The sequence below is a fragment of the Lolium rigidum genome, chromosome 1 (assembly GCF_022539505.1).
Source record: "Lolium rigidum isolate FL_2022 chromosome 1, APGP_CSIRO_Lrig_0.1, whole genome shotgun sequence".
Classification (NCBI taxonomy): Eukaryota; Viridiplantae; Streptophyta; class Magnoliopsida; order Poales; family Poaceae; genus Lolium; species Lolium rigidum.
Genome location: NC_061508.1, coordinates 179,177,331 through 179,249,419, shown reverse-complemented (window position 1 = coordinate 179,249,419; position 72,089 = coordinate 179,177,331). Strand labels below are relative to the sequence as shown.

The 72,089-nt window shown below is 44.3% G+C and overlaps 1 protein-coding gene and 1 long non-coding RNA gene across 3 annotated transcripts; one reads left to right on the top strand and one right to left on the bottom strand.

The window, feature by feature from the left end:
• Positions 1-54,298: 54,298 nt before the first annotated feature.
• On the bottom strand, positions 54,299-56,858 carry LOC124685434. Of its 2 annotated transcripts, none has more exons than XM_047219789.1 (2): positions 56,194-56,858; positions 54,299-54,681 (listed from the first exon to the last, which is right to left on the bottom strand). In XM_047219789.1, the coding sequence occupies exons 1-2, from the start codon at positions 56,788-56,790 to the stop codon at positions 54,595-54,597; spliced, it is 684 nt and encodes a 227-aa protein (XP_047075745.1). In that variant the 5' UTR covers positions 56,791-56,858; the 3' UTR covers positions 54,299-54,594. The 2 variants fall into 2 exon arrangements, with proteins under 2 accessions (XP_047075745.1, XP_047075753.1); XM_047219797.1 differs by having other exon boundaries at positions 54,299-54,678.
• Positions 56,859-70,235: 13,377 nt separating this feature from the next.
• Positions 70,236-71,211, top strand: LOC124682769. The gene is made up of 2 exons (XR_006996433.1): positions 70,236-70,867; positions 70,995-71,211. It is a non-coding gene; the product is annotated as an uncharacterized LOC124682769 (long non-coding RNA).
• Positions 71,212-72,089: the final 878 nt, after the last annotated feature.

The following is a 72,089-nucleotide window of genomic DNA, read 5'->3' as shown; positions in this document are numbered from 1 at the left end:
AAACCATTTGATCATGATAAATTGCCCTTACTTCAGACAAGACGAACATGCATAGCAACTCACATGATATTCAACAAAGGTGTAATAGTTGATGGCGTCCCCAGAAACATGGTTACCGCTCAACAAGCAACTTATAAGAAATAAGATACATAGCGACATATTCAATACCACAATAGTTTTTAAGGCTATTTTCCCATGAGCTATGTATTGCAAAGACAAGGAATGAAATTTTAAAGGTAGCACTCAAGTAATTTACTTTGGAATGGTAGAGAAATACCACATAGTAGGTAGGTATGGTGGACACAAATGGCATAGGTTTTGGCTCAAGGTTTTGGATGCACGAGAAGTTTTTCCTCTCAGTACAAGGCTTAGGCTAGCAAGGTTGTTTAAAGCAAGCACAAGTATGAACCGGTACAGCAAAACTTACATAAGAACATATTGCAAGCATTATAAGACTCTACACTGTCTTCCTTGTTGTTCAAACACTTCACCAGAAAATATCTAGACTCTAGAGAGACCAATCATGCAAACCAAATTTCAACAAGCTCTATTGTAGTTCTTCACTAATAGGTGCAAAGTACATGATGCAAGAGCTTAAACATGATCTATTTGAGCACAACAATTGCCAAGTATCAAGTTATTCAAGACAATATACCAATTACCACATAAAGCATTTTCTGTTTCCAACCAAATAACAATGAACGAAGCAGTTTCAAACTTCGCCATGAACATTAAAAGTAAAGCTAAGAACACCAGTGTTCATATGAAACAGCGGAGCGTGTCTTTCTCCCATACAAAGAATGCTAGGATCCGATTTTATTCAAACACAAACAAAAATCAAAACAAACAGACGCTCCAAGTAAAGCACATAAGATGTGACTGAATAAAAATATAGTTTCACTAGAGGTGACCTGATAAGTTGTCGATGAAGAAGGGGATGCCTTGGGCATCCCCAAGCTTAGATGCTTGAGTCTTCTTGAAATATGCAGGGATGAACCTCGGGGGCATCCCCAAGCTTAGACTTTTCACTCTTCTTGATCATATTGTATCATCCTCCTCTCTTGATCCTTGAAAACTTCCTCCACACCAAACTCCAAACAAACTCATTAGAGGGTTAGTGCATAATCAAAAATAGACATATTCAGAGGTGACATAATCATTCTTAACACTTCTGGACATCACCCAAAGCTACTGAAAGTTAATGGAACAAAGAAATCCATTCAACATAGCAAAAGAGGCAATGCGAAATAAAAGACAGAATCTGTCAAAACAGAACAGTCTGTAAAGACGAATTTTTCAGGGGCACTTAACAGGCTCAGATGAAAAAGCTCAAAACTAATGAAAGTTGCGTACATATCTGAGTATCACGCATGTAAATTGGCAGCATTTTACGAGTTTTCTACAGAGAGATCTACTCAAATTCGTGACAGGTAGAAATCTGTTTCTGCGCAACAATCCAAATCTAGTATCAACTTTACTATTAGAGACTTTACTTGGCACAACAATGCAATAAAGTAAAGATAAGGAGAGGTTGCTACAGTAGTAACAACTTCCAAGACTCAAATATAAAACAAAAGTGCAAAAGTAAAATAATGGGTTGTCTCCCATAACCGCTTTTCTTTAACGCCTTTCAGCTAGGCGCAGAAAGTGTGAATCAAGTATTATCGAGAGATGAAGCATCAACATCATAATTTGTTCTAATAATAGAATCAAAAGGTAACTTCATTCTCTTTCTAGGGAAGTGTTCCATACCTTTCTTAAGAGGAAATTGATACTTAATATTCCCTTCCTTCATATCAATAATAGCACCAACAGTTCAAAGAAAAGGTCTTCCCAAAATAATGGGACAAGATGCATTGCATTCAATATCCAAGACAACAAAATCAACGGGGACAAGGTTATTGTTAACCATAATGCGAACATTATCAATCCTCCCCAAAGGTTTATTTGTAGAATTATCAGCAAGATTAACATCCAAATAACAATTTTCAATGGTGGCAAGTCAAGCATATCATAGAGTTTCTTAGGCATAACAGAAATACTTGCACCAAGATCACATAAAGCATTACAATCAAAATCATTGACCTTCATCTTAATGATGGGCTCCCAACCATCTTCCAACTTCCTAGGAATAGAAGTTTCAAGTTTTAATTTCTCTTCTCTAGCTTTTATAAGAGCATTTGTAATATGTTTTGTAAAGGCCAAATTTATAGCACTAGCATTAGGACTTCTAGCAAGTTTTTTTAAGAACTTTATAACTTCAGAGATATGACAATCATCAAAATCTAAACCATTATGATCTACAGCAATGGGATCATTGTCCCCAATATTTTGAAAAATTTCAGCAGTTTTATCATAAACAATTTCAGCAGTTTCAGGCAGTTTTGCACTCTTTGCACTAGGAGTAGAAACATTGCCAACACCAATTATTTTACCATTGATAGTAGTAGGTTTAGCAACATGTGAAGTATCAACATTACTAGTAGTGGTAATAGTCCAAACTTTAGCTACATTATTCTCCTTAGCTAGTTTTTCTTCTTTTTCTTCTCTTTCCCACCTAGCATGCAATTCAGTCATCAATCTAATATTTTCATTAATTCGAACTTGGATAGCGTTTGCTGTAGTAACAATTTTGTTATCATTATCCTCAGGTTTAGCAACCATTTTATGAATTAAAGAAGATTGTGACTCAGACATGTATGAGATTCGGTTTTCAGCATTTGAAAGCTTAGTTTGCAAACCAGAAATCTTCATATTCAAATTTTCAAGTTGATTGCCTATATTTTTCAACAAGGCAGATTGTTTATTCATAGTTTTAGTAAACAATTGATTTTGCTCATATTGTGATTGCATAAAGCTCTTAGTATCTCTTTCAATTTCTATCATATTTTTCTCATTAGGCAAAACAGATCTACCATAAGAATTACCATAACCATTACTATTATTAGAAGGATATGGCCTATAGTTGTTACCAGAATTATTCCTATAAGCATTGTTGTTGAAATTATTATTTTTAATGAAGTTCACATCAACATGTTCTTCTTGGGCAACCAATGAAGCTAAAGGAACATTATTAGGATCAACATTAGATCTACCATGCACAAGCATAGACATAATAGCATCAATCTTATCACTCAAGGAGGAGGTTTCTTCAACAGAATTTACCTTCTTACCTTGTGGAGTCCTTTCCGTGTGCCATTCAGAGTAATTAATCATCATATCATCAAGAAGCTTTGTTGCCGCCCCCAAAGTGATGGACATAAAAGTACCTCCAGCAGCGTAATCCAATAGGTTCCGCGAAGAAAAATTCAGTCCTACATAGAAGGTTTGGATGATCATCCAAGTAGTTAGTCCATGGGTAGGGCAATTCTTCACCAAAGATTTCATTCTTTCCCATGCTTGAGCAACATGTTCATTATCCAATTGCTTAAAATTCATTATGCTACTTCTCAAAGATATAATTTTAGCAGGAGGATAATATCTACCAATGAAAGCATCTTTACATTTAGTCCATGAATCAATACTATTCTTAGGCAAAGATACCAACCAATCTTTAGCTCTTCCTCTTAAGGAGAAAGGAAACAATTTCAGTTTTATAATGACTTCATCTACATCATTATACTTTTGCATTTCACAAAGTTCAACAAAATTATTAAGATGGGCAGCAGCATCATCAGAACTAACACCAGAAAATTGCTCTCTCATAACAAGATTTAGTAAAGCAGGTTTAATTTCATAGAATTCTGCAGTAGTAGCAGGTGGAGCAATAGGTGTGCATAGGAAATCATTATTATTTGTGCTAGTGAAGTCACACAACTTAGTATTCTCAGGAGTACCCATTTTAGCAGTAATAAAAACAAGTAAAGCAAACTAAATTAAGTAAAGTAAAACAAGTAACTAAATTTTTTTTTGTGTTTTTATATAAGAACGCAAACAAGACAAATGAAATAAAGTAAAGCAACTAATTTTTGTGTGTTTTTGATATAAAGAAAGCAAACAAAACAGTAAATAAAATAAAGTAAAGCAAGGCAATAACAAAGTAAAGAGATTGGATGTGGGAGACTCCCCTTGCAGCGTGTCTTGATCTCCCCGGCAACGGCGCGAGAAATTTAGCTTGATAACGCGTGAAGAACACGTCCGTTGGGAACCCCAAGTGGGAGGTGTGATGCGTATAGCAGCAAGTTTCCCTCAGTATGAAACCAAGATTGTCGAACCAGTAGGAGATGAAGGCCACGTGAAGGTTGTTGGTGAAGGAGTGTAGTGCGGCGCAACACCAGGGATTCCGGCGCCAACGTGGAACCTGCACAACACAATCAAAATACTTTGCCCCAACTTAACAGTGAGGTTGTCAATCTCACCGGCTTGCTGTAAACAAAGGATTAAACGTATGGTGTGGAGAATGATGTTTGCTTGCAAAGAACAGTAGAGAACAGAGTTTGCAGTAGATTGTATTCAGATGTAAAGGATGGACCGGGGTCCACAGTTCACTAGTGGTGTCTCTCCCATAAGATAAATAGCATGTTGGGTGAACAAATTACAGTTGGGCAATTGACAAATAAAGATGCACATACATATCATGATGATTACTATGAGATTTAATCAGGGCATTACGACAAAGTACATAGACCGCTATCCAGCATGCATCTATGCCTAAAAAGTCCACCTTCGGGTTAGCATCGGCACCCCTTCCAGTATTAAGTTGCAAACAACAGACAATTGGATTAAGTATGGTGCGTAATGTAATCAACAGAAATATCCTTAGACAAAGCATTGATGTTTTATCCCTAGTGGCAACAACACATCCACAACCTTAGAACTTTCCGTCACTGTCCCAGCATTCAATGGAGGCATGAACCCACTATCGAGCATAAATACTCCCTCTTGGAGTCACAAGTATCGACTTGGCCGGAGCCTCTACTAGCAACGGAGAGCATGCAAGAACATAAACAACACATATATGATAGATTGATAATCAACTTGACATAGTATTCAATATTCATCGGATCCCAACAAACACAACATGTAGCATTACAAATAGATGATCTTGATCATGATAGGCAGCTCACAAGATCTAACATGATAGCACAATGAGGAGAAGACAACCATCTAGCTACTGCTATGGACCCATAGTCCAAGGATGAACTACTCACGCATCAATCCGGAGGCGGGCATGGTGATGTAGAGCCCTCCGGTGATGATTCCCCTCTCCGGCAGGGTGCCGGAGGCGATCTCCTGAATCCCCCGAGATGGGATTGGCGGCGGCGTCTCTGGAACTTTTTCCGTATCGTGGCTCTCGGTAATAGGGTTTTCGCGACGGAGAGTTTAAGTAGGCGGAAGGGCAGAGTCGGGGGCGCTCAAGGGGCCCACACCATAGGGCGGCGCGGGCCCCTCCTTGGTCGCGCCGCCTTGTGGTGTCGCCACCTCGTGGCCCCACTTCGTATCCCCTTCGGTCTTCTGGAAGCTCCATGGAAAAATAAGACCCTGGGCGTTAATTTCGTCCAATTCCGAGAATATTTCCTGTGTAGGATTTCTGAAACCAAAAACAGCACAAAACAGGAACTGGCGCTTCGGCATCTCGTTAATAGGTTAGTGCAGGAAAATGCATATAAATGATGTAAAGTGTGTATAAAACATGTGAGTATTGTCATAAAACTAGCATGGAACATAAGAAATTATGGATACGTTTGAGACGTATCAAGGGCATTGCCGAGGAGTACCCTCAACACACCATATTTCATCGATTTGGTGTTTGCTACTGAAAGTCTTGTGTGATCTGTTGTTCCATTGGGAATTAGACGGTTGCAAATTACCGCTTCGTGGTCGGCGTCTACGTGCGCAAGTGTGTGGAGCTGCGAATATCTTGTAGGGTTGAGAGGGTGTTGCATTGGCGATAGGGATTGATCGAGAGACTTCGTCGGCTTCATACAAGTTATCTCCACCTCCTCATCGTGTTATCTCCGCTGTGTTCATCGTGTGTTCATCACCACCATCGTCGCTTACTGAGAAGATCGGGCAACCCCATATCATCTTGGTATCAGATTTCAGTGTTTCCTCGGTAAGCCATCCACAATCCACCCCTTAGTTGAGTTGTGAGTGTTTCATATCTAGAAAAGGCCAAAAAAATAGGGTTAGGGTTTGCCATAGCCTTAGATTGCACTAATTTCGAGTTTTAGTTGCTTTTCATAGTTGTTTTTGTGTACCTTTTTCTTCCATCTAGTATTGTTAGGGTTTGTGTTTCCGCTATCATCTAGTGTCAGTTTTTGTTGCTCTGAGTCCACATAGCATACAGTTTGCGTGTTCCCAACCATAGACACAACCTTTCGATATAAGTGAGTACGAACTTTCCCAAAAGAGACTAGTTTTACCGCTTGACAGGTTGCTCGTTAGGGTTTTGGTGCTTTGCAATTTATGTTGGCCGTGTTACAAAGATTTGAGTCATAAAATCAAAATAAAAAAATAGAAAATAAGCAAAAAGAGCTACATAGTTGCGTGTGATAAAAAGAAAAATCCAAAAAACAAAGAAAAAGTGTGAAGTGCTAGTAAGATCAAGTGAAGGCCTAGTTTACTTTTCTGCACCTGTAGTTGAGCAATCTTGTGCCTGTTTCGTTGAGCTTTGCTAGTGTCTCTCCAGTGCATTGCAACCTTTTCATCCATATAGTTGCATTGCCACGTTTATTTCCTTGTGTGAGTATCATTGGTTGTCTACGGTCAGCGCTAGAGCTTGTTATTGGTGCAAATAGGTAGCCTACCTCCAGCCCCACATATATCCTGCTTTGTCCTGTGATTGTTCTTATACCCTTGATATTCACTTCACTACATCTATGCACTAAGTTGTAACTACAAGTGTTAAGCAATACTAATTCACTTTGGAGCGGTAAGACTACTTTTTCTTATCAGTTTTGAGTGAGTTGTGAGAGTACCACCATATATATTTGTTTTAGTGCACTAACCTACTAACCATGTCTTCTAGTGATGAGAAAATTGATTAACCAGAAAAACAAGGATGCCGCTGATGTGATGACATGGAGGGAGTATGAAGCTCTTTGTAATGAGATGCGACGTGAATTCCGCACTCAGGGTGAAGAACTTAGGGGGACTGTTCAGGAGGTCGCCCAGAAGCTGGGTATTACTAATGAGACCGTCACCAAAATGCAAGATCAAATGACGGATATCCAGCGCAGTCTTCAAGTTTTGACTCTAGCTGTTGATAATCTGACCCAACAAAAGCAACAAGAAGATGAAGATCCTGAGCTTCAAGATGAAGAACGAGGTGCTGGTCGTGGTGTTGGACATGGTAACCGTGGTCGTGGATTTGTTGAACTCGGAGCTCGCCGTGTCCCGCCACAACCTCAAGACGATGGTTTGGGAAAGCCAAAGTTCTCAATACCCAAATTTGAAGGAGGTGCTGATGTTGAAGAATACCTCACTTGGGAGCTGAAAATTGAGAAGTTGTGGCGCCTACATGATTATACTGAAGATAGGAATGTTAAGCTTGCTTCCTCAGAATTTGATGGTTATGCATTGCGTTGGTGGGATGGAGTTACACGTGCTCGTCAAGAAGACAACGAATTGCCAGTCCTTACATGGCGTGAGATGAAGGCCATTATGCAAGCTCGTTTCGTTCCCACTAATTATTTGCGGTCTATCTTTGATAAGTTGACTCTCTTGAGACAAGGTAGTAAGACTGTTGATACTTATTTCATGGAGATGGAGATGCTTATGCAGCGTGGCTGTTTCCGTGAATCTCTTCAGATGACAATGCAACGTTTTCTACATGGTTTGAAGTATGATATCAAAGGCGTTGTTCGTCATCACAGTTACACTACTATGAATGAGCTACTACATCATGCAAGAGAGGCTGAAGCACACTTAGCTGAAGAAGCGCAAATCAAAGGTCGTGGTACGGGAGCTGGGCGCTACACGCCTAGGGCGCCCCCATCTACAGCGCCATCGCCATCTTCGCGCTCCGCACCTTTTCCTACTTCGTCTAGCAAGCCGGTCTGCAATGTGTCCAACACAAAGAAGCCCGACCCTGCTGCAAGCACAAGTGGTTCTAGCATGTCTACTGCGCGCAACCGTGATATGAATTGCCATACATCTGGTGGAAAGGGTCACTTCAAGAGAGATTGTCCGAACCGCAAAGTCATGTTCGTCAATGACAATGATGAGTATGAGACTGGAGATGATGCTGATCCATATGCTCCAGAAGATGATGATTATGACAGTGATGGTGTAGATGCTTTTCCGTCTGAACTCACACTATTGTTGTGTCACGACGTGCTCTTAATGTGCAGCCGAGTGCATCTACTCAACGTTGTAATTTATTCCAAACAAAGGCACTAGTTGGTCCTGATAAAGCTTGCAAGATCATTATTGATGGCGGGAGTTGTCGCAATCTAGCAAGCAAGGAGTTGTGTGCCAAGCTGAAACTGAAGTACCTACCGCACCCGCATCCATATTATATTCAGTTGTTGAGTGATAATGGTGAGATGAAGGTAAACCACATGGTGCGTGTTGATTTTGAGATTGGATCGTATAAGGATTCCATTGATTTTGATGTGGTTCCTATGACGGTGTGTCACCTATTATTGGGTCGGCCATGGCTCTATTACCGTTCTGTGCAACACAATGGCCGTGCCAATACATATCACTTGGAGTTCAAGGGCAAGAAAATCCGCAAATTGTCAAGGAATCTCGTCAGAAAACTGAAGTACACTTGATGGATGCACCTCTAGATAGGCGAGAGAATTGTACTACCGTGAGTGATATAACGAAAAGTGAGAGAGTGAATTCCTTAGTTATATTAGCCACCAAAGAGGATATGAGAGAATTTAGTGTAAACACCCGGATTTTTAAGTCCAGATGCCTATTATATCATACATCGCAATCCCAGGAAGATTGTTTTTGCGAGACATAATAGTAAGTAGTACAGAGTCATCATTTATTACAACACATACTTGTCTTACAACAACGGATCACATGATCCAATATTACACAAATAGATTGTTCAACATCACAAATAAGTAGCGGAAGCGAGGTAGTAGTGGACTATCTATTCCACAGGCAACGCTTGACGTTAGAAGACGATCCTAGTTATCGTAGACATCCTGTTGTCCGTCATCCTGATACTGTTGCTCCTCTTCAAAGTCTGGCATTTGAATAGCCAGGGCAAAGCCATGAGTACTTTAAAGTACTCGCAAACTAATACTAAAGTAATTACTTATTGAGTGTAGTAAGGGGTGCTAAGCTCTAGGTTTATTTGCATAAAGACAAGTTTTAGTTCATCAAACATTTAGTAAAGACTCATCATTTGATAGAATAACTCAAGTGGGAACATTAGTGTCATTCCCACAAATCATTGGTGATCCAAGTCAAATCACCATTCAATTCATCATTCCTTTTTAAGATCTAAAATTCTAATAACGGAATAGTATGGCCTTTCCAATCGTCCATAACCGTGGACACGGCTATTCGAATAGGTTTTACACTCTGCAGAGGTTGTACTCTTGTGCAACAACTTTTGATTACATCCATCGAGGATAACCCCGAATCATCGTAACTCAGTACGTGGATCATCAACCTTAACCTTTCACTTATATATACTAGTATAGGCACCTCTCCCCATGAGCTTGGTCTCCCGGTGAAAACCAACTGTTAACCCGGGAACTGCACAGGGCTTGGGTCGTACATTCACCTCATATTCACATCATTTCCCATATACGGAGGCAGCCTCGGCGTAACCCCTATGATGCTTGTTTAGAGGGAACCCATACTAAAATACACAAGTTTCTAGTTAAGCCCTACCCATAATCAGGTATTGTGGGGGTACTTGTATAATTGGAAGGGTATCGCATTCAAACCCAATCATCAGTTTTCATTTAAATTCACCAAGTCAACCATGTCACCTTCAACTTCACTTTCTTTCAAAGTCATTTCACTTCACCAAGTTCCCATCTAGAGTAGTCAAATTTTATTTGATTAGCACTAGCAACTATTTCATGAGGGGTGCTATCTAGCTTTGATTTGTTCTAAGCTAACTTTAAATCTTGCTCTACTCTATACCAAGTGAATCATAAATCAAAAGTACTTTGAAATAAATAAGCAAAGATAATTGCAAGGTAAAAACATGGGATATGTAATACATAAAATTAAAGGGTGATGGTGCCTTGCTCTTGTAGAGCTTTGCATCATGGTGGTTAGCAATAGTTTAGCTTGCCTTGGTGGGGATAGGAGTCAAAGTTTTCCTCCTCCTCTTGAGAGTAGCTTCCCTCCTCCAGGTATTCCTCGTTACTAGCGTCTATATACGAATACGAGGTACACAATCACCACACAAATACTTGCATGCTAGACTAAAACACACCAAAGGGTTCACACAACTAATTCTAACATCACATCAATCATGGCATGGTGCATTACTTGGTTTGTTCTTATTTAAGAGAAAAATAATTTCCTCTCATTATAAGTATTTATTTGATTTGCTATTTAAGTCTTTGGAGAAAATAATTTCCTCTCATTAAATCCTATCAAGATTTAATCTCCACAAATAATAATAAGGTATGAAATATAAGTTGACCAAGGTCAACATTTCATATCTATCATGAGGGAGTAATAATTTAAATGAGGTGCTACACCTCATACAATTTAAAACTAACATTTAAATGGTTTAAAATCTCTAAGTAATAACAATCAGAGGTTTATTAGCCTAAGGTCATTTCCTCTTATTGCATTACTTAGGATCAAGATTTAAATGAGAGAGTAGCTCTCATACTGTTTATAAAATTTAAATTTCAAGATTTAAATGCACTAGAAATGGCTACATAGCCATTATTTTGATCCAGTACATGATCATGCAAACAACTTGGCTATATTATTGCATAATCAATTAAAGGACATAAATTGTGATATATGAGAGTTGGAATCAACTCAAAATCAATTTTGGTTGAATTTTAAATAAAGTTTCAATTTGCAAAAGTCCCTGTCTTGTTATTTTTAGCATTTTAATTCTACTACGAATTTGGAGGTGGGGCCAGTGGCAAAGTATAGATAATTTCCTGAGCTTTCCATAGATATAAAGTTGGCTAAATTTGGTGCAGCAGTTTGAAAGTTATTCAATTTAGAAGTGGACATCAGTATTGAATTTGAACTGAAACAATTTAAACGAAATTTGAATTCTTGGGCTGCGCGGGAAAAGGAATTGGGCCGAAACGAATTTAAATCGTGACGCACGGCCCAGCAACACAGCCCGTGTGAGTGGGCCGCCTGACGAGGTGGGGGCCACCCGTCAGTGGCTCTTAGACGAGCGAAACGGTACGCGAGATGGGAATCGTCGGATTAGAATCAAATCGTGCGGTCGAGGATCATCGTCGTCTCCGACGAGATCCCGACGGAGTGGCGGCGAGCCTAGGGGGTCGGAGGACCTACCGGCGTTCCCGCGGGGTTCTGCTAGGTGCGAGGCGAAGTTGTCGACGGTGCTGAAGCTCCTGGTAGCAGTGGCGAGGCGCGGGGAAGCGTCAATCGTCGGCGGTGATCTGCGGGCTCCGGCGAGATAGTGTCTAATTAACTGGTGGAGAAGAAGCAAGGATGGGAGGAGAACGAGTTGGTGTGAAGAGATGGTGCTCGGGACGTCTCTATTTATAGGCGGGAGGCGATGCCGTGGGTGCTGCAAGGGCGCGTCGACGGCGTGGCCTCTCCGGCGATCGAAGGGGCAAGGCGAGGACAGCATCTTGTAGGAGGCGTTCTAGCGATGCTCCAGGACTAGCTAGCGCAGAGAAAGGGTGAGAGGATGGCTCGGGCGCGTGATAAGTCCCAAATGTATCTATAATTTCTTATGTTCCATGCTACTTTTATGATGATACTCACATGTTTTATACACATTATATGTCATATTTATGCATTTTCCGGCACTAACCTATTGACGAGATGCCGAAGAGCCGATTCTTTGTTTTCGCTGTTTTTGGTTTCAGAAATCCTAGTAAGGAAATATTCTCGGAATTGGACGAAATCAACGCCCAGGGTCCTATTTTTGCACGAAGCTTCCAGAAGACCGAAGGAGTCACGAAGTGGGGCCACGAGGCGCCGCCACAACAGGGCGGCACGGCCAGCGAGGGGCCCGCGTGGCCCTGTTGTGTGGGGGCCCCGTGGCACCTCTTGACCTGCCCTTCCGCCTACTTAAAGCCTCCGTCGCGAAACCCCCAGTACCGAGAGCCACGATACGGAAAACCTTCCGCAGACGCCGCCGCCGCCAATCCCGGGATTCGGAGATCGCCTCCGGCACCCTGCCGGAGAGGGGAATCATCTCCCGGAGGTCTCTTCATCGCCATGATCGCCTCCGGATCGATGTGTGAGTAGTTCACCCCTGGACTATGGGTCCATAGCAGTAGCTAGATGGTCGTCTTCTCCCCATTGTGCTATCATGTTAGATCTTGTGAGCTGCCTATCATGATCAAGATCATCTATTTGTAATCCTTCATGTTGTGTTTGTTGGGATCCGATGAATATTGAATACTATGTCAAGTTGATTATCAATCTATCATATATGTTATTTATGTTCTTGCATGCTCTCCGTTGCTAGTAGAGGCTCTGGCCAAGTTGATACTTGTGACTCCAAGAGGGAGTATTTATGCTCGATAGTGGGTTCATGCCTCCATTAAATATGGGACAGTGACAGAAAGTTCTAAGGTTGTGGATGTGCTGTTGCCACTAGGGATAAAACATCGATGCTTTGTCTAAGGATATTTGTGTTGATTACATTACGCACCATACTTAATGCAATTGTCTGTTGTTTAAACCTTAATACTGGAGGGGGTTCGGATGATATCCTGAAGGTGGACTTTTTAGGCATAGATGCATGCTGGATAGCGGTCTATGTACTTTGTCGTAATGCCCTGATTAAATCTCATAGTACTCATCATGATATATGTATGTGCATTGTTATGCCTTCTTTATTTGTCAATTGCCCAACTGTAATTTGTTCACCCAACATCTCGCTATCTTATGGGAGAGACACCGCTAGTGATCTGTGGACCCCGGTCCTATTCTTTACATCTGAAATACAAACTGCTGCAATTGTTCTTTACTGTTCTTCGCAAACAACCATCATCATCCGCACTATACATCTAATCCTTTGTTTACAGCAAGCCGGTGAGATTGACAACCTCGCTGTTACGTTGGGGCAAAGTTATGTGATTGTGTTGTGCAGGTTCCACGTTGGCGCCGGAATCCCTGGTGTTGCGCCGCACTACACTCCTCCGCCATCAACCTTCAACGTGCTTCTTGACTCCTACTGGTTCGATAAACCTTGGTTTCTTACTGAGGGAAACTTGCTGCTGTACGCATCACACCTTCCACTTGGGGTTCCCAACGGGCGTGTGCTTTACGCGTCATCAGCGCATGCGATGAGTGTGGCAGTACCCGCGGTACTTCTCCGACGAGGACGACGGTGACAAGGCGACCGCAGTCATTTGAGTATGTCTACGCGGTAGAGGGTGGCGAGGAGATGCTCGACGCAGGCGTAGCCTTTGCAGGGGAGGGCGAGGGTGCTCGAGCGCGCGACGTACTGGCGCGTCCAGAGCGCGCTCACCGCGTCGACTGGCATGCGCTGGCAATGTTTTGGACTCGCGCGTTCTGGCCAAGGCCGTGCCTTGGCGAGCTCGGCCCATGCACTGGCATGCTCCTGGTGATGAGTAGATGCTCTGGGACAAGGTGGTGCTGAGAGAGGGAGGCCAGAGAGATCAAAGGCAAAGGGGCCGGCATGGATATGGCATGAAGCTTTTCTCCCCTCTTTTCCACTTTAAACGAAGAGGGCAAGGACGGGGCTTGATGCAGGAGTTGCAGTAGAAGCTAATGATCACGAATTAAAAGTGGTTTAGGCTAAAACCCACTGGATATTGAGGTGTAACACAAATCTGGAAAGTTGCCTGCAAGGTGTTCGGAGAAATGGCCGCAAGAACATTTTTGAGGAATTTTGGAAATCTTTTTGGTGAGTCTCAAACATATAATTAATGTGAGAGATTGGTGGTGGTGGTATTCACTTTGGAGTTGTTTTGCAAAAATTTCAAAATGGGGTCATCTTCACTTTGATTCAAAGTCCTCTCTTGTCAAATTGTTTCTGGTCAACCTGGTCAAAGTTAGCAGGGGTGGTCAACATCAAAGTTGTTGACTTTGACATGGTCTTGGATGAGGTGTCAATGGTTGACCAAGTTTAGTTTAAGAAAAGATAAAACCAGAGGGGTAAAGTGAGGAACATTTTATAAAACTCACTTTTGACCATTATCACATGTATGTTGGTTTTGAGATTTTCTTTGATTTGATTCTGGTTTCTTTGATGCATTTGTGTGTGTTTATGTTATATAAGTATTCTACAAGCAATAGATCAAGCAATAGTGGCCTTTGGTGATGATTTGCAAAAGGGCCTTATGTGTAATGTGAGGGTATTTGGCCCAATTTTGTATTTCTTTTATTTCTCTCCAAATGAGGAGCTATGATCTTGAATTAGGGTTTAAGAGCAAGTGATCACCATATCAACACTCATCATGGCAATTGCACAAAAGAAAAGCTCACTTATGCATGAAACTATATGTGACACTATATGCATAGAAAAAGTTTTTGTTTGTTGCAAATTTTGAGTAATTGAAATCACTCTCTTTATTTATTATTGTTGAAACTTGGGATGTTACAAACCCTTCCCCCTTACAAAAGATCTCGTCCCGAGATCTTAAAGAAAACTAGGTACTAAAGAGATCTGGGTACTCAGTCTTCATGAAGTCTTCTCTCTCCCAAGTGGCTTCTTCTTCGGTGTGATTACTCCATTGGATCTTCAGAAACTTAATACTCCTGGTGCGGGTGGTTCTGAAAGCTTCTTCCAAGATGCGAATAGGTATTTCGCGATATGTCAAATCTGAGTTGATATCCACAGCTCGATGATCGATGTTCTTGAAAACCTCGGTCTTCTCAAGTACTTCTAAGCACTTCCGGAGTAACGATATGTGAAACACATTGTGTACTGCTGCCATTTCTTCCGGTAACTCCAGTTGATAAGACACTTCTCCTCGGCGACTCAGGACTTTGAAGGGTCCGACATATCGGGGTGCAAGCTTTCTGAAAGTATAGAGATGGTAAACCTAGAGGGGGGTGAATAGGTTTCTACAGATTTTAATTCTTTCTTTGCAATATTAGGCTTTGCGGAATATAAAGGTGAGCCTAATGCAAACTAGGTGAAGTAACCTATATGAGGATACAACTAACTCGAGCACGAAGGCTCTCACGAGCGATTAAATCACAAGTAAGGAGTTCGGTTAGAGATAACCGATAGCACGCGGAGACGAGGATGTATTCCCGTGTTCCCTTGCTTTGCAACAAGGTACGTCACGTTTGGAGGAGTGGAGGTCCCACGAAGGATTCCCCGCGCCACGAAGGCTCACCCTATTCTCCGGAGCCTATCCCACGAAGGAATAGCTCACTCACTTGTGGTAGACTTTGAGGTAGCCTCCACACCTTCACAATCTTGCCCGGAGCAAATCCACAGCCCGGATGCTTCCGGACTCCTCTTGCCCACCTAGGGTTTCCAAGGAACCCTAGGAAGCAAGCTTCTCAATGAATACAAGGGGGAATGAGATTTGGCTTGGTAGAACGGTAGATCGGGTCCTCCTCTCTAACGATTCCCCGGAGGGATTTGAGTTTGGGTGGAGGAGGAGGGAGATCTGAGGCTTTTGGTGTTTCTAGCAATGGAGTAAGAGAGAGAGAGAGCTCAAGAATAGCTTGTAGTGTAGTGCCTAACAGTTCAGAGGTAGGAGAAGACCTATTTATAGTGTTCTTCGAAATATGGCCGTTGGTCACTTGCCACCTCAGCATTTTCCTCGAGAAACCCGGTTTGACCAGGCCACAGACCGGACAGCCCGGTGGTGAGGCCGGTCAGACCGGACAGTGACCGGACTTCATTTGCTGGTTCTGGAGCTCCTCCGGTTGGCGGCCGGTTGGCGCCCGGTTGGCGACCGGTCGACCGGGCCGTGCGCCGGACCCGCCGGTCAGTAGGTCGGTTGACCGGTCGGCAACCGGATTTCTTGTGTTCTGCTGGAGACTCCGGTTGGCGGCCGGTCGACCGGGTCGTGCGCCGGACTTCCCGGTTGGCGACCGGTTGACCGGGCCGAGCGCCGGACAGTCCGGTTGTCTGGCCCGGTTGGACCGGGCTGCAGACCGGATTCCTGCTGTAGACCCCTTTTTGATTGTTGTTGAAGTGGGGGGTCTCCTTTAGCCTTCTTGTTACTTTGATACACCATTTATGCCTCATTGCCTAATACCTGAAATTATCCTTATAAACATATTAGGTCAAATACTCTAGCGCGGTGTCATTGTTACCAAAATAATGGATAAGGGTAACATACCCTTACAATCTCCCCCTTTTTGGTATACAATCTCCCCCTTTTTGGTATACGATGACAAGCCGAGCTAGAGTCACAAATAGATATTATGATAAGCTCTAAACCTTGATTCCATATAAGATATTATGACAGCTCCCCCATAATGTGTGCACTTGGAGAATTTGCGTTTGAATGCAAAGTGCACCATTTGTGGAACATGAGAAGCTCCCCCAATATCTTTAGGAAACAAGCATGGTATGGAGATGTGCATATCAAGATATATAAGCATAGCACACATAATCATCCTAACATAGAGTAGCACACATAATAGTCGTCCATACATATCCATACACTAATTATTGGAAGTAGCAAATGGTTCTTGAAAAACTCAAAGCAAATAAGCACAAGACATATAAAATCCAAATAAAGCAACTCCCATGGCTTGTGGCAATAAAGAACCCCGTGGTCCTAGACTCTACTCTCTTCTCCCCCTTTGGCATCGGAACACCAAAAAGGCGAAGAAAAAAGGAGAGATGCTATCGCAGTCATCAGTAGACCTCATCCCCGGTGGACCATGAGTACTCGCCATCACCGCGCGCAGCCGCAGGACTCTCATCCTCATCACCATCATCATCAGCAGGGGTAGAGGCACGAGCAGGCCTAGAAGGGATGACACCATGAGCATATACAGAGTAGTCGAAGTTCTGGAGCATCTCATCGGTAAGAGGAGGCATCTCCCACTGAGGTGCTACCACAGGCTCCATCTCAGGTCCAGGAGGAGGAACATGGTGATTCCGTGAGGCCATGAACTCATTCTGGCGCCTCCGTGTCTCCTGGGTCATGGTAAAGGTCTGATGTGCAACATCATTGGTGTTCTTGCACATTTGCCACATGCTTGAGAAGAAGCGAGCAGCACCATGCTTGGAGCGCTGAGAGTAGCTGGAGCTAGCATCATGATCATGGCGCTCCTTGGAACGGCGCTCAGTGGAGGGCGTCATGGAGGGAACGTCCGGACGAGTGGCCTCCTGGTATCCTGAAGGGGTCCATGATGACTTTCTCACCAAAAACGTTGAGAGGAGCGGGGACAATGTAGTTGATGAGCCTCTGAACATACTGAGCATAGTTGGGAGTCATGCGCTCCATAACCGCACGCTTCAGCTCACAGAAGATAAGATCACACCCATCAATCTTCCTTCTCCTGTCAGGATGGCAATAGTACATCGGATTGAGGTGATAGTTCCCGACTTCACTTGTGTCGCCGGACTTGCCGATGAGGCATTCACGGAACATCTTGGCAAGAACAAGGTATGAGTAATACATCCCGAGAGATAGTGGGAGGTCCAGGTGTAGGGTTCGCAGGATAGCGAGAATGAGATGTCACCCTTAGTAAGCTTGGACCGGGAATGAATCTTGTATCCAGGATTACGATCACCACCACAACCCATGGCCGCACGGAACCGAGAGTAGGTGCATGAGTACTTGTCCGTGCCGGTCATCCGGGTGATGGTGCGGTCCTCATCATCATGGAAGAACACGGTGCGGTGGAACCGACGGACTAGGAGAGGACAGAAGGTAGGATCCTCATGGTGATCTTCAGGCTTCAGGCACACAAGGTCATACAGGCCCAGACCCTTCAAGGTTTCAACCACAAAGCGATACTTGGTGGCTTCATGCAAGGCAAGCTCTTCAGGATTGATGGCCTTGGGCACGACAATATCACCATGCTTCATAAACTCATGGGAATCATAGTAACCATCCCATAGGGCTGCCTGTGTTTTGGTCCAGAAAAACTGATCCCCACGAAGGTAAGTCCGTTTCTCAAAGCGATACGGATTCACCGTCCTCATCTCCTGCCACTCAATACGGTTTGCAAGCCCGGCATTGATAGTTGGCACTATTTCCTCATCCTGTTGGGCTGCATGCTTGTCCTTTCTCCTGCCACCAACAGACTTGTTTCTACCCCCAACTGAGCTGCCACCGTCAGTACCCTGCTGAGCTTGAGGGGGAACGCGGCTACTAGAACGGCGAGGAGGATCAGTCCTTCCTCTCTTGGAAGCATTGCCACGTGCCTCACCACTCCAACTACCTGTGAATGAGAAAAATAGAGCAGGGATAGCAGTGGGGTAAGCGTACATGTCATCAATAAGAGGGAAGCCAAAAAGCATAGCATATATCCAAGTGTATCGATGAGATTGTGCGAAAAACTGGGCAACCCGGCGCACAGTCCGGTCCAACCGGGCAGCCGACCGGACGAGCCGGTTGGCGACCGGTTGACCAGGCCACGCGCCGGGCCGGCCGGTTGAGCGGCCGGTCGACCGGGCTGGTGACCGGGTCTGTCGACTTGTGATGTTTGGCCCAGATTTTCTACCACAAATTCATGCAAAAACTCATAAACTTGAATATAGACTATAGCAATAGAGTGGAGTAAGTGCATTGTGTTGTGAGACACTCTAAAGGCATGAGGACTTACAAACCCTAACCCTAACCCTAAAATTTCCCAAAATTTGTCAAAAATTTGCAATGTGTGAGGGGGACTAGAGGATAGGGAGAAAGATTGATCACATTACCCGAAGACATGGTCCTCCTTGATCAAGAGAGCAAGAAGAACACGAGATAGGGCTTGAAACCCAAGAACTCCAAGATTTCCCAAAATAGCTTGAGAGGGACCAAAACCTTTGGTGGAGATGTTCCAAGGGGCCCGATCTATGGTTTGATGAAGTTTGGGGGGGTTCTTGTGGTGGGAAGGCCCTAGAGCTTGGTGGAGGTGATGGGGGCGGCGGCAATGGAGGTGTGGCTATGTGGGAAGAATGGGGAAGAAGACCCCAAGGGGTATCCTCTTCCCAACATAACAGGCCGCGCGCCCGGTCGGAAACCCGGTCGGACCGGACCTGGCGCCGGCCGATCCGGCGCAGAGGCCGGTCCAACCGGGCCAGAGACCGGCCATCCAGTTTTATCTCGTTTTTGCCTCGTTTTGCCCCTATGCTTTGTGTAAATGTGTGTGAATGCTCAGATGATGACATGTACATATAGATAGATAGATGATGATGAGAGGAGCATAGACATGGGGTTGGAAACACAAGATTTTCTAGGCATACCCATTGGAGAGAAAATCCAAACAAGATGTAAATAGCAACAATGGGCATGAGTCGAAATATATATCAAGAATCATAAGCATTTTGAAATGATTTTTGCAATAGGATCATTTGGCCTTATATAGTCAAATCAAGTTGTAATGAAGGCTCAATGAGGGGCGGGGGATTACTCCCCCTATGTGAAAGCGCAAATGTCATGAGACCTCGAAGAGACATGCTTGGGTCCATATAATGACATTGGGTCTATTTATGTTGCACACATAGGTATGCATCTTACCAAGACATGGTAGGATGGCTATCCCCATATGTGCTATGCCTCTAAGCTAGATAGCAAGATAAATGCAAGAATATAGTGCAAGAAGTTAATCAATCCAAGTTTTTAGGATCAAGAATACCAAGTTCTCCTCTCAAGTTAACAAAGCGGGCTTCATCCAAAGGCTTAGTGAAAATATCCGCCAATTGGTAGGTTGTTCCCACATGAGTGAGATCAATATCCTTATTGGCAACATGATCACGTAGGAAGTGATGGCGAATGTCAATATGTTTGGTGCGACAATGTTGAACCGGGTTATTGGCGATCTTAATTGCACTTTCATTGTCACAAAGAAGAGGCACCGTACCAAGAGACACACCATAGTCTTTCAAGGTTTGCTTCATCCATAACAATTGAGTGCAACAAGATGCCGCGGATATGTATTCGGCTTCGGCGGTGGATAAAGCGGTGGAGTTTTGTTTCTTGGATGACCAACTCACCAATGACCGGCCAATAAATTGGCAAGCCCCGGAGGTAGACTTCCGGTCAACCTTATCACCGGCCCAATCGGAATCCGAATAGCCAATGAGTTCAAAGGTTGACCCCTTTGGATACCATAGCCCGAGAGTAGGAGTGAGAACAAGGTATCTTAGAATCCGTTTGACCGCCATTAAATGGCTCTCCTTGGGAGCGGATTGAAAATGAGCACACATCCCTACACTTAGCATGATATCCGGCCTAGAGGCACAAAGGTAGAGCAAGGATCCTATCATGGAGCGGTATACCTTTATGTCCACATCCTTCTCACCGTCACATGAGCCAAGTTTCCCCTTTACGGGCATGGGTGTATTCATTGGGCTTGCATTGGTCATGTTGAATTTCTTGAGCATGTCCTTCACATACTTTTCTTGAGAGATGAAGGTGCCTTTTGCAAGTTGCCTCACTTGGAAGCCTAGGAAGAACTTCAACTCTCCCATCATGGACATCTCAAATTTCCTAGTCATCAATAGCTCAAAAGCTTTGTTATGATTGGGGTTAGTTCCACCAAAGATAATATCATCAACATATAGTTGACATATAAATAAGCCACCCCCTTTAACCCGCTTGGTGAAAAGGGTGGAATCGACCGTACCCATGCAAAACCCATCATGTAGTAAGAAATCCCTAAGGAACTCATACCAAGCACGTGGAGCTTGCTTGAGACCGTAGAGTGCCTTATGGAGTAAATACACGTGGTTGGGTCGGCATGGGTGTTCGAAACCCGGGGGTTGAGCCACATATGCGGTTTCTTTTAGAGGACCATTCAAAAATGCACTTTTCACATCCATTTGAAATAGTTTGAAATTGTGGAAAGATGCAAATGCAAGCAAAAGACGAATAGCTTCAAGACGGGCTACCGGCGCAAAGGTATCCTCAAAGTCCATACCTTCTATTTGGGCAAACCCTTGCGCCACTAACGTTGCTTTGTTTCGTATGACAATGCCATTCTCATCTTGCTTGTTCTTGAATACCCATTTGGTCCCAATAACATTGATGCGATGATCCTTGGGTCTCTCAACTAGAGACCATACTTCATTACGAGTGAAACACTCCAATTCTTCTTGCATAGCAATTACCCAATCCGGATCAACCAAGGCTTCATGTACCTTGAGTGGTTCAAAACTAGACACAAAAGCATGGTGTTGACAATAAGTGATAAGTAATGCATGGTGTCTACGAGTTACCACTCCTCTTGAGATGCTACCAAGGACATGATCTACTTTCATGTCACTTGCCCTTGTGGCGGCCTTGATCTTCCGAATGGTTCCTTCATGATCAATGAATTCATCTCTTGCTAGTGCTTGAACATGAGGGATCACTTGAGCTTGATCATGAGTTGAAGATGTTTCTTGATCATCATCATGGTCTTGCTCCGTGGAGTGAGGACTTTCTTCTTGTTCTTCGGAATGTGACTCATCTTGAGTGGAGGATGGTTGTTGAGTTGCACTTGATGGTTCGGCTTGAGTTGAGCTAGGCTCCACTTGAGCCGTGCTTGATACTTCTATTCCATCATCCTGGTCATCATCATGAACTTCCATGGGCCGAATGTGTCCAATGCCCATATGCTTGATGGCATTAGATGGATCATCATCATTACCTGCAACACATGGAACAACTTGCTCCACTTGGGAGCCATTATCCTCCAAGAACACCACGTCACAAGATACTTCAATAGTCCCAGTGGACCGGTTGTAGTACTATAGGCGTGAGAGTTCTCCGCATAACCAACAAATATGCCCTCTATAGTTCTAGTTTCAAATTTACCGAGCTTTCCTTTGTTGTTCTTAACAAGACATTTGCATCCAAAGACACGAATATACGTGACATTAGGCTTGTTACCGGTAAGAAGCTCGTATGGAGTTTTGTTGTGGAGGGGACGGAGGAAGAGCCGGTTGGAGTAGTGGACGGCCGTAGAGATGGCTTCTCCCCAAAAATTGTGGGGTGAGTTGAATTCACTCAACATGGTTCTTGCCATTTCAATGATAGTCCGGTTCTTCCTTTCAACAACACCATTTTGTTGAGGGGTGTATGGTGCCGAAAACTCATGCTTGATGCCCTCATCATCAACAAACTCTTGCATAGTATAGTTCTTGAACTCGGTGCCATTGTCGGTCCTAATCGCCTTGATCTCGGATTCATATGTACGTTGAGCTTTCTTGGCGAAGGTGATGAACTCTCTATGTGTCTCATCCTTAGACTTAAGGAGAAAGACCCAAGAGTATCTTGAGTAATCATCAACAATGACAAGTCCATACTTGCTTCCACCAAGAGTATCATAATGTGATGGCCCAAAGAGATCCAAATGAAGGAGCTCCAAAGGCCTAGATGTTGTGACAATACTCTTGATAGGATGTTTCTTCTTGAGTTGTTTTCCGGCTACACATGCACTGCATACACGATCTTTCTCAAAAGAAATGTCGGTTAGTCCAACAATGTGCTCACCCTTTAGGAGTTGTTTAAGATTTCTCATGTTAACATGACCAAGGCGGCGATGCCACAACCATCCTTCATCATGCTTGGCCGCCATTAGACATGTGGAGGGAGAGGGGCTCTCTTTCGAGAGGTCAACCACGTAAAGGTTGTTCTCCACATATCCAACAAGGACCAATTTGAGATTGTCACTCCTAAAGACTTGCACATAATACTTAGTAAAATATGAGTTGTAACCGGCATCGGCAAGATGATATATAGAAAGTAAGTTATAACCAAGGTATTCAACAAGCATGACCGTCTCAAGGCACAAGTCCTTAGAGATTGCCACCTTGCCATACCCAAGTACCTTTCCCTTTGAGTTGTCACCAAAGGTGATGCTTGACTTCTTGTTGATATCCTCAATAAATTGATCAAGCACACCTTTTCCTCCGGTCATATGATTGGTGCATCCACTATCAAACACCCATTTTGGACCACCGGAGGCATACCCCTACAAAATCAAGTAGAGGATTTAGGAACCCATCGATTAATGGGTTCCTTTGCAATGGCAACAATATCTTTTGGTACCCAAATTGAGTACTCTCTATAAGCATAGCCATTAGGAGGGCCAACATAGTTAGCATAAACATCACCATAATAATCAACAAATAATGCATAGTGATCGTTTGGCCCCGTGCGGTCACCACTAGTGGCTTTGCCCCTTGAGGCTTTGCCATTATTAGTGACCTTCTTGTTCCTATCTTGAGCGGGTTTCTCCTTGTTGTAGTTCTTCTTCTAGTGAGACTTGGGAACGTATCCAAGTCCAAACTTTTGATGGTTTGACCTTTGCTTACTCAAGAGGTCATCCAATCCCATCTTGTTCTTGGCGGTGGTGAACTTTGCAAGTTCCTTTGTTAACCTAACATTTTCCTCAAGAATAGATGCATGCTCACAAGAGGATTGATTAGGATGATAGTCGAGACCATATTTAGTCACCAAGGATTCAAGATATGCATTGGTCTCAACATGCAAAGAGAGTTCCTCTTGTAAACGAACATGTTCCTCAACAAGCTTAGCATGCTCACTAGTAAAAGATGTAGGGGAACTAGCATGCTTTTCAACAACAATGGGATCCTTCATTGATTCAAGTGCTTTCATGTAGGTTTCTTGGAGTAGGTCATGGTTCTCTCCAAGTTTCTTGAGCTCATCCTTTACAAGCTTGTTAGCTCTTTCAAGGTGGTCAAGATCCCTAGTGAGAGAAGCATGAGCAACTTCAAGTTCCTCCTTTGAGGTATGGAGCACTTGAGTCAAAGATTGAGCTCTATCAATAGTTTCTAGGTCCTTAACTTTATCAAGTTCATAGGTTTCAATTTGTTGCTTAAGGCCTTGAGATATGCACCTTTCGGTTTTTAGCTCTTGTCTTAGGAGATTGAATCTCCGTTCCTTTTCATCCAATTGATATTCTAATTCCTCGATGGACTCATCCTTTTCTTTGAGAGAGTCCATCAAGAAATCAAACTTGACAAGAGCTTCACCACGAAGGGTGCATCTAACATTGTAAAGTTCCTTAAGCACAATTAGTTCATCTTGATTTTCATTTTCATCATCAAGAACACTAGATAGGGAAGGTGGAGGTTCCATTACCTTGGTTTCCCTTGCCATAAGACAAGAGCCAACGATTGTAGAGGAGGAAGAGTCATCGGAGTCATCATCTTGAGTGATTCTTGCCATGAAGGAGGAACCAACATCATTCTCCGTGGAGTAGTCCTTGGAGTAGTCATATGTGAAGAGTGACCCGGGCTTGGAGAAAGCCAAGCCGGCCACCCCGGCCTCCTTCTCCTCATCTTCATCTTCATCATCGGACAAGTACTCGGCTCCAACAAAAGCTCTTCCCTTGTTCTTCTTGAATCGATCGTTGATTGGGTTTGGCTTCAATCTTGGCTTGACCCCTTTGATGAATCTTGGCTTGTCTACCCTTCTCTCATAAGGGCACTCATTTGCAAAGTGGCTATCTTCATCACAATTGTAGCAAGTTCTCTTCTTCTTCTTGTCATTGAGGAGCATTGGAAACTTTGCCTTGTATTTCTTGGCAAAGAAAGCAAAGTCGGTAGCCATGTCACTAGTTGAAGTCATCTCTTCTTCTTCTTCAATTTCATAGTCTTCTTTGCTCCCATGATCGGCCCTAGCTTTGAGAGCAAGGTTGTGTGACCCTTCATGGTTGTGCGAGGCTTCATCCACACGGTTCATTGCCATGAGCCTCTTTCCCGCTTTGGCCATGTTTTCATTGGCGGCCACATAGGAGACGAGATCATCGGAGTTGAGATCGGCACTCTTGGTCATGATTTGCAAGTTGAGTGCAAGGTTGGTGTCTTCTTGCTTGACGGCAATCATAGCAATGACCTTGGACTTTATGAATGCTTCATTCATCTCGAAGCCATCATTGTAATTCTCAACACCAAGTCCCTTGACCCTTACTCTAAGAGCACCAAGCCTAGCATAGGCATCGGATACGGATTCTCCATCTCGAATCATGAACTGGTGGGCCTCTTGCTTTGCGGTCTCATAGAGAGCTGATTGGATCAAATCGGTTCCCTCTTGGAGTACTATGATCCGATCCCACAACTCTTTAGCGGAGACAATGTCATCGACTTGATCAAGGAGCTTGCGGTTGATGCCACTTCTAATCTTGTCACGTGCGGAGGCATTGAGTTGACGGTTGTAGAACTCGGTGGAGGTCAACCGAGTAGGATCTTGTGGCTCCCGATGTCCATGAACAATGAGCTCCCATAGCTCCACACTTGTAGCTGCGAATATGAGATTCCATAGCAGATTTCCAATGTGGAAAGTGAGTTCCATCAAAATGGGGAACGGTCCCACTATGGTTTATATGAGGCATGGGTGAAGTGTTTTTGGGATAGTCATGGTTAGCTTCATGGTAGGTTTCCTTAGAGGCCGAAGCCCCACTAGGAGTTCCACCCGCATTTAGGTTCTTAAGCATGGCAGTCATTTTTGTCATTTGGTTTTGTAGCTCATCCTCCTTTTTCTTCTTCTCGGCATCATATGCCAAGAATCTAGATTTCATCTCTTTAACCGAAAGGTTAGAGTCGTCATCTAGACCCTCGAAGAGTTTATCCATCTCACTCTTAAGGCGGTGAAGCCTTAATAAGAGTCCAGGCTCTGATACCAATTGAAAGTATAGAGATGGTAAACCTAGAGGGGGGTGAATAGGTTTCTACATATTTTAATTCTTTCTTTGCAATATTAGGCTTTGCGGAATATAAAGGTGAGCCTAATGCAAACAAGGTGAAGCAACCTATATGAGGATACAACTAACTCGAGCACGAAGGCTCTCACGAGCGATTAAATCACAAGTAAGGAGTTCGGTTAGAGATAACCGATAGCACGCGGAGACGAGGATGTATTCCCGTGTTCCCTTGCTTTGCAACAAGGTACGTCATGTTTGGAGGAGTGGAGGTCCCACGAAGGATTGCCCGCGCCACGAAGGCTCACCCTATTCTCCGGAGCCTATCCCACGAAGGAATAGCTCACTCACTTGTGGTAGACTTTGAGGTAGCCTCCAAACCTTCACAATCTTGCCCGGAGCAAATCCACGGCCCGGATGCTTCCGGACTCCTCTTGCCCACCTAGGGTTTCCAAGGAACCCTAGGAAGCAAGCTTCTCAATGAATACAAGGGGGAATGAGATTTGGCTTGGTAGAACGGTAGATCGGGTCCTCCTCTAACGATTCCCGGAGGGATTTGAGTTTTGGTGGAGGAGGAGGGAGATCCGAGGCTTTTGGTGTTTCTAGCAATGGAGTAAGAGAGAGAGAGCTCAAGAACAGCTTGTAGTGTAGTGCCTAACAGTTCAGAGGTAGGAGAAGACCTATTTATAGTGTTCTTCGAAATATGGCCGTTGGTCACTTGCCACCTCAGCATTTTCCTCGAGAAACCCGGTTTGACCGGGCCACAGACCGGACAGCCCGGTGGTGAGGCCGGTCAGACCGGACAGTGACCGGACTTCATTTGCTGGTTCTGGAGCTCCTCCGGTTGGCGGCCGGTTGGCGCCCGGTTGGCGACCGGTCGACCGGGCCGTGCGCCGGACCCGCCGGTCAGTAGGCCGGTTGACCGGTCGGCAACCGGATTTCTTGTGTTTTGCTGGAGACTCCGGTTGGCGGCCGGTCGACCGGGTCGTGCGCCGGACTTCCCGGTTGGCGACCGGTTGACCGGGCTGAGCGCCGGACAGTCCGGTTCTTGGCCGGTTGGACCGGGCTGCACCGGATTCTGCTTGTAGACCCCTTTTTGATTGTTGTTGAAGTGGGGGTCTCCTTTAGCCTTCTTGTTACTTTGATACACCATTTATGCCTCATTGCCTAATACCTGAGATTATCCTTATAAACATATTAGGTCAAATACTCTAGCGCGGTGTCATTGTTACCAAAATAATGGATAAGGGTAAAATACCCTTACACTTTCCTCTAAGCTGGAACCTCTGCATTCCTTTAAGGGGGGACACTTTGAGATATACGAAATCTCCGATCTCGAAGGTCATCTCTCGGCGTCTCTTGTCGGCGTAACTCTTCTGTCTTGATTGGGCGGTCTTGAGGTACTCGCGGATCTTGTGAACCTTCTCTTCAGCTTCTCGGAGAATATCTGGTCCAAAGACTTGACTCTCTCCGACTTCCGACCAATTCAGAGGAGTACGGCACTTCCTTCCGTACAGTGCTTCAAAGGGGGCCATTTGCAAGCGGCTTGATAACCGTTGTTGTACGAGAATTCTGCGTACGGCAAGCGGTCTTCCCACTTGGATCCATACTCTAGCACACATGCTCTCAACATATCTTCCGAGTATCCGATTGACTCGTTCGATCGTCCATCTGTCTGCGGGTGATAGGCGGTGCTGAAATTCAGCCGAGTTCCGAGTCCTTCATGTACTTTCTGCCAGAATCTGGAGGTGAATTGGGATCCTCTATCGGATACTATTGATTTCGGGGTTCCGTGCAAGCTGACTATCCTTGAGATATATAACTCTGCGAGTCTCGGTCCTTGATAGGTGGTCTTGACGGGGATGAAGTGGGCGACTTTGGTCAACCTGTCGACCACTACCCAGATAGAATCATTCCCTTTACTAGATTTGGGAAGTCCGGTGATGAAGTCCATTCCTACGGAATCCCACTTCCATTTGAGAATCTGTAGGGGTTGCAACAATCATGCGGGTCGTTGATGTTCTGCCTTGACTCTTTGACAGATATCACACTTGGCGATGTAGCTTCCGATTTCCCTCTTCATTCCATGCCACCAAAATTGTTCCTTCAAGTCTTGGTACATCTTGGTTCCTCCGGGATGAATGGAGTAAAGGGTGTCATGAGCTTCTTTCAGAATAACTTGCTTCAATTCTGAATCTGACGGCACACGAAGGCGTCCGTTGTACCATAGTACTCCTTCTTCATCTTCGGTGAATCCCGGTGCCTTTCCTGCAGCTATTTGGCTCTTGATCCCATCAATACTAGCATTTCCCTTCTGGGCTTCCTTGATTTGACTAATCAGGGTGGGTTGGAGTTCAATGCTAGCTAGAAATCCTTCGCTAACTAGCTCCATTCTAAACTGTTCAAACTCTTGAAACAGGCTGGGTTGCTCTTGTGCGATCATGGAGTTCAACTGACACGGCAGTCTACTCAAAGCATCCGCTACCACATTGGCCTTGCCGGGGTGGTAGTAAATTTCCATATCGTAATCTTTGATTAGCTCTAACCATCTTCTCTGCCTCATGTTCAGCTCCTTCTGGGTGAAGATATACTTCAAGCTCTTGTGATCTGAATAGATCTTGCATCGATTACCCATGAGGTAATGACGCCACACTTTCAATGCTAAAACCACGGCTGCTAACTCTAAGTCATGGGTTGGATAGTTCTACTCATGCTGCTTCAGTTGCCTTGACAGGTAAGATATCACTTTCCCTTCTTGCATCAACACACATCCAAGACCAATCTTGGAGGCGTCACAGTACACGTCAAATGGCTTGGTGATGTCCGGCATGATCAGTATTGGGGCTGAAGTCAGTCTGCTCTTGAGCTGTTGGAAACTCTCTTCACACTTGTCCGTCCATTCGAACTTCTTGTCCTTCTTCAATAATTGAGTCATCGGTCTTGCTATGCTCGAGAATCCTTCAACAAACCGGCGGTAATATCCCGCCAATCCGAGAAATGCACGGACTTCAGTCTGGGTGGTTGGGGCTTTCCATTCTTCAACAGTCTTGATTTTTGAGGGGTCAACGGCAATTCCTCCTGCAGACAAGATATGTCCCAGGAATCCTACTTCCTTCAACCAGAACTCACACTTGCTGAACTTGGCGTACAACTGATGCTCCCGAAGGGTATCTAAGACCACTTCTAGATGATGCTCATGTTCTTCTTCGGATTTGGAGTAGATAAGGATGTCGTCGATGAAGACAACAACAAACTTATCCAGGAAGTTCATAAATATCTTATTCATGAGGTTCATGAAGTAAGCGGGGGCATTGGTCAATCCAAATGACATGACATTGTACTCATACTATCCATATCTGGTGGTGAAGGAAGTTTTGGGGATATCGGTGGCACGAATCTTCAGTTGGTGGTAACCAGTCCTCAGATCAATCTTCGAGAACACTTTGGCACCGGTCAGTTGGTCAAACAGATCTTCTATCTTCGGCAAAGGATACTTGTTCTTGATGGTGACATCGTTAAGCTTACGGTAATCCGTACATAAACGAGTGGCACCATCCTTCTTGTCCACAAACAAAACCGGCGATCTCCAAGGTGACGCACTTGGTCTAATCAGACCTTTGAATAGAATATCGTCCAGTTGGTTCTTCAGTTCCACTAACTCTGCCGGGTTCATACTATAGGCTCTCTGGGCTATAGGTCCGGTTCCAGGGATTAACTCAATGATAAACTCGATATCCCGATCTGGGGGCATACCGGGTAGATCATCAGGAAACACATCGGGGTATCGACAAACGACCCTGATCTGATCCAAAGTGGGTTTAGCTAGACTCTGGTTGCAGGTGAACTTTCTGGGCAATCTTTCAGATATGTGCTCAACTAATATTCCGGTGCTACTAGTCATGGTGATGGCCTTCTTGGCACAATCAATCAGTCCATGATGTTTCGACATCCAGTCCATACCCAGTACTACTTCCAAACCTTTTGTTCCCAGAACAATCAAATTTGCATAAAATTCTATTTCATGAATTCTGATAGGAACATCTTTGCAAAATTTTCTAGCTTTAGTTGTTGATCCAGGTATTTGAACTATCATGACATGCTTCAAACTGATGGGTTGAATCTTACTAGTGCATGCAAAATCTTCACTAACAAACGAATGCGATGCTCCAGAATCAAACATCACTCTTGCAGGTATTGAGTTAACAGAGAACATACCCAGCACGACATCTGGGGCTTCCTGAGCTTCTTCCGCACTCATGTGAAAGAGGCGGCCGCTGCGGTTGTTCGGGTTGTTGGGGGTGAACTTCTTGCCGTTGGCGACACGGCGTTGCTGCTGAGCAGGGCCAGAGGTGTTGGCGGCAGTCTTGGCATGTCTCTTGGGGCACTCGTTGGAGTAGTGCCCCACCACTCCGCACTCGTAACAAGTGATGGTGGACTTGTCCTTGGGGGTGATGGGAACAGCTTTGCTCCCAGTCCTCGGAGCAGTGTTGGAGGTATTGTTGTTGTGGTTGGGGGCTCGGGGTGGAGCGCGGTTGAAGTTGTTGTTGTTGTTGTAGTTGCTGTTGTTGTGGTGGCCTCCTGGCCTGGGGTTTCCTCCACTCCGGTTCTGATAACCCGGACGTGAATTCTGTATCGGGGGCTTGTTGTTTCTTGGGGCAAACCCTCCACTTGAGCTGGGGCGATACTTGTGGGTGTTGCTTGGGCCAACTCGATTCATCATGCGGCGCTTGCGGTTTTCATTGGCTCTGATGGATTTTTTCCTCCATCCGGATGGCGGAGTCAACTAGGGCTTCTAGATCAGCAAAGGGGATGTTGATCGGCACGATCCGCATCTCATCATGCAGTCCATTCAGGAACCTCTCCTTCCTCTTCTCATTGGTGTCGGTCTCATCCGGGGCGTACCTTGACAGAGTGAGGAATCTGTCGCGGTATTCTACCACGGTTAGACGACCTTGCTTCAGTTCGCGGAACTCATCCCTCATCTTCTTGATGACACCCGGTGGCACATGATATTTGCTAAACTTGAGCTTGAAATCTGCCCAAGTCATCATTTGCCCCGCATTCAATGCGCGGGCACTTGTCCACCAGGCACGTGCAGGTCCTGCCAGATAGTGGGTGGCAAACAACACCTTGTCATTCTCTTCTACTCCGGCAACTTCAAGATTGTTCTCCATAGTCTGGAGCCAATCGTCGGCATCAAGGGGTTCTTCCGTCTTGCTAAACACCGGTGGGTTGGTGTTCTGGAAGTTCTTCAGTTTTGACCCAGGGTGGTCATGGTTTCCGTGACCCTGATTGTTCTGTGCAATCTGTTGCATGACGACGATGTTGGCTTGTCTCTCGGCTCTTTCAACCTCTCGATCTGCCATCAGCAGCTGCAGCATTTGCATCATCGCATCCTGATTGGCATTGCGAGCCGGGGGTGCCATCTGAACATGGATATAGATCATGAGACGAGAGGGAAATTTCTATGGCTTGTTTTGGATAAGGTTTCACAAAGTTTAAAACTTGAAAACATGATATGATGACTTAAACACACAAACATATTTATTCAAGTAGCAAATATTACAAACCAACAAACCGGAGGGTTTGAAGAACCCTTCCAACAATCTACGATACAAGGGGGTGATACAAAGGACCGATACAACTCATACTACGCAAGTGCTCATAGGGGGGAACTACTCTCCGTCGATGCGGATCGGGAAGGTGGTATCCATCCCGGCAGTCAGGTGCTCGTGGCCATCCTGGAAGTCCAGGTCTTCATCTTCCTCCTCCTCGTAGTCGTTGTCGTTGCTCACGTAGGAGTAGCCATCCCCCTGGATGTCTTCTCCCTCGCCTTCTCCTTCCAGTGCCTGGAGCTGTTCCGCCTGGGTGGCGATGGTCTCCTTCAGTGCGGCGAGCTTGGCCTTGAGGCGGTGGATGGTGTAGTCCTTCTTCGAGACCAGCTGGCGAAGAGTCCTACGCTCCTTGGCGATGACCTTGATGGTCTCCGCCTGCTGATTCAGCTGGAGGTAGGTGTGGTTGGCGAATGCGCGGGAATTGTCCAGCTCGGCGCGAGTCTCGAACAACATGAAGTCGAGATGATCCACGTGGTGCCTCAGCACGGGGTGGAACGGCAGGCCGATGGGCAGCCCAAGAGAGGTGTGCCTTGCAAAGTGTGCAAAGCGCTCCCCTTCAATAGCCACCGAGTTCTGCCCGCACAGACGAGCGAGGGCCTCCTACAGAGCGCGTGCGAGTCCGTCAAGCCAGTTGTTCTCCCTGAGAGAGAACTGGATCTGGCGGAACATGGGTGACTCCGGCTTCCCGGGGAGGTTGGCCATGATGACCCATTGAAGTTGTCCCCCGGGCTGGTCAGCGACCTGACCCCCGTAGAACACAGGCGGCGAGCGTCCGAGAAACTCTGAGAGGGCAAACGGGTCCCTTTCAAAGATCAGATCTCCACCGTTTGCTAGCTCGTACACTTGGGTTTGGATGAAGGGCTCCATCGGGATGATAGGCTCCATCTGTAGAGGGATTGATGAGCAAGTTAGAGAAGTGTAAGTGTTCAAAAATTTTAAGTAACTTATAAATAAGAGTATGAATTTTCCAATTGAAAAGATCTCAAAGGTAAGGGTATGAATGTATTTTTCATAACTATTCAATTCATTAAATTTGAAACTAAGTTTGTCAAATGTCCATTCTAACTAGGGTATCTTAAGGTCAAACAATGGCTCTGATATCAACTTGTAAACACCCGGATTTTTAAGTCCAGATGCCTATTATATCATACATCGCAATCCCAGGAAGATTGTTTTTGCGAGACATAATAGTAAGTAGTACAGAGTCATCATTTATTACAACACATACTTGTCTTACAACAACGGATCACATGATCCAATATTACACAAATAGATTGTTCAACATCACAAATAAGTAGCGGAAGCGAGGTAGTAGTGGACTATCTATTCCACGAGCAACACTTGACGTTAGAAGACGATCCTAGTTATCGTAGACGTCCTGTTGTCCGTCATCCCGATATCGTTGCTCCTCTTCAAAGTCTGGCATTTGAATAGCCAGGGCAAAGCCATGAGTACTTTAAAGTACTCGCAGACTAATACTAAAGTAATTACTTATTGAGTGTAGTAAGGGGTGCTAAGCTCTAGGTTTATTTGCATAAAGCCAAGTTTTAGTTCATCAAACATTTAGTAAAGACTCATCATTTGATAGACTAACTCAAGTGGGAACATTAGTGTCATTCCCACAAATCATTGGTGATCCAAGTCAAATCACCATTCAATTCATCATTCCTTTTTAAGATCTAAAATTCTGATAACGGAATAGTATGGCCTTTCCAATCGTCCATAACCGTGGACACGGCTATTCGAATAGGTTTAACACTCTGCAGAGGTTGTACTCTTGTGCCACAAATTTTGATTACATCCGTCGAGGATAACCCCGAATCATCGTAACTCGATACGCGGATCATCAACCTTAACCTTTCACTTATATATACTAGTATAGGCACCTCTCCCCATGAGCTTGGCCTCCCGGTGAAAACCAACTGTTAACCCGGGAGCCGCACAGGGCTTGGGTCGTACATTCACCTCATATTCACATCATTTCCCATATACGGAGGCAGCCTCGGCGTAACCCCTATGATGCTTGTTTAGAGGGAACCCATACTAAAATACACAAGTTTCTAGTTAAGCCCTACCCATAATCAGGTATTGTGGGGGTACTTGTATAATTGGAAGGGTATCACATTCAAACCCAATCATCAGTTTTCATTTAAATTCACCAAGTCAACCATGTCACCTTCCACTTCACTTTCTTTCAAAGTCATTTCACTTCACCAAGTTCCCATCTAGAGTAGTCAAATTTTATTTGATTAGCACTAGCAACTATTTCATGAGGGGTGCTATCTAGCTTTGATTTGTTCTAAGCTAACTTTAAATCTTGCTCTACTCTATACCAAGTGAATCATAAATCAAAAGTACTTTGAAATAAATAAGCAAAGATAATTGCAAGGTAAAAACATGGGATAGGCAATACATAAAATTAAAGGTGATGGTGCCTTGCTCTTGTAGAGCTTTGCATCATGGTGGTTAGCAAGAGTTTAGCTTGCCTTGGTGGGGATAGGAGTCAAAGTTTTCCTCCTCCTCTTGAGAGTAGCTTCCCTCCTCCAGGTATTCCTCGTTACTAGCGTCTATATACGAATACGAGGTACACAATCACCACACAAATACTTGCATGCTAGACTAAAACACACCAAAGGGTTCACACAACTAATTCTAACATCACATCAATCATGGCATGGTGCATTACTTGGTTTGTTCTTATTTAAGAGAAAACTAATTTCCTCTCATTATAAGTATTTATTTGATTTGCTATTTAAGTCTTTGGAGAAAATAATTTCCTCTCATTAAATCCTATCAAGATTTAATCTCCACAAACAATAATAAGGTATGAAATATAAGTTGACCAAGGTCAACATTTCATATCTATCATGAGGGAGTAATAATTTAAATGAGGTGCTACACCTCATACAATTTAAAACTAACATTTAAATGGTTTAAAATCTCTAAGTAATAACAATCGAGAGGTTTATTAGCCTAAGGTCATTTCCTCTTATTGTATTACTTAGGATCAAGATTTAAATGAGAGAGTAGCTCTCATACTTGTTTATAAAATTTAAATTCCAAGATTTAAATGCACTAGAAATGGCTACATAGCCATTATTTTGATCCAGTACATGATCATGCAAACAACTTGGCTATATTATTGCATAATCAATTAAAGGACATCAATTGTGATTTGTGAGAGTTGGAATCAACTCAAAATCAATTTTGGTTGAATTTTAAATAAAGTTTCAATTTGCAAAAGTCCATGTCTTGTTATTTTTAGCATTTCAATTCTACTACGAATTTAGAGGTGGGACCAGTGGCAAGTGTAGAGAATTTCCTGAGCTCTCCATAGATATAAAGTTGGCTAAATTTGGTGCAGCAGTTTGAAAGTAATTCAATTTAGAAGTGGACATCAGTATTGAATTTGAACTGAAACTATTTAAATGAAATTTGAATTCTTGGGCTGCGCGGGAAAAGGAATTGGGCCGAAACGAATTTAAATCGCGACGCAAGGCCCAACAACACAGCCCGTGTGAGTGGGCCGCCTAACGAGGTGGGGGCCACCCGTCAGTGGCTCTTAGACGAGCGAAACGGTACGCGAGATGGGAATCGTCGGATTAGAATCAAATCGTGCGGTCGAGGATCATCGTCGTCTCCGACGAGATCCTGACGGAGTGGCGGTGAGCCTAGGGGGTCGAAGGACCTACCGGCGTTCCCGCGGGGTTCTGCTAGGTGCGAGGCGAAGTTGTCGACGGTGCTGAAGCTCCTGGTAGCAGTGGCTAGGCGCGGGGAAGCGTCAATCGTCGGCGGTGATCTGCGGGCTCCGGCGGACTTCGTCTTGCAATTGGTGGTGCTCCGGCGAGATAGTGCCAAATTAACTGGTGGAGAAGAAGCAAGGATGGGAGGAGAACGAGTTGGTGTGAAGAGATGGTGCTCGGGACGTCTCTATTTATAGGCGGGAGGTGATGTCGTGGGTGCTGCAAGGGCGCGTCGACGGCGTGGCCTCTTGCTGGCGTGTAGTTGACGTGGGAGTCAGAAATCTATGTGGTGTAACGTTTCTTCAGGTCCCCGGCAACGGCGCCAGAAAATGTGCTTGATGCGTGCAATCGACACGTCCGTTGGGAACCCCAAGAGGAAGGTGTGATGCGTACAGTAGCAAGTTTTCCCTCAGAAAGAAACCAAGGTTTATCGAACCAGGAGGAGCCAAGAAGCACGTTGAAGGTTGATGGCGGCGGGATGTAGTGCGGCGCAACACCAAGGATTCCGGCGCCAACGTGGAACCTGCACAACACAACCAAAGTACTTTGCCCCAACGAAACCGTGAGGTTGTCAATCTCACCGGCTTGCTTGTAACAAAGGATTAGATGTATAGTGTGGATGATGATTGTTTGCGAGAAAACAGTAGAACAAGTATTGCGGTAGATTGTATTCGATGTAAAGAATAGGACCGGGGTCCACAGTTCACTAGAGGTGTCTCTCCCATAAGATAAATAGCATGTTGGGTGAACAAATTACAGTCGGGCAATTGACAAATAGAGAGGGCATGACAATGCACATACATGATATGATAAGTATAGTGAGATTTAATTGGGCATTACGACAAACTACATAGACCGCTATCCATCATGCATCTATGCCTAAAAAGTCCACCTTCAGGTTATCATCCGAACCCCTTCCAGTATTAAGTTGCAAACAACAGACAATTGCATTAAGTATGGTGCGTAATGTAATCAATAACTACATCCTCGGACATAGCATCAATGTTTTATCCCTAGTGGCAACAGCACATCCACAACCTTAGAACTTTCCGTCACTCGTCCCGGATTTAATGGAGGCATGAACCCACTATCGAGCATAAATACTCCCTCTTGGAGTTAAGAGTAAAAACTTGGCCGAGCCTCTACTAATAACGGAGAGCATGCAAGATCATAAACAACACATAGGTAATAGATTGATAATCAACATAACATAGTATTCACTATCCATCGGATCCCGACAAACACAACATATAGCATTACAGATAGATGATCTTGATCATGTTAGGCAGCTCACAAGATCTAACATGGTAGCACAATGAGGAGAAGACAACCATCTAGCTACTGCTATGGACCCGTAGTCCAGGGGTGAACTACTCACTCATCACTTCGGAGGCGACCATGGCGGTGAAGAGTCCTCCGGGAGATGATTCCCCTCTCCGGCAGGGTGCCGGAGGCGATCTCCTGAATCCCCATAGATGGGATTGGCGGCGGCGGCGTCTCAGTAAGGTTTTCCGTATCGTGGCTCTCGGTACTGGGGGTTTCGCGACGGAGGCTTTAAGTAGGCGGAAGGGCAGGTCAAGAGGCGTCACGAGGGGCCCACACACCAGGGCCGCGCCGCCCTGTTGTGTCGCCACCTCGTGGCCCCACTTCGTCTCCCCTCCGGTCTTCTGGAAGCTTCGTGTAAAAATAGGCCCCTGGGCGTTGATTTCGTCCAATTCCGAGAATATTTCCTTACTAGGATTTCTGAAACCAAAAACAGCGAGAAAACGACAAGCTGCCTCTTCGGCATCTCGTTAATAGGTTAGTGCCGGAAAATGCATAAATATGACATATAATGTATAAAACATGTAGATATCATCAATAATGTGGCATGGAACATAAGAAATTATCGATACGTCGGAGACGTATCAGCATCCCCAATCTTAGTTCATGCTCGTCCCGAGCAGGTAAACGATAACAAAGATAATTTCTGGAGTGACATGCCTTCATAACCTTGATCATACTATTGTAAGCATATGTAATGAATGCAGCGATCAAAACAATGGTAATGACATGAGTAAACAAATGAATCATAAAGCAAAGACTTTTCATGAATAGTACTTCAAGACAAGCATCAATAAGTCTTGCATAAGAGTTAACTCATAAAGCAATAAATCAAAGTAAAGGTATTGAAGCAACACAAAGGAAGATTAAGTTTCAGCGGTTGCTTTCAACTTATAACATGTATATCTTATGGATATTGTCAATGTAAAGTAATATAACAAGTGCAATATGCAAGTATGTAGGAATCAATGCACAGTTCACACAAGTGTTTGCTTCTTGAGGTGGAGAGAAATAGGTGAACTGACTCAACATAAAAGTAAAAGAAAGGTCCTTCAAAGAGGAAAGCATCGATTTCTATATTTGTGCTAGAGCTTTTATTTTGAAAACATGAAACAATTTTGTCAATGGTAGTAATAAAGCATATGTATCATGTAAATTATATCTTACAAGTTGCAAGCCTCATGCATAGTATACTAATAGTGCCCGCACCTTGTCCTAATTAGCTCGGATTACCGGGATTGTCATCGCAATACACATGTTTTAACCAAGTGTCACAAAGGGGTACCTCTATGCCGCTTTGTACAAAGGTCTAAGGTGAAAGCTCGCATTTGGATTTCTCGCTTTTGATTATTCTCAACTTAGACATCCATACCGGGACAACATAGACAACGAGATAATGGACTCCTCTTTAATGCATAAGCATGTAGCAACAATTAATGTTCTCATATGAGATTGAGGATATATGTCCAAAACTGAAACTTCCACCATGATTCATGGCTTTAGTTAGCGGCCCAATGTTCTTCTCTAACATTATGCATGCTCTAACCATTAAATGAGTGGTAAATCTCCCTTACTTCAGACAAAAAGGACATGCATAGCAACTCACATGATATTCAACAAAGAGTAGTTGATGGCGTCACCAGGAACATGGTTATCGCACAACAAACAACTTAATAAGAGATAAAGTGCATAAGTACATATTCAATACCACAATAGTTTTTAAGCTATTTGTCCCATGAGCTATATATTGCAAAGGCGAATGATGGAAATTTAAAGGTAGCACTCAAGCAATTTACTTTGGAATGGCGGAGAAATACCATGTAGTAGGTAGGTATGGTGGACACAAATGGCATAGTGGTTGGCTCAAGGATTTGGATGCATGAGAAGTATTCCCTCTCGATACAAGGTTTAGGCTAGCAAGGTTATTTGAAACAAACACAAGGATGAACCGGTGCAGCAAAACTCACATAAAAGACATATTGTAAACATTATAAGACTCTACACCGTCTTCCTTGTTGTTCAAAACTCAATACTAGAAATTATCTAGACTTTAGAGAGACCAATTATGCAAACCAAATTTTAGCAAGCTCTATGTATTTCTTCATTAATGGGTGCAAAGTATATGATGCAAGAGCTTAAACATGAGCACAACAATTGCCAAGTATCAAATTATTCAAGACATTTTAGAATTACTACATGTAGCATTTCCCGATTCCAACCATATAACAATTTAACGAAGAAGATTCAACCTTCGCCATGAATACTATGAGTAAAGCCTAAGGACATATTTGTCCATATGCAACAGCGGAGCGTGTCTCTCTCCCACACAATGAATGCTAGGATCCTTTTTATTCAAACAAATACAAAAACAAAAACAAAAACAAACCGACGCTCCAAGCAAAGCACATAAGATGTGATGGAATAAAAATATAGTTTCAGGGGAGGAACCTGATAATGTTGTCGATGAAGAAGGGGATGCCTTGGGCATCCCCAAGCTTAGACGCTTGAGTCTTCTTAAAATATGCAGGGGTGAACCACCGGGGAATCCCCAAGCTTAGAGCTTTCACTCTCCTTGATCATATCGTATCATCTCCCTCTCTTGTTCCTTGAAAACTTCCTCCACACCAAACTCGAAACAACTCATTAGAGGGTTAGTGCATAATAAAAATTTACATGTTCAGAGGTGACATAATCATTCTTAACACTTATGGACATTGCACAAAGCTACTGGACATTAATGAAACAAAGAAATTCATCCATCATAGCAAAAGAGGCAATGCGAAATAAAAGGCAGAATCTGTCAAAACAGAAAAGTCCGTAAAGACGGATTTTATTGAGGCACCAGACTTGCTCAAATGAAAATGACCAAATTGAATGAAAGTTGCGTACATATCTGAGGATCACGCACGTAAATTGGCATATTTTTCTGAGCTACCTACAGAGAGGCAGGACGAAATTCGTGACAGCAAAGAAATCTATTTCTGCGCAGTAATCCAAATCTAGTATGAACCTTACTATCAACGACTTTACTTGGCACAACAATGCACAAAACTAAGATAAGGAGAGGTTTCTACAGTAGTAAACAACTTCCAAGACTCAAATATAAAATAAAAGTACTGTAATAAAAACATGGGTTGTCTCCCATAAGCGCTTTTCTTTAACGCCTTTCAGCTAGGCGCAGAAAGTGTATATCAAGTGTTATAAAGAGATGAAGTATCAACATCATAATTTTTCTAATAATAGAATCAAAAGGTAACTTCATTCTCTTTCTAGGGAAGTGTTCCATACCTTTCTTGAGAGGAAATTGATATTTAATATTACCTTCCATCATATCAATGATAGCTCCAACAGTTTGAAGAAAAGATCTTCCCAATATAATGGGGCAAGATGCATTGCATTCAATATCCAAGACAACAAAATCAACGGGGACAAGGTTATTGTTAACGGTAATGCGAACATTATCAACTCTCCCCAAAGGTTTCTTTGTAGCATTATCAACAAGATTAACATCCAAATAACAATTCTTCGATGGTGGCAAGTCAAGCATATCATAAATTTTCTTAGGCATAACGGAAATACTTGCACCAAGATCACATAAAGCATTACAATCAAAATCATTGACCTTCATATTAATGATGGGCTCCCAACCATCCTCTAACTTTCTAGGAATAGAAGTTTCAAGTTTTAGTTTCTCCTCTCTAGCTTTTATGAGAGCATTTGTAATATGTTTTGTAAAGGCCAAATTTATAGCACTAGCGTTGGGACTTTTAGCAAGTTTTTGTAAGAACTTTATAACTTCAGAGATGTGGCAATCATCAAAATCCAAACCATTATAATCTAAAGCAATGGGATCATCATCCCCAATGTTGGAAAAAATTTCAGCAGTTTTATCACGAGGCGGTTTCAGCGGTTTTAGCGGTTTCCGGCAGTTTTGCAGGCTTTGCATTAGAAGTGGAAACATTGCCAACACCAATTCTTTTACCATTATTAGTAGGAGGTGCAGCAACATGTGGAGCATTAGCATTGCTAGTGGTGGTAATAGTCCAAACTTTAGCTATGTTATCTTCTTTAGCATTTTCTTCTTTCTCCCACCTAGCACGCAATTCGGCCATCAATCTTATATTCTCATTAATTCTAACTTGGATGGCATTTGCTGTAGTAAAAATTTTATTATTATGATTTTCATTAGGCATAACTTTCGATTTCAAAAGATCAACATCAGCAACAAGACTATCGACTTTAGAAGCAAGTATATCAATTTTCCCAAGCTTTTCTTCAACAGATTTGTTAAAAGCAGTTTGTGTACTAATAAATTCTTTAAGCATAGCTTCAAGTCCAGGGGGTGTGTTCCTATTATTGTTGTAAGAATTCCCACAAGAATTACCATAACCGTTACCATTATTATAAGGATATGGCCTATAGTTGTTACTAGAATTGTTCCGATAAGCATTGTTGTTGAAATTATTATTTTTAATGAAGTTTACATCAACATGTTCTTCTTGGGCAACCAATGAAGCTAACGGAACATTATTAGGATCAACATTAGTCCTATCATTCACAAGCATAGACATAATAGCATCAATCTTATCACTCAAGGAAGAGGTTTCTTCGACGAATTTACCTTCTTACCTTGTGGAGCTCTTTCCGTGTGCCATTCAGAGTAATTAATCATCATATTATCAAGAAGCTTTGTTGCTTCACCAAGAGTGATGGACATAAAGGTACCTCCAGCAGCTGAATCCAATAGGTTCCGTGAAGAAAAGTTCGATCCTGCATAAAAGGTTTGGATGATCATCCAAGTAGTCGATCCATGGGTTGGGCAATTTTTAACCAAAGATTTCATTCTTTCCCAAGCTTGTGCAACATGCTCATTATCCAATTGTTTAAAATTCATTATGCTACTCCTCAAAGATATAATTTTAGCAGGGGGATAATATCTACCAATAAAAGCATCCTTGCATTTAGTCCATGAATCAATACTATTTCTAGGCGAGAGATAGCAACCAATCTTTAGCTCTTCCTCTTAATGAGAAAGGAAACAATTTTAATTTTATAATGTCACCATCTACATCTTTATACTTTTGCATTTCACACAATTCAACAAAATTATTGAGATGGGCAGCAGCATCATCAGAACTAACACCAGAAAATTGCTCTCTCATAACAAGATTCAGTAAAGCAGGTTTAATTTCAAAGAATTCTGCTGTAGTAGCAGGTGGAGCAATAGGTGTGCATAGAAAATCATTATTATTTGTGGTTGTGAATTCACACAACTTAGTATTTTCAGGAGTACCCATTTTAGCAGTAGTAAATAAAGCAAACTAGATAAAATAAATGCAAGTAACTAATTTTTTTGTGTTTTTGATATAGAGTGCAAGACATTAAATAAAGTAAAGCTAGCAACTAATTTTTTTGTGTTTTGATATAATGCAGCAAACAAGAAAGTAAATAAAATAAAGCAAGACAAAAACAAAGTAAAGAGATTGGATTGTGGAGACTCCCCTTGCAGCGTGTCTTGATCTCCCCGGCAACGGCGCCAGAAAATGTGCTGCTGGCGTGTAGTTGACGTGGGAGTCAGAAATCTATGTGGTGTAACGTTTCTTCAGGTCCCCGGCAACGGCGCCAGAAAATGTGCTTGTGCGTGCAATCGACACGTCCGTTGGGAACCCCAAGAGGAAGGTGTGATGCGTACAGTGGCAAGTTTTCCCTAAGAAAGAAACCAAGGTTTATCGAACCAGGAGGAGCCAAGAAGCACGTTGAAGGTTGATGGCGGCGGGATGTAGTGCGGCGCAACACCAAGGATTCCGGCGCCAACGTGGAACCTGCACAACACAACCAAAGTACTTTGCCCCAACGAAACAGTGAGGTTGTCAATCTCACCGGCTTGCTGTAACAAAGGATTAGATGTGTAGTGTGGATGATGATTCTTTGCAGAAAACAGTAGAACAAGTATTGCAGTAGATTGTATTCGATGTAAATAATAGGACCGAGGTCCACAGTTCACTAGAGGTGTCTCTCCCATAAGATAAATAGCATGTTGGGTGAACAAATTACAGTCGGGCAATTGACAAATAGAGAGGGCATGACAATGCACGTACATGATATGATAAGTATAGTGAGATTTAATTGGGCATTACGACAAACTACATAGACCGCTATCCAGCATGCATCTATGCCTAAAAAGTCCACCTTCAGGTTATCATCCGAACCCCTTCCAGTATTAAGTTGCAAACAACAGACAATTGCATTAAGTATGGTGCGTAATGTAATCAATAATTACATCCTCGGACATAGCATCAATGTTTTATCCCTAGTGGCAACAGCACATCCACAACCTTAGAATTTTCACATCACTTGTCCCAGATTTAATGGAGGCATGAACCCACTATCGAGCATAAATACTCCCTCTTGGAGTTAAGAGTAAAAACTTGGCCGAGCCTCTACTAATAACGGAGAGCATGCAAGATCATAAACAACACATAGGTAATAGATTGATAATCAACATAACATAGTATTCTCTATCCATCGGATCCCGACAAACACAACATATAGCATTACAGATAGATGATCTTGATCATGTTAGGCAGCTCACAAGATCTAACATGGTAGCACAATGAGGAGAAGACAACCATCTAGCTACTGCTATGGACCCATAGTCCAGGGGTGATCTACTCACTCATCACTCCGGAGGCGACCATGGCGGTGAAGAGTCCTCCGGGAGATGATTCCCCTCTCCGGCAGGGTGCCGGAGGCGATCTCCTGAATCCCCGAGATGGGATTGGCGGCGGCGGCGTCTCGATAAGGTTTTCCGTATCGTGGCTCTCGGTGCGGGGGTTTCGCGACGGAGGCTTTAAGTAGGCGGAAGGGCAGGTCAAGAGGCGTCACGAGGGGCCCACACACCAGGGCCGCGCGGCCAGGGCCCAGGCCGCACCGCCCTGTTGTGTCGCCACCTCGTGGCCCCACTTCGTCTCCCCTCCGGTCTTCTGGAAGCTTCGTGTAAAAATAGGCCCCTGGGCGTTGATTTCGTCCAATTCCGAGAATATTTCCTTACTAGGATTTACGAAACCAAAAACAGCGAGAAAACAACAAGCTGGCTCTTCGGCATCTCGTTAATAGGTTAGTGCCGGAAAATGCATAAATATGACATAAAGTATGTATAAAACATGTAGATATCATCAATAATGTGGCATGGAACATAAGAAATTATCGATACGTCGGAGACGTATCACCTCTCCGGCGATCGAAGGGGCAAGGCGAGGATAGCATCTTGTAGGAGGCGTTCTAGCGATGCTCCAGGACTAGCTAGCGCAGAGAAAGGGTGAGAGGATGGCTCGGGCGCGTGCGATGAGTGCGGCAGTACCCGCGGTACTTCTCCGGCGAGGACGACGGTGACAAGGCGGCCGCAGTCATTTGAGTATGTCTACGCGGTAGAGGGTGGCGAGGAGATGCTCGACGCAGGCGTAGCCTTTGCAGGGGAGGGCGAGGGTGCTCAGGCGTGCGACGTACTGGCGCGTCCAGAACGCGCTCACCACGTCGACTGGCATGCGCTGGCAATGTTTTGGACTCGCGCGTTCTGGCCAATGCCGTGCCTTGGCGAGCTCGGCCCGTGCACTGGCATGCTCCTGGTGATGAGTAGATGCTCTGGGACAAGGTGGTGCTGAGAGAGGGAGGCCAGAGAGATCAATGGCAAAGGGGCCGGCATGGATACGGCATGAAGCTTTTCTCCCCTCTTTTCCACTTTAAACGAAGAGGGCAAGGACGGGGCTTGATGCAGGAGTTGCAGTAGAAGCTAATGATCACGAATTAAAAGTGGTTTAGGCCAAAACCCACTGGATATTGAGGTGTAACACAAATCTGGAAAGTTGCCTGCAAGGTGTTCGGAGAAATGGCCGCAAGAACGTTTTTGAGGAATTTTGGAAATATTTTTGGTGAGTCTCAAACATATAATTAATGTGAGAGATTGGTGGTGGTGGTATTCAATTTGGAGTTGTTTTGCAAAAATTTCAAAATGGGGTCATCTTCACTTTGATTCAAAGTCCTCTCTTGTCAAATTGTTTACGGTCAACTTTGTTCAAAGTTAGCGAGGGTGGTCAACATCAAAGTTGTTGACTTTGACATGGTCTTGGATGAGGTGTCAATGGTTGACCAAGTTTAGTTTAAGAAAAGATAAAACCAGAGGGGTAAAGTGAGGAACATTTTATAAAACTCACTTTTGACCATTATCACATGTATGTTGGTTTTGAGATTTTCTTTGATTTGATTCTGGTTTCTTTGATGCATTTGTGTGTGTTTATGTTATATAAGTATTATAAAAGCAATAGATCAAGCAATGGTGGCCTTGGGTGATGATTTGCAAAATTGGCCTTATGTGTAATGTGAGGGTATTTGGCCCAATTTTGTATTTCTTTTATTTCTCTTCAAATGAGGAGCTATGATCTTGAATTAGGGTTTAAGAGCAAGTGATCACCATATCAACACTCATCATGGCAATTGCACAAAAGAAAAGCTCACTTATGCATGAACCTATATGTGACACTATATGCATAGAAAAAGTTTTTGTTTGTTGCAAATTTTGAGTAATTGAAATCACTCTCTTTATTTATTATTGTTGAAACTTGGGATGTTACATTTAGTGAGGATCCTAGAGCTAGGCCTCTTGTGCTTATGTACAAGGGTGAGGTTTTGGTTTCTAACGACATGACCCCTGATACGTCTCAAACGTATCTATAATTTCTTATGTTCCATGCTACTTTTATGATGATACTCACATGTTTTATACACACTTTATGTCATTATTATGCATTTTCCGGAACTAACCTATTAACGAGATGCCGAAGTGCCATTTCCTGTTTTCTGCTGTTTTTGGTTTCACAAATCCTAGTAAGGAAATATTCTCGGAATTGGACGAAATCAAGGCCCACGATCTTATAATTCCACGAAGCTTCCAGAGCACCGGAGAGGGACCAGAGGGGAGGCCCAGGGGCCCCACACGCCATGGCGGCGCGGCCAGAGGGTGGGGGCGCGCCCCCCTATTATGTGGGTCCCCCGTGGCCCTTCCGACTCCGCCTCTTCGCCTATTTAAGCCTCCCTGACCTAAAACCTCGACACGGAAAAGCCACGATACGAGAAAGGTTCCAGAGCCGCCGCCATCGCGAAGCCAAGATTCGGGGGACAGAAGTCTCTGTTCCGGCACCCTGCCGGGACGGGGAAGTGCCCCCGGAAGGCATCTCCATCGACACCACCGCCATCTTCATCGACGCTGCTGTCTCCTATGATGAGGAGGGAGTAGTTCATCCCCGAGGCTAAGGGCTGTACCGTAGCTATGTGGTTCATCTCTCTCTCTCTTATGTGATCTTTATGTGACCATGAGCTTTGTGATCTAGTTGAATATCATCTATGTGCTACTCTAGTGATGTTATTAAAGTAGTCTATTCCTCCTCCATGATGTAATGTTGACAGTGTGTGCATCATGAAGTACTTGGTGTAGGTTATGATTGTGATCTCTTGTAGATTATGAAGTTAACTATTACTATGATAGTATTGATGTGATCTATTCCCCCTTTCATAGCTGATGTTGACAGTGTGCATGCTATGTTAGTACTCGGTATAATTGCGTTGGTCTATCATGCACTCTAAGGTTATTTAAATATGAACATCGAATGTTGTGGAGCTTGTTAACTCCGGCATTGAGGTGCTCTTGTAGCCCTACACAATGAATGGTGTTTGTCATCCAACAAGAGAGTGTAGAGAAAGTAGTATTTGTTTATTCAGTTATGTGATCAATGTTGAGAGTGTCCACTAGTGAAAGTATGATCCCTAGGCCTTGTTTCCGAATATCTACACCACAGAGAATTGCCTCCCACGCCAGCAAGCTATTTTCTGGCACCGTTTCCAAACACTACAAACATTGCTTGTTTACTGTTTTACTGCATCTTTACTTCCTGCAATATTACCATCATCTATACCACATGTGTTTTACTATCTCTTCGCCGAACTAGTGCACCTATACATCTGACAAGTGTATTAGGTGTGTTGGGGACACAAGAGACTTCTTGTATCGTAATTGCAGGGTTGCTTGAGAGGGATATCTTTGACCTCTTCCTCCCTGAGTTCGATAAACCTTGGGTGATTCACTTAAGGGAAACTTGCTGCTGTTCTACAAACCTCTGCTCTTGGAGGCCCAACACTGTCTACAGGAATAGAAGCGTGCGTAGACATCAACCCCTATTTGTCTTGGTGTTTCTAGTGTTTTGCAGGAATTCAGCGATGTGTTTCCGGAGGAGGTGCCCACAGGATTGCCACCATTGCGTGGTATTGAGCATCAAATAGACTTGATCCCCGGTGCCTCGCTGCCCAATAGGGCGCCATATCGGACGAAACCCAAAGAGGCAAAGGAGATACAGAAGCAAGTACAAGCGCTACTCGACAAAGGTTATATCCGCATAAGCCTTAGTCCTTGTGCTATTCCTATTATTCTAGTTCCTAAGAAAGATGGTACATGGCACATGTGTGTAGATTGTAGAGCGATAAACAACATTACTATTCGATATCTTCATACTATTCCCCGCTTAGAGGATATGTTAGATGAATTGAGTGGTGTTTTTGTTTTCTCTAAAATTGATTTGTGTAGTGGTTATCATCAAATTAGGATGAAAGAGGGGGGTGAATGGAAAACAGCCTTTAAAACAAATTTTGGTTTATATGAGTGGTTAGTAATGCCTTTTAGTTTAACTAATGCACCTAGCACTTTCATGAGACTGATGAACCATGTTTTGCGTGATTTTATTGGCAAATTTGTGGTTGTATACTTTGATGACATATTAATCTACAGCCGCAATGAATCTGATCATACTATACATATTCTATATGTTTTGCAAGTGTTGCGTGATAGTTAACTCTACGGTAATCTTGAGAAGTGCCATTTTGCAAAGATAAGGTCATATTTCTGGGTTATGTTGTCTCTAAGCATGGAGTAGAAGTAGATGTGTCTATAATTGAAGCTATTCAAAATTGGCCTACTCCCATGAATGTGAGTCAAGTAAGAAGTTTTCATGGTCTTGCTGGGTTTATAGAAGATTTGTGCCCAATTTTAGTACTATTGTTGCACCTTTGAATGAATTGACTAAAAAGGGTGTTGGTTTTGAGTGGGGCGCAGCCCAAGATCATGCTTTTGATGAACTGAAAAGATTCTTAACTTCTGCACCGTTACTTGCACTTCCTGATTTCAATAAGCAATTTGAGATTGAATGTGATGCTAGTGGTATTGGAATTGGCGGTGTGTTGATGCAAGAGGGTCGCCCAATTGCATATTTTTCTGAGAAACTTTCTGGTGCTAAGTTGAACTATCCTATATAGGAAAAAGAATTGTATGCTTTAATTAGAGTTCTTGAGATTTGGCAACATTATTTGTGGCCAAACGAATTTATCATACATTCTGACCATGAAGCTTTAAAATATCTGAAAGCCCAATCTACATTGCATAGGCGTCTTGCTAAGTGGGTTGAGTTCATTGAGTCTTTTCCATACATTATTAAGCATAAGAGGGGAAAAGATAATATTGTTGCTGATGCTCTATCTAGGAAAAATATGCTATTAACTCAACTTGATGTTAAAATTCCTGGATTAGAAGTACTATGTGATTTGTATGCCACTGATCATGATTTTTTTGAACCATATCGCTTGTGTGCTATTGGTAATGCATGGGAGAAATATCACATACATGATGTGTTCTTGTTTAGAGCTAACAAACTATGTGTTCCAGAATCGTCTGTGCGTTTGCTCTTATTGCAGGAATCACATGCTGGAGGTTTGATGGGTCACTTTGGGCGTGAGAAGACGCTACTCATGCTAGCTGACCACTTTTATTGGCCAAAGATGAGGCGGGATGTGGACATGTATGTGAAGAGATGCATTACTTACAACAAGTCCAAGTCCAAGCTGAAGCCTCACGGTTTGTATACTCCGTTACCGACACCTACTACACCATGGGAAGACATTAGTATGGATTTTGTGTTGGGTTTGCCGCGTACTAAAAGAGGTCATGATTCTATATTTGTGGTAGTGGATAGATTCTCTAAAACGTCACACTTTACTGCGTGCCACAAGAGCGACGATGTGTCGCATATTGCTAACCTGTTTTTCAGGGAGATTGTACGTCTACATGGAGTCCCAAAGACTATTGTTTCTGATCGTGACATCAAGTTTATGAGCTACTTCTGGAAGACACTTTGGGGAAAGCTGGGGACAAAGCTACTTTTCTGTACTACTTGTCATCCCCAAACTGATGGTCAAACTGAGGTGGTGAATAGAACAGTGTCACAACTGTTGAGATCCATGATCAAGAAGAACCTGAAGGAGTGGGAAGATTGTTTGCCGCATGTGGAGTTTGCTTACAACAAGGCGGTACATTCTACCACAAAGTTGTGTCCCTTTGAGGTGGTGTATGATTTCAAACCCATTACTCCACTTGACTTGTTGCCTCTACCCATACATGAGAGAGTTAATATGGAGGCATCAAAGAGGTCAGATTTTGTACGGAAGATACATGTGAAGACTAAAGAGTTGATAGACAAGAAAGGCAAGAGCAATGTTGCAAGGGTGAACAAGGAGCGGAAGGAGATGTTGTTCAAGCCTGGTGATATGGTATGGGTACATTTCCGCAAGGATAGGTTTCCGAAGCTACGGAAGTCCAAGTTGCTTCCTCGTGGTGCTGGTCCTTACAAAGTGCTTGCCAAGATCAAATGATAATGCATACTCTATAGATCTTCCAATTAATGAGTTTGGTGCCAGTAATTCTTTCAATGTGGCTGATTTGACACCATATGATGGAGAAGACCTTGGAGCATCGAGGTCGACGCCTTTTGAAGGGGGGAGATGATGAGGACATCCCTACTACACTACTACCTCCGTCATTGCAAGATGAAGACGATGTTGCTGTGAAGCTCAAGCCCAATGAAGTTAGGATTGGACCTATGATAAGAGCTCGTGCGAAGCTACTCAAACAATAGGTGAACTTGTTCCTACGTGATATTTTGATCGATGAAAACTTTATACTGTCTAAGTCTTTTTATTTATGTATGATCAGGTACGAAGAGGGAGCAAGCATCGCACGAGGAGGAGAGGAGCAGCTGGATAAGAAACTGAACATGGAGCTGGACATGAAGATATCCCATGGACGCGCGAGGGAGGAGAGGGAGGCATGCACGAAGGAGGAAGAAGTCCAGGCCGGTGCACAGCCCGGTCAGACCGGCCGCCATGCCGGCGCGGCCGGTCCCAGATCCGGTCCAACCGGACTCCAGACCGAACGAGGCCGGCGCCGATCGGATTCTCAGTCGGTGCACACCGGGCAACATCCAGGGGCTTTGGACCCCTAGCCCGGTCACCACCCGGTGCCAGGCCCGGTCCCAGACCCGGTCGACCACCCCCCTGACTGGCTGTGTCCGAGTCTGTCTCGACCAGATCCGATCTGGGTCAGTTTTCAATGTATTTTCTCGAACCTTGGTCGTCCTGAACCCCTATATAAGTGCCCAGGACGCCCCCCAAATTAGGTTTAGACCACGTTTAAGATAAACCCTAGATCATAGTTGATTGCTTTGCAACTCTATCGAATTCATACACCATATTGCATCGATTTGGTGCTTGCTACAAAAAAGTCTTGTGTGATCTGCTGTTCCATTGGGAATTACAGTTGCAACTTACCGCTTCGTGGTCGGCGGCTACGTGCGCAAGTGTGTGGAGTTGCGAATATCTTGCAGGGTTGAGAGCTATTGCATTGGAGACAGGGATTGATCGAGAGACTTCGTCGGCGTCATACAAGTTATCTCAACCTCCTCATCGTGTTATCTCCGTTGTGTTCATCGTGTGTTCATCACCACCACCGTCGCTTACTGAGAAGATCGGGCAACCCCATATCATTTGGTGTCAGCTAGGGGAATCGAGGTCAATCCAGAGAAAATACAGGCTATCTTAACGATGAGAAAACATACACTCTCACATTTATTTTGCCAAGACTTTGAACATATCTTTCCATTATTTTAGTCAACCGATCTCCTCCATAAGTGCGCTAGCCTCCCATCAAACTTTGCATTGGCTCTAGTAATACGTAGCATTGATTGTTAATCATAGTATAGCAAGGGTATTTTGTAACCCTATCAAACTTCAGTAATGGGGGTTCCAGGTAAGTGTCACAATTCTTTATGGCATCACATAAGAGCATCCCCACTCGTCTCCCCGACGAGACCCCCGAGCGACGTTTTTTCCATCCGGACGGCGAAATTTGGCCCAGTCGCGCCCCCGGTTCCTCGTTTTCGTCCGGATTTGGCCCTTCATCCATCCGATGAGCCCACGCCATCCCCGGTCCCCCGGGGATCTATCGGGGAGTCTGGACGAGTGAAAAGCGGGGAAGGGCCCGATCTGTCGGCGACTCGACACACGAACCCCACCGCCACCTCGCTCAAAATCTCCCCCACCCCTCGTATCTCTCTCGCCGCCGGCACCACCCCGCCGGCTTGTTGCCCAGATTCCGTCGTCCCTCCTTCTCCACCTGCCTATATTCCACCGTCTTTCGACGACGGCCTATCTGGCTGCTCCTCCGCCGGCCTATTTTCCGACGACGGCCTACTCCTCGTCGTTCGCGGCTCGGGTTGCCTCGACCACGCCCGTCGGGTGTTCGTCCATTTGCCTCGCCGGCGATGGACTCGGATGAAGAGGAGGAGCAGATGTTCGTCGAGCTTATGCGAGAAGAGATGGCAGCCGCCGCCCAAGACGAGGAGCACATGATGATCCTCGGTTGTTTATCAAGCATGTACGCCAGGGTGGCAACTGGTCGACGTGGTGGGTCGGCACCAGGTCCCCGGAAGTGCAAGCCGAGACAACGAATGGAGGGCTACTGCATGTTGTACACCGACTACTTCGCCGACAATCCATTGCACGGTGAGACTGTTTTCAGGCGTTGTTTCAGGATGAGCAGAAAGCTATTTCTGCAAATTGTGTATGCCATCCGAGACTTTGACCCCTACTTCAGATGCAAGGCGGATTGCACTCGGCTTGGTTGGATTTTCGTCACCTGCGAAGTGCACAGTGGCTATGAGGATGCTGGCGTATGGAGCTCCCGGTGATGGTGCAGATGACTATCTTCGGATGGCGGAGTCCACTGCCCTTGATTGTTTCTACCGGTTCTGCAGAGCCATCATAGCAGTGTTCGGGGACTTTTACTTGAGATCACCCACCGTCGAAGACACTCAGAGGATACTTGCAGCAAATGAAGCTATGGGTTTTCCAGGGATGCTTGGAAGCATTGACTGCATGCATTGGAAATGGAAGAACTGTCCGTTTGCTTGGCAGAGAATGTACAAGGGTCACAAAAACGGCTGCACTGTGATACTTGAAGCAGTGGCTACCCATGATCTCTGGATTTGGCACTCTTTCTTTGGTATGCCTGGATCCAACAATGACATCAACGTCCTAAACTGCTCCCCGATCTTTTCCAAGCTTGTTGAGGGTCATGCTCCCCCGGTGAACTATGTGATCAATGGTCGGCACTACAACAAAGGATACTACCTTACATACAGTATCTATCCAAAGTGGGCAACATTTGTGAAGACTATCTCGAAACCTAGCACCCCCAAACTTTGCGAGTTTGTCAAGAAACAAGAAGCTTGCCGAAAAGACGTCGAGCGTGCATTTGGTGTCCTCCAGCAGAGATTTGTTGTCGTCCGGTTCCCCGCTATGACTTGGTCCAAAGATCAGATGTGGGAGGTGATGAACTGTTGTGTGTGCTTACACAATATGATTATTGAAAATGAGCGAAAACATCCGGTTCCTCTGTCTGAGCAAGAAGCACCATATGAGAGAGAGGGTCCTCTTGCACAGCCTAATCACCGAGTGCCGACATCATGGGCCGCCTTCATTGCTATGCGCCAGGAGATTCGAGACTGTACAATGCATCAACAGCTGCAAGATGATCTGGTGGAGCACATATGGACGCTCCGAGGCAACGCCAACGCCGACGCCAACTAGTCTGTCTTCATTTGTTTCAAAACTTGTGAAATTGTGTGCTTCATTTGTTTCAGCACTTGTTAAACATTGTACTGATTTTCGCCGAATTTGTTTCAGCTATTTTATGACTCTTGTTCGCCGAACTTGTTAAATTTTATGTTGAATTTGTTTGAAACATGTCAAATGGTCGAGGGTGGGGGTTTCCTGCCTGGGGGACGGCTGGAACTTCGGCGCTCCCCAGGCCAAATTTTCCTCCAATCCGGACGAAAATTTCGCCGGATTTGGGCATGGAGAGGGCCAACGAGTGGAGATGCTCTAATGTGGACAGAGTTCTGTATTCAGTACTTACCATGCGACTGTAGCAGTTGAGCACTACAGTGTATCAAAATGCAAGAGATGTACTTTTAACTCCACTCGTCCTGAACCAAGTAGAACTTTCAGCACTGACCATAGTTGCATATATCCAGAGGTTCAGCAGGTGGTACAAGATAATCAAGTTGAGCTGGCTGTAGGGTTTCAAGGTACTTGCTCCTGCTCGACGCGGCTGTGGCGCTCAGTGGCAGCTCAATAATGCCGCTGCGAGATGTACTTGGATGATTGGTGACAAACGAAGGCCATGGCGATGGCCTGAGTATGTGCCCATGTTGCTTGATGCTCGCAGCTACATCCAGTTTGAATTCAGGTGTCAGCAAAGCAATGCCATTATCAGACCATCTTGCCGAACACCTTGTCGACACCATGGTGTCCAGTTCGAGGACAGAAAATTAAATGGTTGCCGTGACCTGGTTGTTGCGGCCTCTGCAGGGGCTTTGGGGATGGAGTCGTCGTTGTGAGGACTAGTGACACTGCCGCGAGGTTGTCGCCATTGCGAGCATGTGCCAGGCCACCCATCGAGCAGGTGGCGGGTGTCTGAGCAGCAACTCCAACGGTGTCATGGTCTCCATCACTCTCTCCCGAGGCAGCAAGCTTGGGGAAGACATCGACGGTGGCCTCACTGCTTGGGCACTCCATCGAGCACGTGGTCGGCATTAGAGAAAATTGGCAGCTCACGTCGATGGTGGTGACGCTCTGGTCTGCCCTGCACTGCACTGGAGCAGTGGGCTGTGGGAAGACATCAGTGAGAATCTCCGCAGGTATGAGGCTATCGCTGACGCTCAGCTTGTCGACAGCCATCGATGTGTCCTTCCCGATTTCATCCTCCCTTACCCGAGCAAGGACTGATGCACTGGTCATGCTAGAAGGTGACCACGACCGCACGGCTGTATGAATATCATCCCGCAGGCCCTCAACATACTGGTGGATGAAGCACTTGGTGTTGAGATTGGAGTTGAGATCCAACACACGGTGAAGACGCTCCCAGAACGCTGATGTGTACTCGACCACCATCCCTGTCTGCTTCAGCTCCATCAACGAGCACGTGTGTAGGTGGAAAATACTCAAGGACATTTCTTCAAACGGGTGGTAGGCTCGAAGTGGGGTGGTGATTGTTTTGTGAATTTTGTTGGTTCTGATATCAAATTTTCACGACCCAATCACAGGGATGTGACGAAAAGGAGAATCGGTAACAATATTTGGGTACAATTTGAGGATACAAAAGAGTTTGAGGTGAGGAATTAGCAAAGCAAGGAGGTGAGTTACAAGAGCAGAAGCTTGGGAGACGTTTCAATCCTTCGATCCTTAGTAAAGCCCAATCGATGAGTACCAGCATAAACGGACCGTAGTGAAAAGCGTGCGAGGAATAACAGACAGTCAAACCAAGAAACAAGGTAAAGGAAAGGAAAATAATCTGATGCACCGAGTATATATATTGTTTCCTGCAGCGTATAATGAACACATGAGTGTATAGAAGAGAGACAAGCGAGCCAGCAGCACAGCAGCGAAGACTAAATTAACCTCTGATAATAAATCTACTAATCCATAATCATCATCATGTACTACTATATATAAGTAGTGTAGTTCCTAGGCGTTGGTCCGTCTCTGCTAACCAGCCCTTGCCGGCTCTGGTTGTGATGGCTTGGCCCTTGTATGTACACATTGAGCACCAACTAACCCTCTGGCATCTTTTACCATGCTATGCTTATATCTTCGTTGAGGTCAAACAACAAGTGGCCTTTCTCGTCGCGGCTGTTGTCCTCAATCTTTGGCACCTGCTAGCCAAGAAGATGAGTTTCAGTTGGACATTGAAATCCCAAAACAGATCGAACATGCAGCACAAAACTAGTGTAGAGGTTATGAAAAAAGAAGAGTGCTTAAGCAAGTAAAGATTCTGATGGGGGGATCACGTGGAAGGGCTGAGAAGTAACAACAGTGGAATAAAATAGTAACAAACAAAATAGTCGTGATCGCTAGGGGAAATACAGATTAGCTCTCGGGTGCCACGCAACCCTATACTTAGAAAAATAAAATAAAAATATTAAAAAAAGTTCAAAAAAATTTAAACCTTTTTAGGAATCAAAGATGATCGGGTATTGTACTTGAAACAAAATATTCGCTAATGCCATCATCTATAGTACCACGCAAAGCATTATCTTAAGGAATCTGCTGCTGGCAAACACAGTTAGTACACTAAAATACATAGAAGAGTTTATCTGTAATTAGTTTAGCTAGTAATTCGATTTGAACGGAACGAGTCGCATCCCTCGTGGCATCAAGAGGAGGGACCCACGTCCAGACTGACACCTAGTAAAAGCCGAGTCCGCTTTACAACATCCTATGAGGCAGCAAAAGGTTTCTTCTACTTCCCAATAAAGAAATTCAACGAGTTAACTCAAAAAAAAAAACACAAACCATAGAACCGGCTGGACCGCCCGCGAAACAGCACCGGAAACCTCCAAGAAAGAGGAAGCCGGTCTATATCTTGCATGGCAAGCCAGAAACAAACAAAAATTACTGCCCAAGGAAGAAAAGAAAAACTAGGTCAAACTGGATGCTCCCTGATTCTCTCAGAACGGGGAAGAATACTCGCAGCCCAGGACAAGCTCGGGTAAAAGACGGAGGAAACAAAAAAAAAATGATGGCGATGGGGATTCGTCTACAGTCACACACACACGCGATATACTGGTTCCAAATCCGCAGCTAACGACACACAATAATTAGCCATCAATTTCAAATCCTCTTTCCTGGTGGTACAAGAAGAAGAGAAGAAAAGGATTATTTTTTTCATTTACGATATTTCGGTGGCTGCTGTATTGGCGAGGAAATCGGGAAAACCGAACTAGCCTGCGTGCGGCTACGCACAGCGCTGAGGCGACGGCTTCTCTCTCTCTCTGCTTTTCGCGGACCGCACGAAAACAAACCGGTCACGAAAACGACCCGGAGTCAGTGAAACGCCGCGTGACAATTTGCGGAAAGAAGTGTTTATTTTTTTCTATGGAACACAAGAACTTCATCTTCTAGATTCTATCCATACTCGTAGAACTGCAACTTGAAGGTCGCATCTGAAACCTACGGCAAAACCAAGATGAAAGCTTTCCACAATTGCGAATCTAGAAACATTTTATGGCAACACAAGAAACAGACCAATCAGCTATACTGCTGGAAATTCAACTGCCGAGATTCAGACACATGAGCGTGTGGGCCGACGAAAACACAAGATTCGCAAGGAAAAGCGAGACGATGGCGCCGTGAAAACCGCAAAGAATGGGCAAGGTAATAGAACTCACCTCAACTTGAACGGCCGTCGCCGCATCCTGGGCGTGGGCGTGGGCGTCCGGCCGCGAGCGCTTCGCCGGTGAGCTGCACCCCTCGTCGCCGCTGGATCTGCTCGCCTTGCGCTTGGCCCCTTCATCCCCGCTGGACGACGCCCCGGATCGAGCGGCGATGGCGTAGTCAAAGGGGGTCTCCGGGCTCGACGCCGCCATCAAGGCCTCCTTCCGCGCGCCCACCTTGACGCTCGGGGAAGGAGCGGATCCGGACGCCGACCTCCGCCGCGCCTGCCGGACGCGGGGGTGCAACCACGCCCTCTCCTCCTCGCTGGAAGATGCGCCGGATCTGGAGGGGACTGGCTGCCACAGCCGCGCCAAGAGGCCAACCCAGGACGGTGACCACCCGTTGGGGCGCAAAGACACAGGCACCGGGTCCCGTGGCCGCTTCGGCCATCCCTCCGGCAACGGCGGCAGCTCAGCCTCCCGCTCCGCAGGCGCAGCGAGTTCCTTGGAGGGCGGCAGGATCCAGTCCGGCCACTCCGTCAGCGTCCTGGTCCGGAGGGTGAGCAGTATCCTGGCGGCCGCGGCCGCGACCGATCTGTCGTCCTCCTCCATGGAGAGAGAGAAAGAAAGAAAGGAACACGCTCTTCTCACGCCGCCGCCTCGACCCGGTGTGTTTTATCTTGCAGAAATACAGGAAAAGAGGGAGGAGAGGAGAGGGGAGGTGGGTTTTATAACTAGCTAGAGGCCGAGGCGATTTGGCGAGGGGGAGAAGGAGACGGACTGCAGTGGGCCGCCGCCTAGACCCGGTGTTCGTGGATCTCTGTCGCTGCCCTGTGGGTCCCGTGCCTTTAACTTGCAAGTTGGCCGCCGGGGGAGTCGGTAAACCAAGCTCTCGTGACATCGACTCGCTGGCACGTGGGCCCCACGCTTCTCTGGGTGCTGGGTCAAGGTTCGATGCGATTAGGTCTTCACGTGGGGCCGATGCGTCCATGATTACGTACCACTTTTTCATTTATTTTTATACGGTTTCGTGAGGGAGTTGTCTCCACGCGACCACGCTCTCGGATTGTGAGGAGCGGAGGAACAGCTGTTTTGTACTTTGCGATACACCTAAGTACTGGATGCCAGGTGGGCCCGATCGGTCGTGATTAGACGGGTGCTGCACCACTGGATGTATTTACGGGGCGATATTTGCGGAGACGTGCCCCTGTCAAGACATCTCATCCGAGTCGAGTAGGGCTGGCTGGATTCAGCATCTCCATGTAGTAACTGCGTCTCGCTTTCTCCACGCAATAAGAGCTCCGGTTGCACGTAACGGAACTGAAACCGAAAACCGAACCCAAAAAAACCTAATTGCTACTGAAATTCCGGTTTTTTCGGTTTATGGTTAAGTTACAGTTAACAGAAGTATTAACCAGATGACGGTCGGTTAATTCGGTTTAAAACCGAAAAACCGCGGTTTTTACCGAAACTAACCGAAGTCAGCCCAGCGCAGTAGCTCCGCTCCGAAGGCCCAGCGGCCCAACTAGTCGAACATGCAGCCTCCATCGGTCCCTCTCGTATCGCTTGCGCACGGCCGCAACGAGCAGCAGAGAGCGGCGCCGAACCCTAGCTTTAGCTAGCTCCTGCTAGCGGAGCGCGGTCCTCCGACCTCCGGCGACCTACCTCTAGGCCCCCGCCTCCTCTCCTCCGCGTACTAGCCCAGCTCCAGTCTACTTCACGGCAAGACGCAGCACGCCGCCCTCTACCGCACAACGAAGACGCGCCATTCTCTGGCCTTCCGATGGATGGCCGCCTTAGTTAGCACCGCTCTTACACAGTGAATCTCCCGTTCAGCATCTCCGCCTGCCGGCCGCGAACTGCGTCACGTCGGGCACCAAGCCACCAACCACGATCTACCAGGCGCGTGCCTTGTGTGACGCACTGACGCCTGTAGCTACGCATCTAATCTCACCTGAAGGAAGAAACCATCTAATCTCACCTTCTCTCTGTTATTCAGTTTCTGATATACTACTTGCCACTGTATCATGTATTATGGAGAATTATACACTTCTAAATTCTTAGTTCGTGATAGCAACTCGGTAGTTTGGTTATACAAAATACAAAACTGAAATTTATGACCATACAAATTATGTGTCATTCAAAAATTCGCGTCAACTTTGGTTAATTTAGTTATTACCGAAACCGAACCGATATCAGATGGTTATTACCGAAACCGAACCGTATTTGTGTATAAAACCGTATTTACCGAAGTATTAAAAATATATTTACCGAAAAACCGTATTTACCGAACCGAATTAACCGAATTAACCGAACGCGCAGCCGGAGTAAGAGCAACTCCAGCCATTGCCGCTCTTCACGGCTAAATTCAGTGTTAAATAGCGTCGGATTTGTTAATTTGATTGAAACGACGCCTCTCCCTGGCTCGTGTTTCGTGTTTATATAGGGTAGAAAGAGTCTCTACCGTGGCAATACATAGAGTGTATATATGGGTGGAGTACTACTCCATACCGTATAACGTGATACATATCATATGTCTAACAGCCTCCCTTAATCTAAACTTCTCTGAAGATTTAGATTACATCTAAATTCTCTCAAGTTGGCAACCGGTAAAGCCTTGGTAAACCCATCAGCAATTTGATCTTTGCTTGATATAAACTTGACCTCAAGTTGTTTGCGTGCCACTCGTTCACGAACAAAGTTGAAATCAATTTCAATGTGTTTTGTTCTGGCATGAAACACGGGATTTGCAGACAGATAGGTAGCTCATAAATTGTCACACCAAAGCCGTGGTCGTTCTCCCAATCGCACACCAAGTTCTTTGAGAAGAGATTCAACCCAAATTAGCTCAGTGGTAGCATTGTCTAGTGCTTTATATTCAACTTATGTGCTTGACGTGGAGACTGTAGGCTGTTTTCTGGAACTCCGTGAAACCAGGTTTTGTCCTACAAAGATAGCAAAACCTCCTGTAGATCTCCTGTCATCCAAGTTTCCAGCCCAATCTGCATCTGTAAAGGCACTTAATAAAGTAAAGCGTGACTTCTGAAAGGTAATACCAAGCCGGGATGTATCAGAGACATAGCGAAGAATTCTTTTCACTGCTGTCCAGTGAGAGGTCATGGGAGCATGTAGATATTGGCAAACCTTGTTAACTGAGAAAGACAAGTCTGGGTGAGTCAAAGTGAGATACTGGAGAGCACCCACAATGTTGTGATATCGTGTGCTATCCCCGGTGCCTAGAGGTTCCCCCTCAGTGAGAGATAGCTTGTCAATGGAGGACAGATGCGTGGGTGCGGCCTTGTAGTCCTTCATACCAACTTTATCTAATAACTCAGAGGCATACTTATGCTGAGTAAGTACTAACCCATCCGGTGTATGAGCAAATTCAATTCCGAGAAAGAAGTGTAATTGTCTAAGATCCTTGATTGCAAAGTGCACATTGAGTTCCTTGAGCAAGATGGCAATGGCTTGATCTGGGGAGCTAGTCACAATAATGTCATCAACATATATCAGGACATAAATCATAATATCATGCTTGTGATAAAGGAACAAGGATGTATCAGCTTGAGAAGGAATGAACCCGAGGACATGCAGTTTGGAGCTCAAACGAGAAAACTAGGCACGAGGAGCTTGCTTGAGACCATATAATGCTTTGTCAAGCTTGCAAACGTGGTGAGGAGCATGGGGATTTTCAAAACCAGGGGGTTGTTTCATATACACATCCTCTTCCAGAACACCATGTAGGAACGCGTTCTTACATCTAGCTACCGAAGACTCCAGCCTCGAGAGACAGACAGAGCTAAAACAGTGCGAATAGTGGCTGCTTTAACAACTGGACTGAAGGTGTCTTCATAATCAATGCCAAAACGTTGCTTGAACCCTTTGGCAACGAGGCGAGATTTATATCGGTCAATAGAACCATCAAAGCGTCTCTTGATGTGATATACCCACTTGCAATCTATGATATTTCTGTGAGAGCCACGAGGAACAAGATGTCATGTATGATTATTGATGAGAGCACCATATTCTTCTTCCATAGCATGACGCCATTGAGGATGATCAAGAGCCTCAGAAGTAGTGTGAGGCTCCCCTGTGGATGTTAGAAGGCCATAATGAATTGTACCATCTGTGTAAATTTTCGGGTTGCGTATACCTTGTTGGAGGCGAGTGCGCAATCCCAGTTGTGGCGGAGCCACAGGAGCAGAACCCGCAGAGGATCCTGACGATTGCGACGAGACCGCGTTGTCGCTGCTGGCATCGGTGTCGGAGACAGCGGCAGCCGAGGAGGGCGTGGCAGGCTCCGGTTGGTCTGGAGGTGGAGCCACACTAGCGCTGTCGGCCGGGCTGTCGGGGGCGTGGGGGCGCTGCTGCTGCTGTCCGAGGTGACAGCAGGGGACCCAGGCGGGGCAGGCGGGGCGTGTGGCGTGGCCGGGCTGTAGGAAGCCCGGGGCGTTGCCGAGGGGGAGATTCTCCCGCCCTCGGGATCAGCAGCGACGCGGTGACCAGGTGCTGGTGGCGGGCGATCCGAGGTGGATCCCTGCCGCACGTTGGCACGTAGCGGCGACGGCGGTGCGACTTCAGAGGACTCTCCCGAGTCCGTTTCTTCACCGATTTCAACGAAATTTGTATCAGAATGATCAGTATGAAGAGTAATATCATCTGGAGGTGGAATATCTTGAGGTTCCTGGCCAAGATTAGTCATCACAGGTATAATAGGCAACGGCATGTAATCATCAGTTTGTGCATCCCCAACAGTAGTAGGTGTATCATGAGGGAGCAAAAGAATGTCATTACGAAGGCGGCGGCCTGCATTAGGATGCAGATCAGCGAAAGGAAAAATACGCTCATCAAAGACCACATCACGAGAAATGTAAACACGTCCCGTGGAAACATCTAGACATTTGACACCCTTATGAAGAGGACTATATCCCAAGAAAACACATTTAGTGGAGCGGAAGGCAAGTTTGCGTTTGTTGTAAGGTCTAAGATTGGGCCAACAGGCGCAACCAAAAACACGCAGGGATTCATAGTTGGGTTTGGAGTGCATAAGGCGTTCAACAGGAGTGTCAAAATTGATGACTTTGCTGGGTAGGAGGTTAATCAAAAAGGTAGCTGTCAGAAAAGCCTCATCCCAGAATTTTAATGGCATGGATGCATTTGCAAGAAGGGACAAGCCAACTTCAACGATATGGCGATGTTTGCGTTCAGCGGAGCCATTTTGTTGATGAGCATGTGGACAGGAGACATGATGAACAATGCCACACTTTTGACAGAAACTGTTGAGTTTTACATATTCACCACCCCAATCAGTTTGCATGGTTTTAATCTTTCTCTCAAATTTCCGTTCAACAAATTTCTGAAAATTAAGAAAAACTTGGAACACTTCAGAACGGTTTTTAAGCAAGTAAATCCAAGTAAACTTGCTATAATCATCAATAAAGCTCACATAGTACTCATGTTTGCCAGCAGAAGCAGGTGCTGGGCCCCATACATCAGAGAATACTTGTTCCAAAGGAACAGTAGAGACACTAGTAGAGATGGGGTATGGCAACTGGTGACTCTTAGCTAGTTGAAATGCATCACAGACATATGGATTTATTTGTGGAGAATAAGAGAGTTCATTTTTCCTAAGTATTTGCTGCACCACAAAAGATGATGGATGACCTAAACGACGATGCCATGTGGAGGACGATGGCTTTATTGTGACGAAGACTTCCTTGTGCACCCCACTAGGAATAGGAACTAGCGGGTACAGACCACCAATGCACGGCCCTTTAAACAGAACCGTCCTTGTTGCCTGGTCCTTGATCAAAAAGAAGAAAGGATGAAACTCAATGTAAACGCCGTTATCAAGGGTAAGTCTATGAACGGAAAGAAGATTTTTGGATGCAGCAGGTACATGTAAGACATTTTTAAGTTGCAAAGTACTATGTGGGGTATGCAAAACTGAATGACCAACATGAGAGATTTGCATACCATGACCATTGGCAGTGTGAACATGTTCGCGGCCCTTGTACTTGTCATGTGTGGTGAGCTTGTTTAACTCAGCATTGATATGATCCGTGGCATCCGTATCCGGGTACCAGTTTGTGTCAACACCATAGGAAGCAACATGAGCAGATTTTTCCTTGCGATCTCCATCATCATCATCAGAATCATCGCGGTCTTTGTCTTGGTAGCGCCACCAGCACTCATTTGCAGGGTGCCCATATATGTTGCAGATTTGGCACTCGACTTCTACAAACGGTGTAGGGGCGCGGTTTTGGCGACGGCGACTGATAACCCACAAGTATAGGGGATCGCAACAGTCTTCGAGGGAAGTAAAACCCAAATTTATTGATTCGACACAAGGGGAGGTAAAAAATACTTATAAGCCTTAACAACTGAGTTGTCAATTCAGCTGCACCTGGAAAAGCACTAGTAACAGGGGTGATGTGAAAGTAGAAGTAATATGAGAGCAGTAGTGACAGTAACACAGCAGCAGTAGCAGTAATATGAGAGCAATGGCACCAGAAAATAGTTGATACTACTTCCAATGTCATGTAGAACGAGTATATCATGATGAAAGATGGACCGGGGTTCCCAGCTATCTACACTAGTGGTAACTCTCCAATAACAAGTCTTGGGTGAACAAATTACAGTTGGGCAATTGATAGGATTGAAATAGCATTAAGACAGAACATCAAGATTATTAATTATGTAGGCATGTTTTCCATATATAGTCATACGTGCTCGCAATGAGAAACTTGTACAACATCTTTTGTCCTACCAGCCGGTGGCAGCCGGGCCTCTAGGGAATCTACTGGAAATTAAGGTACTCCTTTTAATAGAGCACCGGAGCAAAGCATTAACACTCCGTGAAAACATGTGATCCTAATATCTAAGCCTTCCCCTCCAGCTTGTCCCAATTTCGTCACTTTGGGGCCTTTGGTTCCGGACATAGACATGTGCAAACAACTTGTAGATACAATCTAAGCAATAAGTATAGAGCTTAAATCTATGATCATGCCACTCGGGCCCTAGTGACAAGCATTAAACACAACAAGATTGCAGCAACAATAACTTCACAACTTTATAGATAGATTAATCATAATGTAACAATCCATCGGATCCCAACAAACACAACACCGATTACATCAGATGAATCTCAATCATGTAAGGCAGCTCATGAGATCATTGTATTGAATTACATGGGGGAGAGAATACCAACTAGCTACAGCTAGAACCCGTAGTCCATGGGGGAACTACTCACGGAGCATGATGGAGGCGGTGGCGTCGATGGAGATGGCTTCCGGGGGCACTTCCCCAAGCTTACACAACGTTGATGGAGATGTATCAGCATCCCCAAGCTTAGTTCCTGCTCGCCCTCGAGTAGGTAAACGATAAAAAGAATAATTTCTGTAGTGACATGCTACTTACACAACCTTGATCATACTATTATAAAGCATATGAGATGAATGCAGTGACTCAAGGCAATGATCTATAGTTGCTACCAAATAGATAACATATAGCAAAACTTTTCATGAATAGTACTTTCAAGACAAGCATCAAAAGTCTCGCATAAGAGTTAACTCATAAAGCAATAAATTCAAAGTAAAGGCATCGAAGCAACACGAGAGGAAGATTTAAGTTTCAGCAATTGCTTTCAACTTTCAACATGTATATCTCATGGATAATGGTCAACACAAAGTAATATGATGAATGCAAATAAGAAAGTATGTAAGAATCAATGCACAGTTGACACAAGTGTTTGCTTCTAAGATGGAAGGAAATAGGTAAACTGACTCAACATAAAGTAAAAGAAAGGCCCTTCGCAGAGGGAAGCGGGGATTAAATCATGTGCTAGAGCTTTTTAAGTTTTGAAATCATATAGAGAGCATAAAAGTAAAGTTTTGAGAGGTGTTTGTTGTTGTCAACGAATGATAGTGGGCACTCTAACCCCCTTGCCAAACAGACTTTCAAAGAGCGGCTCCCATGAAGGACGTTATCTCTACCAGCAAGGTAGATCATCACTCTTCTCTTTTGTTTACACATGTACTTTAGTTTTAGTTTTATGGTTGACACTCCTCCCAACCTTTTGCTTACACAAGCCATGGCTAACCGAATCCTCGGGTGCCTTCCAACATTCACATACCATGAAGGAGTGTCTATTTGCAAAATTAAGTTGCTTACTGATGAATCAGGGCAAAACATGTGAAGAGAATTATTAGTGAAAGTTAATTAATTGGGGGCTGGGAACCTGATGTCTACGGGTGCTTCTATTCTTGTAGACAGTGTTGGGCCTCCAAGAGCAGAGGTTTGTAGAACAGCAGCAAGTTTCCCTTAAGTGGATCACCCAAGGTTTATCGAACTCAGGGAGGAAGAGGTCAAAGATATCCCTCTCATGCAACCCTGCAACCACAAAGCAAGAAGTCTCTTGTGTCCCCAACACACCTAATAGGTGCACTAGTTCGGCGAAGAGATAGTGAAATACAAGTGGTATGAATGAGTATGAGCAGTAGTAACGGCGCCAGAAAAGTGCTTGCTGGCGTGTGGTTGATGGTGGTAATATTGCAGGAAGTACAGATGCAGTAAAACAATAAACAAGCAGCGATAGCAGTATTTAGGAACAAGGCCTAGGGATCATACTTTCACTAGTGGACACTCTCAACATTGATCACATAACAGAATAAATAAATAGATGCTAGACTCTACACCCTCTTGTTGGATGATGAACACCACTAACCGTGTAGGATTACACGAACCCTCAATGCCGGAGTTAACAAGCTCCACAATATTCGATGTTCATGTTTAAATAACCTTAGAGTGCACGACAGATCAACATAACCAAACCAAGTACTAACATAGCATGCACACTCGTCACCTTCACACTACGAAAGGAGGAATAGATCACATCAATACTATCATAGCAATAGTTAACTTCATAATCTACAAGAGATCACAATCATAGCCTACGCCAAGTACTACACGACGCACACACTGTCACCATTACACCGTGCGGGAGGAATAAACTACTTTAATAACATCACTAGAGTAGCACACGGATAAATTGTGATACAAAACACATTGCAATCATAAAGGGATATAAATAAGCACTTCACTATGCCATTCATAACGGTGAATAAGTATTCTCGTGAAATATAGCCTAAGAGACCCACACGGTGCACACACTCGTCACCTTTACACACGTGGGACAAGGAGTCTCCGGAGATCACATAAGTAAAACCCACTTGACTAGCACAATGACATCTAGATTACAAGCATCATCATATGAATCTCAATCATGTAAGGCAGCTCATGAGATTATTGTATTGAAGTACATAGGAGAGAGATTAACCACATAGCTACCGGTACAGCCCCGAGCCTCGATGGAGAACTACTCCCTCCTCATGGGAGACAGCAGCGTTGATGAAGATGGCGGTGGTGTCGATGGAGGAGCCTTCCGGGGCACTTCCCTGTCCCGGCGGCGTGCCGGAACAGAGACTCCTGTCCCCCAGATCTTGGCTTCGCGATGGCGGCGGCTCTGGAAGGTTTTCTCTGGTTTCGTCGAACATGATAGGGTTTTCGCGACGGAAGCTTTAAGTAGGCGGAAGGGCAGCCTCGGAGGGGGCCTGGTGGGCCCACACACTAGGGGGGCGCGACCCCCCCTCTGGCCGCGCCAGGGTGGCGTGTGGGGCCCCCAGGGCTCCCCTCTGGCGGCTCTCGGGTGTTCTGGAAGCTTCGTCCAATTATAAGACTCTGGGCGTTGATTTCGTCCAATTCCGATAATATTTCCTTACTAGGATTTCTGGAACCAAAAACAGCAGAAAACAGCAACTGGCCCTTCGGCATCTCGTCAATAGGTTAGTTCCGGAAAACGCATAAATATGACATAAAGTATGTATAGAACATGTAGGTATCATCAATAATGTGGCATGGAACATAAGAAATTATCGATACGTCGGAGACGTATCAGCATCCCCAAGCTTAGTTCCTGCTCGTCCCGAGCAGGTAAACGATAACAAAGATAATTTACGGAGTGACATTCCATCATAACCTTGATCATACTATTGTAAACACATGTAATGAATGCAGCGATCAAAACAATGGTAATGACATGAGTAAACAAATGAATCATAAAGCAAAGACTTTTCATGAATAGTACTTTCAAGACAAGCATCAATAAGTCTTGCATAAGAGTTAACTCATAAAGCAATAAATCAAAGTAAAGGTATTGAAGCAACACAAAGGAAGATTAAGTTTCAGTGGTTGCTTTCAACTTGTAACATGTATATCTCATGGATATTGTCAATGTAAAGTAATATAACAAGTATGTAGGAATCAATGCACAGTTCACACAAGTGTTTGCTTCTTGAGGTGGAGAGAGATAGGTGAACTGACTCAACATAAAAGGTAAAAGAATGGCCCTTCGCAGAGGGAAGCATTGATTGCTATATTTGTGCTAGAGCTTTGGTTTTGAAAACATAAAGAGAGCATAAAAGTAAAATTTTGAGAGGTGTTTGTTGTTGTCAACGAATGGTAGTGGGCACTCTAACCCCCTTGCCGGACAAACCTTCAAAGAGCGGCTCCCATGAATTATTTTTATTTTTGGGTGGCACTCCTTCCAACCTTTCTTTCACAAACCATGGCTAACCGAATCCTCGGGTGCCCGCCAACAATCTCATACCATGAAGGAGTGCCTTTTTATTTTAGTTTTATTATGATGACACTCCTCCCCACCTTTGCTTTCTCAAGCCATGGCTAACCGAATCCTTCGGGTGCCGTCCAACAATCACATACCATGGAGGAGTGTCTATTTAGGTTAATTAATTTGGGACTGGGAATCCCATTGTCTTTTTGCAAAATTATTGGATAAGCGGATGAAGCCACTAGTCCATTGGTGAAAGTTGCCCAACAAGAATGAAAGATAAACACCACATACTTCCTCATGAGCTATAAAACATTGACACAAATCAGAGGTGATAAATTTTGAATTATTTAAAGGTAGCACTCAAGCAATTTACTTTGGAATGGCGGAGAAATACCATGTAGTAGGTAGGTATGATGGACACAAATGGCATAGTGGTTGGCTCAAGGATTTTGGATGCATGAGAAGTATTCCCTCTCGATAGAAGGCTTAGGCTAGCAAGGTTATTTGAAACAAACACAAGGATGAACCGGTGCAGCAAAACTCACATAAAAGACATATTGTAAACATTATAAGACTCTACACCGTCTTCCTTGTTGTTCAAAACTCAATACTAGAAATTATCTAGACTTTAGAGAGACCAAATATGAAAACCAAATTTTAGCAAGCTCTTCGTGTTTCTTCATTAATAGGTGCAAAGTATATGATGCAAGAGCTTAAACATGAGCACAACAATTGCCAAGTATCAAATTATCCAAGACATTTTATCAATTACCACATGTAGCATTTCCCGTTTCCAACCATATAACAATTAACGAAGCAGTTTCAACCTTCGCCATGAAAAAGTAAAGCTAAGAACACATGTGTTCATATGAACCAGCGGAGTGTGTCTCTCTCCCACACAAGCATTTATTCAAACAAAAACAAAAACAAACAGACGCTCCAAGTAAAGTACATAAGATGTGACCGAATAAAAATATAGTTTCAAGAGAAGTGACTGTTGGAGATATGCCCAAGAGGCAATAATAAAATGGTTATTATAATATATCTTTGTGTTTATGATAATGTTTACATATCATGCTATAATTGTATTAACCGAAACATTGATACATGTGTGTTATGTGAACAAACAAAGAGTCCCTAGTAAGCCTCTTGTATAACTAGCTTGTTGATTAATAGATGATCATGGTTTCGTGATCATGAACATTGGATGTTATTAATAACAAGATTATGTCATTATATGAATGATGTAATGGACACACCCAATTAAGCGTAGCATAAGATCACGTCATTAAGTTATTTGCTATAAGCTTTCGATACATAGTTACCTAGTCCTTTCGACCATGAGATCATGTAAATCACTTATACCGGAAAGGTACTTTGATTACATCAAACGCCACTGCATAAATGGGTGGTTATAAAGGTGGGATTAAGTATCCGGAAAGTATGAGTTGAGGCATATGGATCAACAGTGGGATTTGTCCATCCCGATGACGGATAGATATACTCCGGGCCCTCTCGGTGGAATGTCGTCTAATGTCTTGCAAGCATATGAATAAGTTCATAAGAGACCGCATACCACGGTACGAGTAAAGAGTACTTGTCGGAGACGAGGTTGAACAAGGTATAGAGTGATACCGATGATCAAACCTCGGACAAGTAAAATATCGCGTGACAAAGGGAATTGGTATCGTATGTGAATGGTTCATTCGATCACTAAAGTCATCGTTGAATATGTGGGAGCCATTATGGATCTCCACACTACAACAAAACCAGCCCTACAACAACACATACCTTGCAACGGTGCTGACATGTGTATCTACCCTCCATCTACCGAACGCACCCACGTCAAGGCTGGCTAGTTATAACCCACTCCCACCTCCGCATCTCTCCATACCAACTCTTGATCCCCATTATCCGTCAGTCCACCTTAACCCTAGAAGCAGGGTGCCGCCACAAATCAATCTGTCTAACAACATCTAATCCATTCCTCTCCAGCTTCCCCTCGCCTCGGGCCTTTAACAGTCATGTTGTTGTTGCTGCTCGGAGCCCACGCTAGGCGGCGAGCACTGAATGATGAAGCGGCGCGGGTGCACAGAGAAGGAGCGAGGCGGATCATAGAGGTCACAACGGAAGAAGGGCAATCCAGGTGCGACTTTTCATTTCCCCCCTTCAGATTCATATCTGTTTCCGTATGATTGATTAGTTCTATAACCTTGCAGTATCGCCTTTGGTTGGTTGGTGGTGATACCGAAGGCGCCGATGTGGATTTGGGACTGGTGCCTGGTGCCTGGAGTGACGAGGGTAGTTAGGATTCAGCTCTACATCGCCGCTAACATCGACGGTAGCCATCTCATGTCCATCGTTACAGGCCCGAAACTGTTTCCCCGTGCTATTAGCTGTTCACCCTCAGACCTGTCATAGGTACGCACTAAAGGCAGGAATTCTCACCTAACTCCTCACTCTAGTGCCAAATGTAGAGTCCGGTTTGCCATGCGCACTATTCTAAGTAATTAATTAAGTGATCAGGAAGAACATAAATTATTAGTATTGTTATTTGCAACTGGGCATATGTTCACATTCTGGTTAATAACCTATTTTGTTCTGCATCTTTCAGCAGCTGGAAATTTACTTCCTGAAGTTTCAGTAACTGAATTTTACTTCGGCAGATTAGAAGAAATTTGTATGTGAACTAATTGTCGTGCACCCTTATCTTGACAAGGTAACGTACTTGTTCGCTATGTTAACTTCAGGGCTGGAACTCAAGTTGTTGGTATAACATAAAATCTGGGTTTGTAGAATCACTGTTATCTACAATATGCCCATTGAGTTTTTTGAACTATGCCATGTTAGCAGTCCTGCCCAAAGTGTACCATTATGTGCCGCTTGTAAGATTTGTTAGGATCAACTTCATAGTTTATTGCATCGTATCTTTTTTTGTTTATTACAAACAGTTGTTAAGATATGCAACAAATACATGGTTAAAAGAGTAAACAGCTAATCATGAATCATATTTTCTACATAATTGAGTTTATCCATGGCCGGCATAATTATCTAGGTGCATTGCCCCTTGTTCTTATTTTTTACTGCTCTCTGTTTAGAAAATACACAGTGAGAAGCACCTGCAATACTTATCCATGGTCAGTTTGCATGCTAGTGATTGAAATCCATGGCCAGAATAAACCCATGGGAGCAAACTACTGGCTTGAGTTAACTTCAGTTATGCAGGTCAAGTTTTTTTTTTTGTGCGAATAAGTTATGAAGGTCAAGTTAATTGGATTGACATCATAGTTGTGTTTCCTACTGAATACCTGGAAGTTTGGCTGGTAAACAAAGGGAGAGGAACTATATTTCTATGTTGGGTGGATTTGAGGCCACTAAAAACTACTCTTTACCAAGAAGTAAATGCAAGCCAATTGCGTCTCCGTTTTACAGTCATTGTCTCGATCTAGTTGATTAAAGGGTTATGATATGCTATTAGATGGATAGATCATATTTTTACCATGGTTACTTATCTTTCCGTATGTACCATTGTATTTTGATCTGTCTGGTAACGAGTTGATGTGTAGGTGCGATGGTCTATTTCAAATGCACTGTATATCTGCACATAGACTTGGCATTGGCGAGCTAGTGAGGGGTGTTACAATAAATTCCAATCAACATGTAGATGTGAATCTAAAGATATCACCAGCGGAGATGCAGATTATGCATTTTTCTTTCATTTTTTAGTAGACTTTACTTTACATGTACGTACAGAATGCCTAGAGACAGGGTCTTACTATTGTTAAAATCATGTCTCTATTCAATTTATCAAGGAAAGAAACATGTAGACATGTGCTTTGCATGGTCAAGATATTATTTGTTCACTTCATGAGTAGTAGTGCAACCACAACGTAGAATTCACTAATCACTATATCCTTTGTACTGCTTTTTTTGTCACATCATTCTGTAATTGGAATATTATTTTTTCAGGCCCAAAAGATGAGCAAGGGCTCCTGTAACTAACCAATTCTGGACTGTACATGCCAATGCTGCACTTGTGAAAACTGAAGAGTTGGTACGGTAAGGCAGAAGGAACAAAAGCTGCATGGCTTTCAACCTTTGTATGTGACTATTTTACCGTCTCACTACTTGCATCATGTGATGTTTCTTCCACTGTTTTGTTAACAATTTGGCCTTTTACCTGTAGATTCAAAAGATAAATGGATGATGATATGGGTGAAAAGTTGAATGGAAGGAGGACAATGCTTTTGATGCTGGATAATCTACTTCACATCTATGCATCTTTAGTTATCTCGTAGGAAGGAAGTGATATTGTAAACATAATATTTATATATGTACACACGGATGGTTATCCTATTGTAATGCCATGATTTTAATCCAATATATAGTATGTTTCTCTTCTCTATAAATTAGTGATGTTGATTTTTCTCAGTTCGCGTATGTCTTGAAAGCAGGCCCAGTTCAAGATAATTGCGAAAAAATTAATATTATGGATGATATATTTGGGCCACTACTTGCCAGCGTTGTAAATATTTAATTAATAAAATTAATATTATGTGTGTATTCAATTGGGTAGTGCAAAGCACCAACATATGTGAGTGTTGTCCACCCTTAGTTCGATGCGTTGCTGCCTAGCAACGCCTCTGTTACCAACGGACCTATATGCGTTGCATTGTACCCTTGCAACACCCAAAAACGCAACGCACAATTATCCGTTGGTAGATGCGCTAGCAACGCCAATATTGGCGTTTAGATACAGATAAATGTGTTGCTGTAGGAGGGGTCCTGTTGTAGTGCCAGATCCCGCTATTGGTTATTGGTTGAAGAGAGTACTCAACCATGTCCGCATAGTTCGCGAACCGTAGGGTGACACACTTAAAGTTGGATGTTGAAATGGTAGAACTTGAATATGGAATGGAGTACGCATGTTGGGTGAACAAATTACGGTCGGGCAATTGACAAATAGAGAGAGCATAACAATGCACATACATGACATGATAAGTATAGTGAGATTTAATTGGGCATTACGACAAAGTACATAGACCGCCATCCAGCTGCATCTATGCCTAAAAGTCCACCTTCGGGTTATCATCCGAACCCCCTCCGGTATTAAGTTGCAAAGCAACGAGACAATTGCATTAAGTATGGTGCGTAATGTAATCAACAACTACATCCTCGGACATAGCGTCAATGTTTTATCCCTAGTGGCAACGGCACAACACAACCTTAGAACTTTACGTCACTGTCCCGAGTGTCAATGCGAGGCATGAACCCACTATCG

Bases quoted from the DNA above. Each gene is read 5' to 3' on its own strand.
- LOC124685434 (XM_047219789.1), bottom strand. From the start codon at position 56,790: ATGGAGGAGGACGACAGATCGGTCGCGGCCGCGGCCGCCAGGATACTG. The intron at 54,682-56,193 runs GTGAGTTCTATT...CTTCTTGGCTAG, and splicing joins CGACGGCCGTTCAAGTTGAG to CAGGTGCCAAAGATTGAGGA.